The sequence below is a fragment of the Dipodomys spectabilis genome, unplaced genomic scaffold (assembly GCF_019054845.1).
Source record: "Dipodomys spectabilis isolate Male_0828 unplaced genomic scaffold, ASM1905484v1 ptg000125l, whole genome shotgun sequence".
Classification (NCBI taxonomy): domain Eukaryota; kingdom Metazoa; phylum Chordata; class Mammalia; order Rodentia; family Heteromyidae; genus Dipodomys; species Dipodomys spectabilis.
In genome coordinates this window covers 9,508,892-9,566,658 of record NW_024870802.1, presented here as the reverse complement: position 1 = coordinate 9,566,658, position 57,767 = coordinate 9,508,892, and the positions used below count along the sequence as shown (strand labels likewise).

The window sequence follows — 57,767 nt, the reverse complement described above, 5'->3', positions numbered from 1 at the left end:
TGATGGATTCCCTGTCCCCTGATGGGTACTCACCCTGTAGGTCGTCAGTTGTTGTTGCAGTCCGTCAGTTGTTGTTGCAGTCCGAGTTCAGTTGGGGTGGTTGCGGGCTGGGTTGGGCGGCCCCCCGCCGGGTCGTTGCGATCGCGATTGGGCGGGTGGTCTGCGGACAGGTCCCTTTGTGGCGCTGCTGGTGCCGGGCGGCTTTGGCGGGATGGAGCCTCTCCGCTCCGGTGGAGAGTGATGGGTGGGGTGGGATCCTCCTGGAGACTCCCGGCTGGTAGGTTTCTCTGTTCCTGGCGATCCGCTGTTCTGCAATCCGGTACCTGGTGATCTGCAAGCAGCCCCCTCTCAGCTAACCACTTTTGAGCAAACATGATGACAGAGATAGAGAACTTTATGTTCTCTTTCTGTTTCTGGACACACAACCTTTTTTCCACACACATACCAGCTTTAGCAGTCAAAACAATGAGTCAGTCTTAGAACTTTCCAAATTCGTTAGCACTAACTAGCTGTCCGCTCTGGGCACATGATTTTATTTTTCTTGGGGGCAGTTTCTGATTTTGTTCAGTAAGAATGGTACTAGCTGCCTGACTGAGTCGTGTGGGGAGCCAAGGAAGTAATCCATGGGAAGAATTTAGCATGTGTGAGATCCATAATGCTCTCCTTACTTTTATGACTTTTGTCAATCCCATAAAATGCATTTAGAAGCAATTTTCACTCCAGCTCAATCCTGGAAAATTAAAGAGATTCGGTTGCTACCTGCTGAAAATCCTTGCTTATTAGTGTCAAGGTAAAGGCCAGCTGTGTGTCCCCTCCCCCCACTTCCCTCCTCTCCCTCTCATGCAGATGGAGAAGCTGTGTGAATGGCCTCTAGGTTGCTGGGTTGCTGGGAATGAGTCCTTAGCAAATAGGACATTTTCTTGAGAGTTTAGGCAGAGCTCACAGCTTGCTCTCTCCAGATTTCTTGTTGCTATTCACTATTCGTTTTTCAGAACTAAGGTAACAATCTCAGATGTAGTCCAAAAAACCAGGGCAACTCTCAACAAAACTTTTTTGGGTACAGAATTTAAACTGGCCTTCTCTCAGGGTGGTTAGAAGGTCTTAACACTCAAGTTTTTTTCTTCCTATCTGCTATATCATGAGAAAGTTTGATTTTACTGCGGGGTTGGAGGGGGAAAAAATAAACTGTAAAGAAAGGGAAAGTTTAGAATGAGAAAGAGAAAAAGTTGGCCTGGTGGAATTTTATTAACCTCTCTTGAGATGCATGCCCAGGGTTTGAGGCCCATACTCCCGTGACTTTTTATTTGCTGCTTTTCTTTTTGGTGTTTTAATAGGTAATCGCAATAGGTAGCCCAGACCAGCCCCAAACTCACTATGGTGGCCCAGGCTGGCTTTGGATGTGTGATCCTCCTACCTCTGCCTGATGAGTGCTGGAATTACTGCTTCCAGGGAGTCTCAATGTAGAGGAGGCCTCAATCAAATGCTCTACCCACATGTCCAAAGCAAGGGTGGCTGGGCGGGGCAGGGGGGGGGCTTTTCAGGGTTTTATTGGGTTTTGCTTGCCCTTAATTGAGCTTCTGAATCAGGAGCCATGTCTCCCGAAGTTAAGTAACTCTGTCCTGTCTATCCCACCAGAGTCCTGTGTTCAAAACTTGAATCTAGGGCAGGAGGGGTGCCGGAGCACGGTTGTGGTTGGAGCAGGACTTGGTAATGAACCACTAGGACGGTGATCTGAGCTCTGGGCACAGTGCAGACACCTGAAGACCATGTCTTGCAGTGATGCAACGAGGGCGTTGGCTAGAGGTGAGTCCCCCGTCCCTGGGCTGGCGTGAGTGGGAGCATCAGAAAGGGAGGTTGATTATCTGACTTCAGCCTGTAGATTAGCAAAACAAGGAATGAGTTAGAGGGCTTCCCTGTACACACTATGTACAAAAGTGTCCTGCCTAGGACTTGGGAAGTGGAATGCTAGAATGCTGCTGGACTCTCTGGGAGGTGAATGAGACCCTCTCTCAATGGGGTTAACTCAGCCTCTCTGTCCCTACCCTTACAGGATCCTGTCCCCCGGGGCCAGTCCCAGAAGGTGTGATCCGAATTTACAGCATGAGGTTCTGTCCCTACTCCCACAGGACTCGCCTGGTCCTCAGGGCCAAAGGTATCAGGTGAGGAGTTGAAGTGCTGCTCTAGCAAGCCCAGGCTCCAGATTGTAGGAAAGGGTCTCATTTTCTTTCTTCCAAGGCCAAGTCAATAAATAACAAAGGATTTTTTTTCCCACCTCCTGAAATGCAGACCTCTTTTAAGAGTTGTATCTATCCATGAAGCTTTCATTGTGGAGAAAACTAAATGATGACATTGGTAAACTGCTTCCCTCCCTTGTTTAGGATGGTCACAGCCAAAGCTTCCGACCGCTTCTTCCAATAGAGACCCCTTTCCACCACCCTGGGCATCTTAACACAGCTCTGTCCTATTTTTTTTTCCATTGCTCTACTGCTCCCAACAGATGCTGATTAGTCCCCTGTCTTTCTCCTACACCTGTCCCCTCAACGTCCCATCCCCGCCCCCATACCACCCCCACTCCTGCCAAAAATATGAATTCTCCAAGGCAGGGACTTTTTCTGTTTTGTTCACAGACTAGGAGAGAGCATATGACCTAGGAGCTACTAAAAAAAATTGTTAGATGAATGAACCGTTCCAAACACTACAATACAGTAATATGCACTGCTGTCAAGAAGTGTCAGGAAGTTTCCAACATACCTGAGAAGTGAGCACAAAATTCCTTCCTTCCAGAAGGAACTGGAAGGCTAGCTCCTGCAGGTCTAGATTTCGAAAGCAGAACAGATTTGTTGGCATCTGGACTACAGAATACAACTGAGCTGAGATGGAATTACATTTGAGAATGTGTCATTGTGACTCTGGTCTTGGAGAGTTCATCATTAACAGTTGCTTCAGAGTCAGACTCATGTCAGAGAAGAGACACCACAATAGAGATATTTTAAATAAAACTATTTTAATTCTGCCTTGTTCAAATCTACTTGGCTGTGCGGTTGGTTACCAATTTTTTAAAGAGAAAAATAACAATAGCCCTATTTGGTTGACCATTAGGGACAAAGTAGCAGCTTAGGAACTGATGAGATTATTTCTTTAGCCCAGATAATTCTTTGGACCAGATAATTCTTTGTTGGGTGGGAAAGGGGCTGCCTGCACAATGTTTCAGATTTCCCAGTATGAAGTGGGTGAATTCTATGCTACCCCCAGCTGTGACCCAAAAAATGTCTCAAGACATTGTCATATCTTCCTTGGGTGGGGGGAGGGGAGATAACAGTCACTTGAAGTCCACTGCTTTTAAGACAATCGCTTAGATTAAGCAAAGAACCTATCTATTTGTTTCCTTTAGTCTTTTTAATCAGTGTGTATATGTGTGTCTCTAATAACTTGATAGACTTGAACCTCTAGCAATGATAATTATTAATGAGAATTGGCAAATATGGTATACTTACTACATTTGAATGTACTGCATAATCCCAAATACTTTACACACACTAACTTATTTGATTACCAAAAACATGCCAAGAGATAAGCACAATTATTGCCTCCCCCTTGCAATTAAGAACACTGTGTATGGAGACATAAAGCAATCTGCTAAAGTGTCAAACTAGACTGCCCAGCTGGATGTCAGAACCTGTGCTCAGAACTTAATATGTACCCTATTCTGAAGGCTGGGTATATGGCTCAAGTGATAGAGTACTTGCCTAACAAGAGTGAGGTCCTGAGTTCAAATTTGAGTACCTAGCATTAAAAAAGAAAAAGAAAAAAACATTTATCATATTTTTAGTGACTGGTAATGCTAGATTTGTATTTATATTGTTGTTATTATTCTTGTTTTTGAGACAGTCTTTCTTTGTATCCCAGTCTGGCCTCCAACTCCAGATCACATTTCCTCCCTTTCAAGAGTGCTAGGATTTTATGTACTACCATGCCTGGCTAGCTTTGTATTTCCAACCTTTAGGATGTCCTAATGCTCTAATGCCATTGTGACATGTCTGTCTGGGCCTGACTTTGGCTCTGCTGCTTCTCAGCAAAAAGTATTGGACATGGAAGGAATGACATGAACATAATAGAAAACAAGTCATAGAAAACATCTAACACCTCTTATTGCAGGAATGAAGACAATGATGCCATATATTCTACACAAAACTTAAACTTTAGGGAAAAAGCACTATAATTACAAGTTTTTCTTTCTTTCCTTCTTTCTTTCTTTCTTTCTTTCCTTTCTTTCTTTCTTTCTTTCTTTCTTTCTTTCTTTCTTTCTTTCTTTCTTTCTTTCTTTCTTTCTTTCTTTCTTTCTTTTTCTTTCTTTCTTTCTTGTGTTCCTAGGGCTTGAACACTGGGCCTGGGTACTATCCCTGAGCTTTGGTGCTCAAGGGTAATGCTCTACCACTTGATCCACCATATCACTTCTGTATTTCTCTGAGATTAGTTGGAGTCTCATGGACTTTTCTGCCCAGACAGGCTTTGAACCATGATCCTTAGACCTCAGCCTTCTGTAGCTAAGATACAGATGTGAACCACGGGCACCTGCCAGAAGTCTTAACTTTATCAATTGCCTGCTTTTGTTCTGAAGATGAGTATCCGTCTGCTTATATTCCCTTCTCATTTTTATTTCTTCGTTTCCTTGCTTCTTAAGGCATGAAATTGTCAATATTAACCTGAGAAACAAGCCTGACTGGTACTACACAAAACACCCTTTTGGCCAAGTTCCTGTGGTGGAGAACAGCAGTTGTCAGTTGGTCTATGAGTCGGCCATCGCGTGTGAATACCTAGATGACGCGTTCCCGGGAAGAAAGCTGTTTCCATATGACCCTTATGAACGAGCTCGCCAAAAGATGTTATTAGAGCTATTTGGTAAGGTATGTATAATCATAAAGATTCACTTACATTCCATTTTACTTGGTGTTTTTCCTAAACTTCCACCCATTCTGATGCCCCAAGAGTCTCAACAGAATAAGCTGGCAGAGGAGTAGAATAGGATATGACTACTCCAGCCAGGCTTGGAGGCCTAACAAACCGTTCCATGCTTTTCCATTTCATTAGCATTGATGGAAGGCGTGGTTAACCCCATGAAATGACCATGAGACTTGAAAGGGGAATGTTGCGAATACAGAGCTTCTTTAAAGGGAGTACTTTTCAGGCTTTTGATACAAAATATTGGAATGTGGAGATTGCGCACAGCGGGGAGATTGCCTTCCGGAAGCAGGGCAAGAGAACCAGCTCTTGAGGGAATATGAAGAACAGAGAAAAGGGGAGCAGTGATGGAAAAAGTGACAGAGAAACGTTAGAAAAGAAAATAACATGATGTTATTAATAGCTGACGCATACCGAGTGCTTAGGGTGTGCCCAGCACTGCCCTGAATTCTATCCAGAAGAGAACTCACTTCCTCCCATGGCTACCGTTTGACGTGGGACACTATTACCATATCCATTTTTCAGACGAGTACACGGAGGCTTAGAGAGGCTAAATGCCCTGACTATGAATGTACAGCCTAGAAGCAGCTAATCAAGGAAGAAGCGCCACAAACCCTTGTTTGCTGCAAGATGTAGCAGCACCTAGACAACCGTGTACCCACCCAGGAAGGTGGGCGTCTGTGTGTGCGTGCTGGCTTGTTAGACTGGAGGCATAAAGCTCTTCACATCTCTAGGCAGAGCAGGATCATGGAATCCCCACAGACGTCTCTACTAAGCACCCATGTCTTTGATTAGGTCCCACATTTGACCAAGGAGTGTCTGGTGGCCTTGAGGTGCGGGAGAGAATGTGCCGAGCTGAAGGGAGCCCTGCGACAGGAATTCTGCAACCTGGAAGAGGTACAGAAAGGGGGCTCCCCTTCTCTTGTTGGGTGGAAGGGACGGAGCCGTGCAGGGTTTCTAACTTATGGTCACTCTCACACCTGCTCTCAGAGCATAATCCTTCTGCTTTGGGGATTTTGGAAGATCTGGCAAAGAGGGGGAACTGGACCTGAAATGAATGTTGCTTCTTCCCAGTTATCACCTTCCCTAATTATCTTTGTGTGGCTTCTGTAGCTTTTGTCCACAAGGCTTGAGTGACTGGTGAAGGGCCTTGTGGGATCTAACTGCTGGAAATTTCTCTTCTAAGGGCTTAATTTCTCCTGTAGGAAAGGACAGAGGTGGGCAGCTCAGGGGCTTTCTTTGATGGCTTTCTTGTGAAGTTACCCAAGACTGAGGCTTTTTCCCTATGGGTTCTGTCATCTTTGGTACACAGTTAGTATCCTTAAAATGACAAAATAGGGCTGGGGGTATGGCACAAGTGGTGGAGTACCTGCCTATTATACCCTAAATTCAAACCTAGTACTCCCTCTCTCCCCCCCAAGGAAAAAAAAGACAGCATAGATTCTGGAACTGTAGCCACCGAGCTATGATTGTGGAAAGAACAGAACAAAACCTGACCAGAATTTAGTTGTAGAGCCGTACTATCTGCAGAGAAGGTTGGGAAATTTGTTTGCTAGTTGGGACACCCTGAATAAAATCAGCTTGTGAGGTGGAGAGGAGGTCACCTGGTTCTTGACCAACATGGTAGTAATAGGAACTTACTTACTCCTTACTCTGGAACTATCTGGGAAAGATCTTGGACTTACTTTATCTTTGTTCTAGAAACTGATAAATTGCTTTTTTGTATAGATTGTTGTCCCTCCCTTGGAAGCTGGTAAGATTAGGATGATAATCAGTAGATTGGTGGGTAGTATACATTTCACAACTCTTTGAAAAAAAAAAAGGTGTTGGGTATTTTTTTTTTTTTTTTTGCCAGTTGTGGGGCTTGAACTCTGGACCTAGGTGCTGTCCCTGAGCTCAAGGAAAGCACTCTGTCACTTAAGCTACAGCACCACTCCCAGTTTTCTGGTGGTTAATTGGAGATAGGAGTCTCATGGACTTTTCTGCCAGGGCTGGCTTTGAACTGTGATCCTTAGATCTCAGCCTCCTGAGTAGTTAGAATTACAGGCTCCAGGTGTGAGCCACTGGCACCTGGCTGTTTTCCTGTTTGTTTGTTTTTGCTTTTGTTTTTGTTTTTAAATAAAGAGTCTTGAGCCAGGCATTGGTGGCTTATGCCTATAACCCTAGCTACTCCACAGGCTGGGATCTGAGGATCATGGTTTGAAGCCAACCTGGACAGGAAAGTCTGTGAGATTCTTATCTCTAATAAGCTACTCAGAAAAAGCCGAAAGTGGTGCCATGGCTCAGGTGGTAGAACACTAGCCCTGAAGAGAGGCTGAAGGGCAGCACGCAGGCCCTGGGTTTAAGCCCCAGGACTGGCAAAAAAAAGTCTTAATTTGTAGTTTGTGGGTTTCAGTGGTATATGATCTTCCACCAACACTGGTTTTCGGTTGCCAACCTGCTATCTCTAAACTCAGAGATGTGGACCATGGGTCATATTCTGCACAGGAATTAATAGCACATTTCACCATTTCCGTTAACAGAGGCCCAGGGACCCCTCTGTTAACCTGCCCAGGTTTGGATAGCCATCACAGATGCCATTTAGGCATTATTGAATATTAGGCATTGTCCCAACAGGTTTCAATGTGGCTTTGTCCCATAGATGTAACCAAGAGTGTTAACTCTTTGCTAATATGTACTCAACATCAGAAATCATACCCATGGACTTGAATTATTGATTATGTGAATACCAATATACTGACTCTAGAAGGTTCTAGTGAAATTGAAACTTAAATAACTCTTTCACTGGGTTTCATACAATCAGGATTTTATCTGAGCTAAAAGCACATTGTATCATGTGGTCCCACTGAAACCAAGATTCCAATGCATGAGTTGCCATATTATAGCTGAGCAAAAGGCTCAGTTTACATTTTGTAGGCTTAAACTTGGATACTTTTTTTCCCTTTTGAAAATAAGTGTCCTAATGGACTTCTGACTTTTTTTCTTTTAAAATTCAGTTTCATTCAGGTTGAGGGCTTCTTTATAGACACATTTTCTACACTATATTTAATACTTTTTTGAGCTCTGTAGTGTTATTTAACCAGCAACCTACTCACTTAAGTTTTTTGATTTGAACATTGTGTTTTCAAAAAGTTGGGATGCCCTGGTCTAACCATACTTGAAATCTCTCTGCAGTCAAATCCTGCCCTGTTTGGGGAGAAATTACTTTCTAGACTTGGCCAGACTTCTCTGAGACTGTGGACATCTGCTCTCATTCTGTCTTCCTGCATTTATGCATCCATGCTATATTCTGGCTATTGCTTGACTTTATCTCAGTCATCCACAGACTCAGTAGAGGGAGAGGAGGTAGCATAAATCACCCTAAACTAGCCTGGAAGGAGGGAGGACCTGCCCAGCAAGTGGAGTTTTCATCTTCCCATGATCCGAGATTTGAAATCTTGAGGGCCTCCACTGACCTTTTATGAACTCAAAAATATTTCTGCTCAGGGATGAACACTTTGCTGATGTTTTTGAATAAAGTCTTGTATTATTATGTAGCACGTGCACTGGCAGGTGGCTTTGTGTCTTTTTTGTTGGGGTGGTGGCAGGTCGGGGGGGGGGTTCTACTTTGAAATAATTCTACAAAGATTTACTTCCAAGAAGAAAAAAAATACTGTCTCCCTTCTCCATTATGTGCAATGGTGCCATTTGGAAGCTAGAGTTTGGAGGCCAGGGATTCTTTGGTGATGATGTAAGCCTTGGTAGTGAAGACCAAGCAGGTGATGGGTACAAAGTTTGAAGCTCAATTATTGAGGCTGAACCTGAGCGTCAGAGACCTTAGATGGAGATTTTGAAAATTCCTGAATAATTGCTAATCTTGCTTGAATCTCATGGAGGTAGCTATGCCATTGTGCCTTGCAATCATGACCACCAGAGGGAGCCATGGGTACTTCTTCTGTCTGCCCACCTATGCCACTCTAAGTCCTGATTTTCTTCTTTTATCCTTCTGGGGGAGCCAGATAGGGCCTGGAGGAAGAGAAGAGGCCTTTCAAGGTCAGGGCAAGAAACAGCATTTCTTCATCATAAAGTAGTCCCTCCTTTATTGGCATTGTTCAGGTCACATGTGTAGGTCTTATTTTTCAGTGACTTAGAAAACAACATTTTAAAATAGATTTTCCTAATATTGCAAAACATAAAATGCCTTTCTGCCTGTCTGCCTTTCTTTCTTTCTTTCTCTTTCTCTCTCCTTCCTTCCTTCTTTTCTTTCTTTCTTTCTTTCCTTCTCTCTTCTCTCTTCCTTCCTTCCTTCCTTCCTTCTTTCCTTCCTTCCTTCCTTCCCCTTCCTTCCTTTCTTCCTTACATTTACTTTGCTATATCTAGGATTACAGTAAATGTCCAAATTGATTTGCTTGGACCAGGAATTTTCAGAACACTCCTGCTTTGTAAGCACAAGAGTTACAAAGATGTCCTGGAACCCATTGGTTTAGCCTTGGCTCTCCTTGTGTGGTGAAGGCCAATATCAAGCTTCAGGCATATATACCAAGGTCAGTGATAAAAGTTTGGATAATTACATTGGTTCCTGAATATAATGGACATTTAGAGCTATGAGGATCCATAAAGACTGAATTATTTGTTTCTTTCCCCCCTTTAAAAATAAGACTGAAAAACAGCCACTGTGTTGGGTTAAATCCTTCTCTTTTAATATAATTCTGTTAGTTTCTTTGAACAGAGTGATACCACTTGAGCCACACCTCCACTTTCAGCTTTTTGGTGGTTAACTGGAGATAGGGGTTTCCTGGACTTTCTTGCCTGGATTGGCCTTGAACCATAGTCCTCAGATCTCAGCCTCTGAAGTAGTTAGGATTATACCTATAAGCCATTAGTGCCTAGAGAGAGACCATTCTGGGAAACATGAAGACTTAGACTAGGACAACAAGCTTTCTCCTCTAAGGAGGGGTTGCAAGCTGATAAGCTTGATGATCCCTTGGACTTGCTTTTTACAGATGCAGCCTTCAGGGGTCTTTGAGTCTCTCACTCATCACAAGAGCACATACCGAGGAGGACCAGACTCTCTTGAGCATGATTCTATTTCTTTGTGTCAGGACCTCTGAGATGGGCACATTGCCACAGTCTTGCAGATGAGAACATTAAGGTGTGGAGGAGGAGGGAGAGGAAAAGCAAGTTGCCCTGGATTTGATGTTGAATCCGAGGTAAAGTTCAGCAAGGCCGGGGTCTGCTGGCTCCAGAGCTCCCCTTCTTGATTACAAAAGCCAAGATCATACTCTAGGCCAAGAGAACAAGCATGTGTGGAGTGTGTCCTTTGCTAGTGCCATTTCTACCCAGCAACCTAATTACAGGTGGACTCAGTAAACCTCTGTCTCCTGCCAGAGCCCTGGCCTATTATAGTATCCTACCTTCTCAATACCTGGGCCAGTAATGCACATCTGCAGTGAGGGGGAGGTGGACACAAGAAGTTGGCTTCACTTGACTAGGTAATTCACACCACACTTTTCTTTTGGAGAAGATCTGGCTCTACAATGATTTCTTTTTCTATCATCTCTTTTTCTCTTAGGGACTTTGTGTTGGCTGTCTTTGGCTTTCAGGCTGTTGAAAGAATATTTTTATTATAGTCCATCTATGTACCTTAGTTAATTTGTACCATTTGAGAAGGAGAAGTTTTATTTTAATGTAAAAAGTATGATGAGGTTGACTGCCAAAAGTAGAATATTTGATGAATTCAAGGGAAAGAAAAAGATGTGATAGAAAAATAATGCTGGGATTTAGGAGGCTGGGATTTGAATAGTACTTGCTGCTCTGTCTTGCCTTACCTTTGTACTAGTTTAAAAAAATAATCAAGCTGGGCACCAGTGTCTTATGCCTATAAACCTAGCTACTCAGGAGATCTGAGGCTCCAGGCTTGAAGCTAGCCTGGGCAAAAAAGTGTGAGACTCTTATCTCCAATTAATCTCAGAAAAACTGGAAGTGGTGCTCTGGCTCAAGTGGTAGAATGCTAGCCTTGAGCAAGAAAAAAAAAGGAGCTCAGGGACAGCACCCAGGCCCAGAGTTCAAGCCCCGTGACTGGCTACAAACATTAATCAATAAATCAGAAACCTTAGATATATAGAGAATACAGTATCCTCTTTATTACTGAGAATGTGTGTCACAACAATAGCAAGTGGGGTTCTTAATGCTGGCCTTCGGGATCAGGCTGGGACACCCACAGACAGAAGTCATGGGCAGTGCTGGCCTGGGGCAGGACCATCCACTCCAGGTTGAGCTGATCCACAGAGAGCCTTATGCAGGGTGCATGGAAGAAGCTGAGGAGAGGCTAGGCTACTTCTGTCTCAGTGTCCTTCCAAATTCTTCAGTCAGATGAGTCACATGTTCATGAGACGGGAGAAAGGAAGGACAGGATGTCATCAAGAGTATGACCCTCACTAAAGGAAGTGGAGAAGACTTCAGGAGGAGAGAAGAAACAGTTTCTTAAAAATAGGAAGAAGAATGGAATGCCTTTGTTCTGTTTTGTTTCATTTTTGCTTTTTTTTGCCAGTCATAGGGCTTACACTCAGGGCCTGGGCACTGTTCCTGAGCTTCATTTGCTCAAGGCTAGCACTACCACTTGAGCCACAGAACCACTTCTGGGTTTTTCTGTTTCTGTGGTGCTGAGGAATCGAACCCAGGGCTTCATGCATGTCAGGTAAGGACCCTACCACTAGGCCATCTTCCCAGCCCCTGTTCTCTCTGTTTTGGAATGAATCTTATATTTGTCTTTAGCATCTTATAAATATGTTCACAGATATGTAACTTAACTTGCTGTTGCTCTCTTTACCTTTCTAGATTCTTGACTATCAGAATACTACCTTCTTTGGTGGAGACCGTATAACCATGATTGATTACCTCTTCTGGCCCTGGTTTGAGCGGCTGGATGTCTATGGGATTGCTGAGTAAGACATTTGACCATGTGGTTATTGACTAGTTTGAGTGACAATGATTGAAGTATCTTCTGTGCCATGAAACCCTAGTGTGTACATGATCCAGAATGTATGGGAAAGAAAATTAGGCCTTAAGCCATGTATTAATGCTTCTTTGTTCAAAATACCCATCAAGTTGAATGTTGGTGGCTCACAACTGTAATTCCAGCTACTCCAGAGGCTGAGATCTGAGAATCAGAGTTCAAAGTCAGCCCAGGCATTAAAGTCCCAGAGACACTTAATCTCCAACTAATCACCAGAAAACCAAAAGTGGGGCTGTGTGTGGCTCCAAGTGGTAAAGTACTAGCCTGGAGCAAAAGTACTAGCCTGGAGCAAAAGAGCTCAGGGACAGTGCCCAGGCCCTGAGATTAAGCCTACAACTGAAAAAAAAAAAGATTTTGAAATTAATATATGCTTACTGTTCACAATGGCAGCCACCCCTCATGGCGGGGCAGGGACATTTAGATCAGGACACCATAGTGCTCAGGAGACTCGCTGGATGTGTGCTGTGGCCTTTCTAATCCCCACTGTACCCATGGCAGGGGAAGCACAATCCCAGTGTTTGGAAGTTAGTTCTGAAGATCAGACACCACTTACTAGGACATCTACACTCACTACAAAAACTCTACTTCCCGATGTACACCCTGAATTCTAGATTAAGAATCCCCATCATCTGCTCCAGATTCCTACCTGCCACCAGCGGTCACCTGCAGCCCTTACACCTGAAGTCCCTGATCCAACTGTGGATCTTCAGCTCCACTACTCCAAACCTCAATATTGCTTTATCCATTAAAACACACACACACACACACACACAGCTTGGAAACAACTTGTTTTTAATCTGTCTCAGATTATAAGTATAATCCCCAAATGACCAGTACTGTTAGCTTTCTGCTAGTAAATAAGGAAGGGCAGATTATCTAATGGCCCGAGCCTCAGATAACACATATTTAATGCTTGAAATACCAGTGACTACAATTTACACATACATACAGCTGTTCCCCAAATAAGTTTCCTCCAGTGAAGTCATGCTCACTTGGTAACTAAGATCACTATATTTCTCCCGGATAAACTCATTTTGAGTTTCCTGCAAATCTAAAAGGCAGTCAGTATCTGGTTCCATATCCTTTCTTTCATGATATGCTGACGTCTCTGTCTTGTCTTGCAGCTGTGTGAATCACACCCCGTCCCTACGGCTCTGGATAGCCGCCATGAAGCAGGACCCCATCGTTTGTGCTCTACTCGTGGACAAGAACACCTTCCTGGGCTTCTTGAATCTCTATTTCCAAAACAACCATAATGCCTTTGATTTTGGGCTAATATGAGCCTCATAATCCTCTCTCCCTCCCCACCCCAACCGCATCCCAAATTTTCAGCTTGTCATGATTCTGCATCAAGTTATTTGAGGGGTCAGTCTGCCTCTCCTCTGTTTCTTTGAGGTTCTAAATAAAAATGGAAACAGAAAATAGATTGGTAACCCCTTGCCCGACTCTTATACCCCAGAGCTTCTAGAAAGTGCCCAGTGCTAAAGTCCAAAAGCATTTTGAGAGCTTGGGCCTCCTTGGCCTGTGGCCAGATTTGGTCCTCAGATTATTCCTGATGGCAGTGGTGTTGGGGTTTGAGGTCTGCCTGTAAGAGATGTTTGTCGGGGCTGGGAAGGTGGCTCAGTGGTAGAGTGCTTGCCTTGCATGCCTGAGGCCCTGGGTTTGATTCCTCAGCACCACATAAGAAAAAAGAAAAAAGCCGGAAGTGGCAGTGTGGCTCAAGTGGTAGAGCGTTAGCTTTGAGCTGAAGAGCTGAGGGACAGCGCCCAGGCCCAGAGTTCAGGCCCCACGACGGGACCCAAAGAAGAAAAAAAAAGACAGATGTTTGTCACTCTAGATCAGCACCCTCCCAAACAGTCCCTGGTAAGAGGAAAGCTTGGAGGAGGGAGAAGAAAATAGAAACACCCCAAGCCCAGATACCTTCCTTTTGGCAAAGCAGTGCTGCTGCCCACTTGGGGAGGCCTGAGCGTCATTGCATTGCAAGCCTTGGCCAGGCGCCCAGGCGACCCTGAGGGTCTTGTGACTGGAAAGAATTCCAAAGCAGGAAATGAAACACCCATTTATCATCCTGGACTAACTACGTCAGAGTTTCACTGGTGCTGTCAGGGCTCGGGATATCTCACAAAATGTTCTACAGCCAGCATCCTGCCTTTACACACACACACACACAGCAAGTCACTATCAAAGGTCACTCTGCTGGATTGGCGTCATGCATCCTTTTAATTCATCTGGGTGGACTGTTGTAAAGCAAGCCCCAAGCCAATGGGAGATACAAGAACTATGTGCCACAGAAGCCACTCATCTTTTGAGCATCTTGGTTTAGGTTTTAGACCTGGTGGTTCAGGGCTTGTCTTGCTAGGCTCGGGGTCTGTGCTGTCCTTCAGCTCGCACAGCAGGCCGTGCTGCATCACCAGTGGGCATGAAGACAACCAAGAGCCGAGCGTGGCCAGTGAACCAGCAAGTTGCCGTCGCCTCTCTTAGAGACTTTCCCATGCTCTTTTATCTCAGTGACTCAGGACCAGCCTGTGATCCAGTGCCGAGCATCCAGACAGCAGCAGAGTATGATGTTTTGGTTTTTGTTTTTGACCTGTCCATGCCCACTGAAGAACTGCCTGCTGCCGCCTCTGCCTTGGCCTTAGTTCAAACCACACTTCCTTTCTCTGCACATGTCAGCCTGGCCCTGCCATCTGCTGGCTCTGGGTATATTTTGCCCCATATAAATAGTTACCAGGTGTTACTCTCTGCCAGTTGGACAGAGGCATGCCTCCTTGGTGAGGTGGTCTGGCCTGGGGGAAGTGCTATGTGATGGACAGTCTGCAGTACCATCTGCTCCCTCCGGATGTGGCGCTCTGCTGCCATGGCAACAATGCAGAGTGGAGTGTGTGAATCAGCGTTCCCCTGGGAGCCGGGCTGGGCAGAAGGGAGTCATCTCCCTCGACCTCTCCTGGGGCTGAGGGTCAGATCAGCCCTTGCAGGCAAAAGCCTTGCCTTCTAGCCAGGCTTTGCTAGTAAATCCGCCCTGCCGTCGCTGCGCTAGAAAATGGCATATCTCACAAATGAAGGTATTTTATTTTAGAGCTGAGGAAACGGAGTTGTCTTCTACTCTGGTTGAAAGCAGGACTCAGCCTGCTAGGAAAGAAAAATGATGAAAAACTTACACTGGAGATCTAAGAGTAGAGATAATACATACAGGTTAAAAAATACAATAGTGGGGGAGGGGGAGCAGGAAAGATATGATCTTGTATCACATATATATATGTACTGTGTGTACTCATACTAGGGCTTGAACTCAGAGCCTTGATGGTCCTTTAGCTTTATTTTTTTATTTTTTGGGGTCCGGTCGTGGGCCTGAACTCTGGGCCTGGGCGCTGTCCCTCAGCTCTTCAGCTCAAGGCTAGCACTCTACCACTTGAGCCACAGCGCCACTTCCGGCTTTTTTTTTTTGTGCTTATGTGGTGCTGAGGAATCGAACCCAGGGTCTCATGCATGCAAGGCAAGCGTTCTACCACTGAGCCACCTTCCCAGCCCGGTCCTTTAGCTTTTATGCTTATGGCTGATGTAATACTTGTCATAGCTCCACTTCCTGCTTTTCAATCTATCATTGGGTGTATTTCTTGTAAGTAGATTTTGTTTTTTTAGGCCAGGATTTCAAGTGAGAGCTGTGTCTACTGAGGCCTGGAAAAGAAGACACAAGTTGAAATCACAGCATTTGAAAGACCTCACTGTACAGATGATGTGAACATCAGAACGGGCTGGAGGAGGCCAGGTACTGTTCCCTTCCTTAGAGGTTTTGGAGTAAATCCCAGTCTGGACTGTTGCCAGGTTACATCCTCACAGAACTCGGGTCGGGGAGAGGGGACTACAATGACTGGAATTAGTGGTAGTGGGATGGTGACTAAATGTTACTTGAAATTCCTTCCAGCTTGCAACTTCTGGTGTCAGCCAACAGAAGCAGTTGCAGGTGGTAAAGTGGGTTCATCTAATGGTAAGGCATGAGTTGGAGCATCCAAGAAGAGACTGCCTGTATGTGGCTCTCTCTCTTGATTTCTTACCTTTAAGCCTCTTCTTTCTACCTTGCCCATGTGTCCTTTGTCAAAGTTACTGGTATATGATAGAGTGGGACTGCTCTGTCAGGAATCAACCCTGAGCTGGGTGGCTCAGGCCTGTAATCCTAACTACTCAGGAGGCTGAGATCTGAGGATTGAGGTTCAAAGCCAGCCTGGATAGGAAAGTCTGTGAAACTCTGATCTCTAATTAACCACCAGAAAATTGGAAGTGGCGCTGTGGCCTAAGTGGTAGAGCACTTGCCTTGAGCTGAAATGCTCAGGGACAGCACCCAGGCCCAGAGTTTAAGCCCCACAACCGACAAAAAAAAAATTACCCCTGGTCCCTTGTAGTTTGTATCAATCTAGTGTTTGTTATCTGAAGTCTTCATAGGCAGCCAAGCAATATAACCTTTATCTCCTCCCTCCCCACACTAAGCACTGTGCCCGCCCAGGAGACCCACCTCCAGCTCTGCTTCACTCCTGACTCCACAGCACTGGGAGTCCATCCTGTAACCAAATGTTGAGTCTTCTCAAACATTTAGATTAGGTCCAGCTTGTTGGAGCTCTTGCATCTCTACAAACACCATTTCCAACATGTGTTCATCTCCTCTGGAGCAGCCGCCTAGCTTTTGTCAAAATGCTTTGTTTTACTTGCAGCTCCAAATAGATCTTCACCATAGTAGTGAAGAACAAGACCGAGGGATGAGACATTCTGGGTTCAAATCCTGCCTCTGCCACTCAAGTAACTTCCCTGGGCAAGCAATATTACCACTATGGGCCTCAGTTTCTCATATGTAACTGTGACTATCTTAACTGGAGCTGCTGAAAATGATTCCACAGGGTTGTTAAAGAATGACCAGGTCATCCTGTTGGCCTTAATACTTGAGTGCATGCTCAGCACATGACAACATCAGCATGGTAGGCAATGATGATCAGTTATCAATGATTAGTGATTGTTGTGCAGGCTGTTAATGAATGATCCAACTTGAACTCGGTGTCCATGCTCCCATCACCTTGCAGAACGAGATGACTCCAATTTCACTGGCTTCATTCATGGTTTGGGCTGTTTTCTGATTGTTTCAGATGTTTGGATTTAACCTCAATCATCTATGTGGCTTCAGAAGCTAGAATTATCCACATGCCTCAACCACCACCTCTCACTCTAAAGCCTAGTTTACTACTGAAATTCTGAAGCCTGGTTGATGATAAATTACTCTCTCCCACGTTACAAAGGAGTGTTCAGGATCTTCTTCCTCCACCTCCGCTGAACAGAGGAAATGACTCAAGGGCACTTGTCCATGCACAATTAAGGAAGCCTTTATTCAGGACCATCCTGATAGGTACAGAGATTACAGCAGTGAGATTTTGCAGTCGGGGAAAAGATTGGACTCAATGCCTGCATAACCTGGGCAAGTAGGAAATTTAAGGCCTAGAAGTAGATCTGGGTGGTGGGGGTTAGTGGGTGACAGATATTAAGAGGGATAGGGGAGGAATTACACTGATCATGAATAGGAACTGTGGGATACTCTGTTATTTCCTCCCACAAATCCACCCTGACCATGAATCCTCTTAGACCAGGGTTCTTAGCCCACTTGTGCCCTGGCACACAGCCTCCCTCTCAGAAGGCACTATTGTTAGTTCCCTACCATAGGAATAAGCAGTGAAGAACTATTTCTAGGACTGTCCTGGGGATGAGGAGATCAAAGCAGCAGATCAGAGGTCACCTTAGTGAGAGTAATGCTCCCAGGGCAACACCTTGCCTCCTTCTCAACCCCACCTGACTTGACTGGGGCATGAAGAGGAAGAACTGCTAAGAGGTAACACCCTTTGCTAAATCTGGGTTTAAAACCCAGATGTGCTCAGGGGCATGGAAATCTGTGTGTCCGTGTATGTACACACAGGTGCTTGCACGTTTCTGTGTAATTTTGCCATAAAAGGCAGGTCAATGGCCACTTATTTGCTAAACAGAAGGGCCTTCATTGGGGGCTTCAGTAGAGATTCTGTCCCAGAAAGCCTGAAGACAGCAGGGAGGTAGAAAATGGTGGTGGATCCAGGGATATATCCTCCTCCAGTGAGGCCCTAGCGCAGAGTAGGGGTCTGGTCTAACTGGAGAGATAGGGGACCCGTTCTGCTTGGGCTGAAGTTGGGGGGAGGCAAGAAAAGAGGTAGACATGTGGGAGGGGCTGTAGAGCACTGCTGACACCCCTGGGGGAGCCAGAAAGTAGGAATGGAGGAATCAGGAACTGTCCTCAAAGTGACGGCTGCTGATTGGGTGGCTGTTGAGCTGTGCATAGCACACGCCTTTCCCTTAATCTTCTTAGTAGCAGCATAACCCGGGCCTTACAGTCGAGGAAACAGAGGCCTACAGAAATGCTTGAGAATTGCTGTACTGGGATGGTACATGGCTGGGTTTGAACAGAGTCCCAGCTATTAGTAAATAGGGTGTTGGTGCCTATGTGGAGCCTGTCTCACTGGGAGACCAGGGTACCTGATGGGCGTCCCAACTGAGTGGTGCATGGAGGTAGGAACCTCTTTCTGTCTTAAAGCTCTTTGGGTCATTAACCCTCAGCCTGCTGGCCTCAATGAGTGGTGCCCTGTTGTCTCATGCTGGCTGCTTGGGCTTCCAGCTCTCAGCGGGGCTGGAGCTGAATCTGGTTCTCCTCAGCATCTGGGGTGACTGGCTTGGTCCTGATTCCTGGGGTGGGGGTCTGAGGGAATATATAGACGACTCATTTGTACTCTTTGCTGTGGGATCCTGGGGCTGCCGCAGCCTCCAGACCCCTGGAGTCTGCATGAGTCTTGTCTTTTGGAAGCTCTCCATGGTCACGGTCAGCTGTCCAGCAGCACCGGACCTCATCACACCCCAGAAGGCAGGCAGACAGTGAGGCTGTGGGGGCAGGGAGTCATCTCTGTCCCACGGGGGATTCAGCCAGGCGTGGCTGGTAGAGAGGAAACAGGAAGTGGGTCTTTGCTTTCTATTTCTATTTAAATGCAGTTACCCTAAGAGAAACTAAAAATACCCCTGGCCCCAAGGTCAGGAACAGATGGGACCAACTCCTTCCCTCTCTTCCCATTCAAACTAGGGTTTGAACTCAGGGGTTCATAATTGTCAAGCAGGTGCTCTATCACTTAAGTAAGACCTTTTAGCCTTTTGGGGTTTGGTTATTTTTGAGATAAAGGCTTGATTTTTGCTCAAGCCAGTTTGGCCAGTGATCCCATCTATGCTTCCCATGTAGCCAGAAGGGCAGTTGAATACCACCATGCCCGGGCTTTTCTGTTGGGATGGGGGTCTTAGCAAGCTTTTATAAAAAAGCTGGCTGATGTGGAATATCAACTCTCCAGATTTCAGTCTCCTGGGTAGCTAAGGACTGCAGTCACTTCGCAGTTCTGAGGGCTACCTTTTCCCATGGAGCAAAAGGGAAACGTCTTTGAACACCGCTGAAGTGTACGTGGTTCTCTCGTGCTGGGAGATAATTTGTTGCTGACAGTTTTATTTTCAGGTTTCTTTGTCCGGCTGGAGAAGAATATCAGAAGGATGGCAAAAGCTATTTCCACTTATAAAGCCAGGCCCACAGGCCAGAAGGAAATAAACTAGTGCAGGCTCAGATAAATGGAGTACAAGCATTTGAAACACACCGTTAACTGGGTCAATTTGCTTTTCTTTGGAGAGGTGCCCTTGTTTTTTTTTTTTTTAAACGTGGGAACGTTTGCTCTTGCTTGGCTTTTTCTGCTCAAGGCTGGTACCCTACCACTGATGTCACGTGACCACTCCCAGCTTTTTCCTAGTTAACTGGGGACAGGATTCTCTGGGATTTGTCAGCCCAGCGGATGGATGCTCAAATCTCAGCCAGATCTCAAGTAGCTAGGATTATGGGTGTGAGCCACCTGCCTGCAGCTTGGAAAGGAACTTTGCTTACTCAAAAGGAGAATGAAGGGATTAGAGCTCAAACTGAAAGCCCATCTGTCTGTTTCCCCCAGGCTGGCCTCAAAAACCATACTCTTGCACTTACCACTATAGTCACTAGGTCCCAGAACTTGGTGACAGAGCCTTGGCTTACGCTTTTGTTCTCACACTGCACTGATCCAGGTGGAGCACATCTGTCACTCACTGCAGGTTAACTGCACTTTCCTTACCCTTCTGTCATGATGACTGAATAGATCTGGCAATTGTCCCTTTCTATGGGACAATGCTTGGTGATGAATCCACATATTGCAAGTTGCGACGAGCCAAATATAGTTCTGAATATAGTGATTGTGAAGAAAGGCTTGTTTCAAAACAGGTTTAGTGCTCAGAGACGCTCATTCTGGAGTTGTTTATAGCACGTGTGTGCGCATGCACACACGGAGACAACTTGAGTGTTCTTTGGGAGGGGAAGATGAGCAAATTGCGGCACATTTATACAGACAGTAAGATAGTGAGAGGTTATTTTAAGGAATAAGGTAGAACTACGTGTTGGAAAAGATGCCCAAGAAAAGTTAGAAGCTATGAGGCCATTCATGCACAAAAGAACAAGAGTGGGGGAGGGAGGAAAACACAAATATGCTGCACATAGCTAGGAAAATTCTAGAATACACAGTGCTGGTTAAGTTCACTCTGGGGAGTATATTTGAAAGACGGGGGTGGAAAGCTTTTGTGCTGCTGGAGTCAGGGTTAAATTTTTTTCTTTAGTATGACTGTATTGCTTACACACACACACACACACACACACACACACACACACACACACACACACACACGGTAAAGGAACAAGCTATCTTTAGACAGCAATGAGAAAGGTTAACTGGAGGGCGGGGTGAAGGGAGATGGGGCCCAAGCAAGCCAAAGGCAGTGGCTCTTGGCTCTCTGTATGGGTCTCCCAGCTGGTCAGACCAAACCAACAATTGACTGGATGGGACATGGGATGGTTCTGAATCACAGCCTTGGAGAGACTGTTCCCAAACAGCCTCCACCAACCCTACTCTGGATGGCCACAGCCTCCCAGCACCTCATGTGACACTCATCGTGTGTAAAATCACTCTATAGCTCTGGGGTGATTGGAGTTACTCAAGAATTGCTCCCTGGCTCCCTACCGTTGGACTACCGTTGTAATCCAAATTCACCTCAGATTAGAGTCCAAAGTTTTCTGGGTTCAGTCCACTCCACATTCTCAACCTATTTAGTTTGATTTGCCAACATCTATCTCCTAACTCCACCTGGCTGGAATCCTGACTGCTACTTCTGCCTGCATGATCTTCAACAAGGACCTCAGTTTCTTCATCTGGAAAATGGAGGAGACAGTACCAGCAGCCTCATCTTGACTGACATGGGCATTACTCCCTGGACACAGGTGCCCTGCCCACTGTCATCCACTGTCTGGCTGCAGTGTTTTCTCCGGCTCACTGACCTGGGTCTGTGATGGAGGTCTTAAAGATGATGAACTGGCCAGGCTAGCTGGCTCTGAGTTCTCAGTTGGGTGGTACTTCAGCATGGTCCTTTATGGAGTTGGGGGCCCGGTGAGAGCGTCTCAGCTCACTTGGGGGTATGCTCTTGAAAGGGATTAAGGTAGCTCCCCTGGGACGTTGGTTAGTTCTTACCAAGATTGTTAGAAAAGCCACATCATGGCCGCACCTGGCTCTCTACTATGAGTGCTTGCTCCTCACAAGTTCCCCTTATCTTCTGCCCTCACCTGCGGTCCAATAGGACCATCCCATCTTCAACTTGGAGCCTTCCATACTATGGGCTAAGTAAACCTCTTCCTAAGCAGCCCCTTGGGTATTACCAGAAGCATGGAGAGGGGTTGGGCTGGGTTTTTTGAGGGTCTCCTCCCCTAAGCTGACTAGTTGCTGACTCCATTCAGTTGGTTTGTTCCTTATCAAGAGGTGCGGAAAGTGTCCTGGAATTCTCTTTGGGAAGGGAGAATCTTGAGGGAAAGAGGACAGGGAGTGTCTCCGTGGAAAGCCCATCCATCTAGAGGACTACAGCTCCTCTAGTGCCTCTTTCTTCCAACACCAAAAGTTTCCTGTTACTTCCCATGTCTGTGTCTGACTTTACACATAGCAGCTTTGTGCTGGAATCCTTCCTACAGCTGCTTTCAAAGGACTTTTCTGGAACTCTGTGGGCAGCACAGAAGCTGCCTCAAAGGCAGATATATTCCATGTTATTTCTTTAAGTTTCCTGAAGGTGTTAGAATAAAAGGGGAGTGAATGCTTCTGCCTGAGGAAATCTATCTCTGTCCCCAACTTTGCCCTGGGAACCCCACTGATTTCCTGAAGTTAAACACAAACACTGGGTCCTGTTTCTACTCCTTGTGAGAATTTAATTCTTCCTTTAGTATAAATAAGGCAGCATGAAACACCAAAAGCCCGCTGTTTTCTGCTTCAGAAGCAGCTTTGGTTCCAAACAGGACCTTGTGATCCCACTTGAGTTCTGTATTTTTCCAGAAAACTTCCTCCCGGAAGCAATGGGGAGTGGATGGAGATCCAGGCTTGAGGCTTGGCTTCTGAGAGGCCGCTTCTTGTTTGCTGGTCTCTCCTTTCAAAACCCAACAGGATATGGTTGACGGATGATGAGGGGAAAGGCACAGACAATAAATAAGGATATCTGCCATGATTGTGGAACGGGTCCCTATGGGATGAGTGGTTCAGAGCTGCTGTGAGAGCCACCCTTGAGCAGCCTGGGAGCCTGGCAGCAGTGAGCCTGGGAGAGGCCAGCCATGCATGCTCAGTCGAATTTAATTCCTGCATGCCCAGGGAGCTTCCCACAGGCTTCATTGCCCTGAAGCAAGCTGAGCCCCTCCACCATGAATTAAACCTGGGTAATTTCCTGCAGCCAGGTGAAGGCATGCCGGGGCTGCTAGGAAAGGAGGCCCCATCTTTAGGTGAGAGCAACCCTCCCCGCTCCTTGACACGTGACAAAGGATGGTGAGGAGATGTTGAGGAAATCCCAAAGGGCCAGTGAAACACAAGTGGAGGAGAAGAGGCTCCTGGACCTCTGATTCTGGCCTGAAGCAGCTTTGGTGCCTGCCTGAGGCACGGCCTCCAGCAGTGCAGAGATGGCCTCGGTCCTGGGGCTGCATCCACAGGATGCACCCGATCCCTGGTCATCCCAGCCTGTACCCAGCTCTTTAGGCTTGGGTCATCCTTATGAGTACTAAGGCTCCCCAGTAAAGGGAAGGCTGTGTGCAGTGAACACAGTGAGTGAGGAAAGGGATGGGGAGGTCACAGCAGCTCCCCTTGCCCCAGAGCTGTGTCCCAAGGACAACTCAAGGACACTGTAGTATTCACCTCAGGTTGGCTCTGAACTGAGTCAGGCTGCAACCAAGACCCCAGCATGCCTGGACTCAGCCTCTGTCCTTTGCCCCAGTCACCCTGTGCCTCTCTTTCTCTAGACAGGCCTCCACCTTTGGCATTTGCCTCCCCACACCATGCGAAGGTCAGAGACCAGCCGTGGAGAGAACAGCGCAGGGTGAGTGGCTGAGTCTACTCTTAGCTTGGTGAATGGCAGCCACGGTGCTGGAACATGGCGCACTGGTGTACCTGACTGAGAAGTGTGGTCAGAAACACCACCAAGTACCCATTTCTGTGTAACAGGAGACACCAGCCATCTGGGGCCTAGAATCTCTCCAGTTCTGCTGTCCAATAGTATGAAAAGCGTGGGACTCTCTGTCTGGCAGGGTATAAGGCCATGAATTGTTACTCCTGTCCCTACCAGTGCTTTGCAACTAGGTTGCTGGATCTTAACCTGAAAGCATTAATCTGAAAGCATTCTTAACCTGAAAGCATTCCTACAATCCTCTGTGGACAGGACAAACATAGATCGGACCTGGGATGCAAAACAGATTACACTCAAATCAGTATTTTCATTCTCTCCAACCCCGCGTCCAATAAGAGTGTCCAGTGCCATTTGTCCTGGCCCCTCCTGGTGATCCAAAAATAAGCTGCATAAGGATCTATCCGCAGACCCAAGCAGTAGCTTTACCAACAGGCCTCCATAGCAGGAAAGCAAACCAGAGTCCAGTTGGAATTCTGTTTCCTCCACTCTGTAAGACCTGGCTTCCTGGCAGGCTGAGCTCTAGCTCCCTTCCAAGCTGCTGCGTTCCCATCCTGGGGATGCAGAACACCAGTGATGCGTCCATGTGGGATGCTCTCTCTTCTGGCCTTCAAATCCCATGCGCTCTATGGGACGGCAGCTTTAGGGGGAAGGCCGGCGTGGTCATTGGGGACGTGGAGGGAATACTCGCTGATGAGCGTCGGGGCGTTCTTGAGCATCTCATAGAAGGAGTCCAGTGTGGTGCGGTAGAGACTTCGCTGCAGGACAAAGGGCCGGAAGAGGTTGAGGGGCTCAGCTTTGCGCACAGCCTCGGGGAGTCCCATGGCCTCGGGTACCTTACGGTTGCCCACGAAGAAGTGATGGAGCTTCTTCTCCAGGAGGCTCTTCTCCAGGAAGCACAGCAGGTCGTGCAGGCGTGCATCGAGCTGGGAGGTCTTCCAGTCATTAGCTCTCCGGGAAAGCAAGAGGTGCAGCAGTGCGGTCTTCAGGTGGTAGTTGTTCAACCCATTGGGGCCCGTCAGGCAGCTCTGCTTGGACAGCAGGAAGGAGGCGATCTGCAAGCAGCTGAGGTGGCAAGCCCCCTCGGGCAGTGTCTTTGCTGTCATCCGCAGGAAGTGTCGCTCGTAAACAGCGAAGGACAGGAGCCATTCAGTGCTGGAGATGGGGATCCTACCGCAAGGCTCCCTGGGAAGGTGGGACACAAAGTACAAGTCCGAGTCATCGCACTGGATCACAGGAGTCAAGGTGAAGGGCATGAACTTCCCTGAGCGGAACTTGATTTTGAGAGACCCTGGGGTGTTGAGCTGACCAAAGGCAAGATCGAACTCGTACTTGTGGGCGATGCGGTGCCAGGCTTTGGTGAGGGCTTTCTGGAACCACTTCATGACCTGCATGGTGTCGAGGTAGGGACACTCTTTGGCACACAGTAGGTCTTCTACCTCACCACTGGGCCGGACCCCACTCTTCTTGCTGTGGAGGAGACACAGCATGTCTTCTCCAAGCTTGGTCTTGCCACAGATACAGCCTGGAGGGTCTCCATCAGCCCGGCCCACCTTGATCTGCCCATAACCCTGGCGGTCCAGGGGCACCGAGAGGTTGGAGCACCAGAGTTCTGGATAGAAGCAATAGGGCTCTGGCGGCGTGAAGGGTACAAACAGGTGGCACATCAGGGGCCTGTCCACCTGCCAGTTCTCATACATGCTGTCCACACCGATGAAGTCTTCCAGCTCCATGTCGGTGTCCCGATTACAGAGGCTCCTCAGGGCTTCCAGGAGGTCATCCACAAAACCTTCCACAAATTCCCGGGTTCGGGCGACATCAGCCGTGGAGGCCCGAATACACCGCTCATAAAAGTGGCTCAGAGTAGCCTTATCGGGCAAAGTGAGACCCTGCAGTGGGGTACCGCCCAGGCCGGGGAGCTCATCCTCATCGCTGGCCAGGCACTCCGATGAGGGTCCGTCCTGGTGGTCCTGCCTCCACACCTCGATGATCAGGAAGAGAATCATACAGAGAGTGCTCCAGAGGTCCCAGGCTGAGTGGGCCTCGGGCGGCTGCTGACCCTCCTCCACCATCTGCTCCAGGGCCTCCTTCTCAGCCACCAACCGGGCCACCTCCTCCTCTAGGCGGAGCTGTTCTAGTTGTAGCTTCTCATGGTGTTCCTGCATCTTACGGATGATCTCCTCTTCGTTCTCAGGGACGGTGGCATTCTCCCGGGGGAAGAGCAGTGGGTGGTTGATGATGGCTGTCACCACCACCAAACACACCCGGAAGAGCCCCATAGCCATGGCAGGAACTTTTCTGAGAGAGAGAAAGAGATAGATGCTGGTCACACCCGTGCTTCCCTCAAGCCCACATCTCCCTGGACCCTTGCACCAATCTTTGCTCCACAAAAGCAATGACTGCCTTGTTCTTCTCCCACCCAACCCTGTTGACCCCTGTTCACCCCTTCTCCTGCTTCAGTCTAGCCTCAGAGCAAGAACTCAAGGTCTGCATCTGTGCTGGACATGGGGACAAGCACTCCACTGATGCTGGGAACCAACCTTTTCTTCCTCCAGGTTCTTATTTTCAGCATGTAGGGTAATACTAGAACTAGCTTTAAGGGTAATACTAGAACACAGGCTCAAAACAATCAGACTACTGTATTCCTCACAGCAACTGGTTCTGTGATGAACATATAACCTAATGTGAGCCAATAGGAGACAGATGTAGGATTTGCTAGGGCCAATGGGAAGAAAGACTCAGCCTGTTCCTAGGATTGTCAGATAATAGGACCTGCCTTGTTGATGGCTCTCTAGTTGTGTGGGAGAGAAGTCTGCCTGAGAAAGAGGCCAGCACACAAGAAAGTAGAATTCTAGATCTTCTATGCATGAAGCCATTACTTTTGGGCTTTTGAAGGTATCTGAGTAAAGTTCTTTTTCTGTAAGTTAGGGTTTAAAAGCTCTATCACTCAAAATCAAATTAGCTGTGAATCCCCTTCTACTTCCATTGAATTCTGCCCAGTCAACATTTCTTTCTTTGATAGAGAAGTGGTAGGTAAGAATGAAAGGTTATAGGTAGGTAATAGTGGCTCATAACTGTAATCCCAGACACTCAGTGGGTGGAGATTGGGAGGATCATGGTTCAAGGCCAGCCCAAGAGAAAAAGTTAGCAAGATGTCATCTTAATGAATAAGTTGTGCACAGTGGTACTTGTCTTTGATCACATTTACTTGGGAGGCTAGAAGACAGAAGGCTCTCAGTCTAAGGCCTACCCTGGACAAAAATCTTGAGATGGTACCTGAAAAATAACCGAAACAAGAAAGGGCTGGGGGGTGAGTCTCAAATGGTAGAGTACTAGAGCAAGTGCAAGGCTCTGAGTTCACACTCCCAATGCAGAGATGAGGGGGAAGGGCGGAGAAAAAGAGGTTCTGAAGCTAACTCTGAGCCTCTCTGAGCTCAGGTTTCCAGACAGGAGAGGAGAGCCATGCATTTCACAGGGTGGTGGTGGTGCAAGCACTAACTTCTCACCACGCATCAGAACTTCAACTCTGACATTCTGCTTTGAGGCAGAATGGCTCCAGCTGGCCTTAAACTTGGGATCCTCCCACTTTAGTCTCTCGAGTGCTGAGATTACAGGCACACATCACCATGCCTAGCATCTGACTTCTTAATCGTGAACCGAAGAACTCTATTTCTTCAAAAACAAATGAATTTTTAGGCCTCAAGTGACTTTTGAGGGAACACTTTTGCAATTCAAATGATGGTGTCCCCAGACCACTGGCTGTAGAAGTTCCTGAAAGTTTGATAGAAATGCAGAATTTTGAACACACCCCTGACCTACTCAGTCAGAACCTGCATTTTAGTACCATCCACCTTCAATGTCTTATATATTACAAATAGTTTTCTCAACCTCACCTATGAGTTTCATTCACGTTACCGGAGGTCAACTGTGGTCTGAAAAATATTAACTTAAACTTTTCAGGAGTAAATTGGAAGTGTTAAATTGTCACTACTCTGAGTAGTATATTGAAGTCTCACACTCTTCTAGTCCTTCTTGTCTGGGACATGAACCACACATCTATCTATCATCATATCTGCCATGTGTATGGCTCCTCTCCCATTAGTCACTTAGTAGCCAGCTTGGTTATCAGATTGACTGTCACAACATCACAGTGCTTGTGGTCAGATCCTACTTTTTGTTTAATTATAGCCCTAAAGTGCAAAACAGTGGTGTTGGCAGCTTGGATTTGCCAACATGAAGCAATAAAGTGCTTCCTGGATAGGAAAAGATAAATGTCTTTTCATTCATTCATTCATTCATTCAGTGTGTGTGTGTGTGTGTGTGTGTGCGCGCACGTGTGTGTGTGTGTGTGTGTGTGTGTGTGTGTGTGTGTGTGTGTTGGTACTAAGGCTTGAATTCAGGGCCTGGGAACTGTCCCTTAGCTTTTTTGCTTATGGTTGATGCTCTATCACTTGAGCCACAGCTCCACTTGTGGCTTTTTGCTGGTTAACTGGAGATAAGAGTGTTACAGACTTTCCTGTCTGGACTGGCTCCAAACCCTAATCCTCAAATCTCAGCTTCCTGAGTAGCTAGGATTACAGACATGAACCACTAGTGCCTGGCTAAGATGAAAGTTTGTAAGGGGGGAAAAATCACGTGCCAAGGTAGCTAATATTGTACATTAAGAAACAATCTTCTACCTGTGAAATTGTGAAGACAGAAAGGAAATTTGTTAGCCGTGTTGCACCCCAAACTACAAAAGTGATAGCCAGTGTGTGTGATCAGTGGAGGATGTTGAAGTGGAAAAGCATTAAAGCTATGTACACATGCACAGGAAAAACAGTGCATACAGAGTTCAAAACTACCAGGGGAGTCTAAGAAACATCCTCCTCAGATAAGAGGGCACTTACCTATAAGGATTGCATATACCCAGGATCTCCTCCCCCTATTCCAGGCAGGAACCTCAGGGATTAACAACCAGCCTTATCCCTTGTCCAGCCTGGGGTCTCAACAGAGAGAGCAAAAGAACAAATGGTCATCAGTGAGGCCCTAAAATGATCAGACAAAGGGAACCCACAGGGCTTCTCCCATCATCCCCTAAAGCACACCAACACTTGCTGATAGGAGCCCTACTACCTGTGGCTTGAACCCCTGACCTTAGATTTGTATAATGAAATTCTTGCCCAAATGGTAAGTAGAAGCAGAGGTCTCTCACTAGGCAAGGATACCTCAGCAAGGTGTCCCCAGCAAGAAGCATGATGCAGACACCTGAGGTGGTTGCCAACTATTCTTGGGCAAGGCTGCTGCTTGCATGTGACTCATCCAGCCCCACCCATCCACAGCTGGATGTGTCAGCAGGATCCACAAGAGTTGGAAGAGGTCTAGCCACTGGGGAATTCAAGCAGAGACAAGTTCAGGCTCAGAGGTGAGCTCTGAAGAGCTCACAGGAACAGGAAATGGGGGAAAGGGAGAAAGTGGAGGCAATCAGACTGGAAGAGGGAGGGGTGTGTGTGGAAAAAGCTCAGGGGCAGCTAGCCAGCTTTCCATCCTCAAGCCAAGGAGTGGTGTGCTTGGTAATTGCTGAAACAAGGCAAGCCCTGGTTTCTACATTAGAGAAACAGCCAAGTAGGTTTAGTCAGGGTGGTCTGAGGCAAAGCAGAGAGGGCAGATAAACACGGATCGCAGGTTTAAGCTGTAAATGGATAGTGACAGAATGCCAGTTAGGAGACTATTCGTGGGGCTGGGAGTCTTTTAGGGCAACCTCCTTTTGCACAGCAGGTCTTGACCAGTCACAGGGCATCCCTGGCAATTCATCCTAGGAGCAAGTCAGTTTCCATGACAACCAGTACAGAAGATACCCACACCAAGCCTCAGACTTGGATGCCTTTCTCTTTACCCAGTGGCTTTCAAGATGTGCAACTTGTGTGTCCCCATGTCTGCTGGAGGTGGACAGGCCCCTTGTGCTGGGGTAAGCAAGGTTCAGGACTCAGAACCAGGGGTTAAAAAGAAGGACTGGGAGGAGATGGACTAGGCTAGAACCTCGAATATGCACCTTCTGCATATCACCCTGGACAAATCAGTCAACTCCAAACTGCAGTCTTTCTAACAGTCAAATAGGAAGAATACTATCTGTAGGCTGAAAAAGTCCAATCAGATACTGCACATGAAGCCTTAGCGATTGCTCCCCTCTCCTTAGCCTTCCTTAAGGAAATTTTCTTAGGTAGCTGGGATGGGATGGGATTACCCAACAGTCTTGCCTGCTGGGGTCTGCAGGAATCCCCTACAAGGAACCCAGGAAAATACTAATGATGGGGTTACAGACAAGGCTAGTCAGGAACACCAAGGATACAGAGCATCCAGCTATGGACCCGGCAGACCTGGCCTGGAACGCTGCCTCTTGCTGCATGATCTCAGGGGATCACTTAGCTTCTCTTCCTTACTGGGAGAAGGTGTTCAGATCATTCCTTCCTCCACAAGGATGCTTGGAAGGTCAAGTGGGAGAATGCCCTGCAGGTACTTTACACAGTGCTTGGCCCACACAAATGTCAGCTCCTTTCCCCTCAGCCCTGCCTAAGTGTTGGGGCGTGGAGGAACTGACGCTCAGAAGTGCTTTGAGTGCACAAAATGCTCCACTGTTGTTGCTGTTCCTTGGCACGTTGCTCTTTCCGCCCTGCCCCCCAGCCTTCGGAGCCTGGACAGGAGAGCCTTCTGCAGGCTGGGAGTTCCCACTGACTCACCTCCACTAAACTATCACCTGCTTCCCAGGTGTCACCTTACTCCTCGCTAAACTCTTCATAGGCAGGCTGGCTGTAGTAAGCCTGGGGATAGGGGAGGAGGGCCAAGCTGAATTTAAGAACAGATGATAGTCACTGAGTGCCCACTACAAGGAGGGATGTGGACTAACTTCCCAACCCGGTTCATATGGAACATGGTGGCCTTGGGCAGAAGAGGGTGGGTTATAAGGGTGTTCTGATATGTGGTAATCAGGAGATGGCACAGGTAGCTGGTAACCTCTCAGGAGCTAGGGTGATGTGTATGTGCATGGCCCCCACCCCAATTCCAAGGACATCTGCCTCTGCCGTGGCCCAAAGCGCTGCCCTCTGGCCTAGGACATCAGGTGATGGCGTTGAAAATAAATTTGGGTCACTGGCAGGTTTTTGTCTGACTTGCTAGGAAACAGACAGGAAGTCGGTTGAATTCCTCTCCACACCTACACCGCCCCCAAAGAGGGTAGTTCATACAGTTCACAGCTAAACTTAGCCTGGGCAAAGGGCCAGCCCACGGGGCTGCTGGGGCTGCTGGGGCTGCTGGCGGCCTCTGGGTGCCCAGGAGGAGGATTGCAGGTGGTGGCCAGGACCATGGCTTTATCGGATTTGACCATGAGGCTGGACAGTAGTTGTAGGCCCTAGAGAAGAAATCCCAGATGGCTCTTTACTGGGGTCCCTTACCCCTGCGCCACCCCCTCCTCCTCCTCCCCTCTGAGCACCCTTCACTACAGCTTCCTCTAAGAGTTGTCTAACTACCACACATAGCCATCTTTTCTCTCACTGGGGATGCAGTGGGCATAGTTCATAGTGACCACGGTAGCCTTTCAAGAAGTGTTTATGATCCTTGTTTTAGGTTAACCAAAGATCACTTTCTAGTCACACGACCGGGAAGGTCACAGCCTGTCCTCCTATCTGCCCCTGGCTGCAAAGGCCAGGTTTCCCATGGCAGGGCCACAGTAGCAGAGCACCTAAAGGGCTCAAGGAAAAGGCCAGATGCCTTAGGACCACAGTTGGCAGTACGGGGCCTGAACCCTGGCAGTTAAAGCTTTATAGTCCATGTGGGGAGCCATCGAGCCACAAGCGGTGCCACAAGACAGAATGAACACTGGGGCATAAGAGGCAAAGGAGGGCGAGCGTTATTTCCCTTTCCTGGCTTGCTGAATTGCCCTTTTGGATCCATTCTCAGCGGGATGGTTCTCAAAATGCTCATAGCAACAAGCACTACCTGGGAACTTTGTGATGTGCGCATGTGCGTGCACTACGGCTTGAAATCAGCTCCTGGGCACCGTCCTTGAGCTTTTTCTGCTCAAGGCTTATGCTATACCACTTGAGCTATACCTCCACTTCCAGCATTTTGGTGGAAAACTGGAGGTAAGAGTTTCATCGACTTTTCTGCCTGGGTTGGCTTTGAACGAAGATGCTCTGATCTCAGCCTACTGGGTAGCTAGGATCAAAGGCGAGAGCCATCAGCACTGAGCTCTGGGACCGGTTAGAAACGCAGATTTGCAGGTGCAACCCTAAGCTTAGGGATCAGCAATTCCAGGGATGGGGCCCAGTATCTGTGTTGTAGGGAGGCCTCCACGTGGTTCCTGAGCTCACCGCTAAATCTGAGGATCATCCAGTCTACAGCCAGGTTCCCAAGCTGTGGGCCCTCTGGGCGGGAAAGGAGGCGGGGCTCCTGCAAGGTCACGGCCCAAATCCAGAGCATGCCAGCCTGTCAGATACAATTAACTCTGCTAATTACACCTGAAACACAGCCCCAGCTCTGGCATTACCTTCAGAGCCCAAAGGAGCAGCGGACAGTTTCCTTCCTGAAATGAAATAAAGGTGGCTGATGGCTAAGGGAGGCTTTGAACCCAGGTCCAGTAGGGTGACTCAGATCCCTTTCCCACGGACACCTACTGATACCTGGCCTTGTGCTGAAATTTCCCATCTCAGATACTGAGGTTCAGAGGTATTTGGGTGAAGTAAAGCCACAGATTCAAGAAAATCAGAGTTCAGAGTTGCTGGAATCGAAGCTCCAATTGCAGATAAGGAAACTGAGGCAGGGCTGCCCTGAAGGGTGAGGCAGAGGAAGCCGAGACAGGCTGGGAATCTGTCATGACTATAGGTAGGCAGCACCCAGGGTTGTCTGCTCCCTTCTCTGCATCACTCCGGCAGGCAGAGGGGAAGAGAGCGAGCCCCAGTATCTCTTACCACCTGCGGGCAATCTCCTGGTGATCACTGTTAATGATGACCATCAAAGCCATCAAGTCTGTTGCTTCCCTAAGCTACTCATCTTCTTCCTAGCAAAGCCCACAGCCCACACTGGTGTCAGACCAGCTTCCTTGCCGAGTCCAATGGCACCACTGTCCCAGAGTAGCTCAGCTTGGCCCTGGGAGCAGGACTGTGCAGGTCAGGCTACCTTCCTGTGCTTCATTCCGTTAATTCACCTGCAGAATGTCCTCCTGCAGCCCCCAAACCAATCTACGAGGGATGGACACAGCAGAGGCTCTTCCCACATTGGGAGGAGACATCCAGGACACACAGGGCTGTAGCTGAGCACAGTGGGACCCAGTGTCAGGTTCTTGCTCTGTTCTGAAAGCAGGGCGTGGGCGAGGAGAAAAGCTTGCCAGAGCTGGCCCTAGTGCCTGCACAGCCCCAGCCATGGCATCTCTGGGTGGGACCTTTCTTCACTTGCACCCAAATGGGAACAGGGGAGGCTGTGGGGGCTGGGAAACCTTCAGTGTGAGGGTTGGGCCCCACAGGCCACAGGGCCTAGTAGGAGAGGGAGGGGCAGACAAAGAAAGGAAGTGAGGAAAGAGGAAGGAAGAGGCTGACACAAAATGATTGAGAAGGTAGTAAGGGTGGGGTCTGGGCCCCTGGGCACCACTTCCACTCAGCATCCGTGTGCCATGGGTACCCTCTACCTTGCCCAGCCCGTGCCTTCTCATGTTCTCTTCCCGTTCCCCTTCCTAGGAAACCAAGCACCTGAGGAGGCTGGGCCTCCAGGGAAGATGAGTGAGGCTGTGTGGAGCACAGCAGAGTGCCAAGTAGTGGGGACCTGGTCACCCAGATGGCACACACCATCACCTGGAGTTGACAGCCACATCATCACACACAGCCAAAATGATAACATCTTCCCCCCACTTCCCACCCAAGAGGAGCCAGTAAAATCCACGGATTAGCAGAACTCCTCCTTTTAAAAGCACCAGCAGCTATTGCAAAAAATTCTTCCAGAAAACCATGTTAGCCTAATAAGATACAGCCTTGTGTCACCCAGAGCCTGTGAGCCCCTCGCATGGCAGTGCCAGCCTTTCCTCTCCGGACCACTGCCTCCGCCTCCAGAAAGCATTCCTCCAGACTCTTCTCACTCCTACCCACTCTGAAACCACCCAGCAAAGCCACTACTACTTCCAGTGTCCTGGACTCCCTGCAACACCCTGGCTCTTCGCCCCAAGTCCTGGATCTATCTCAGAGCCTCCCAACTCAGTCAGCAGCCATCCTGAGAAGGGTGCTCACAACCAGCATGTGAGGCCTGACTGGGTGCCAGGTCTGTGTAAATGCCAAGATGGTTTCTGCTTGACCATGGCTTATGCAGGGATTACAAGAGCAGAGTTATGTACCAAGGAGCTTGGCACTATAGGGTAAGTCCTGTGGTCCCAAGGATGGAGCCCTTTGCCCCTCCGTACGCCAGGGGGTAGGGGGATGCTAGACTGAGTGGGACAGAAAACAGAGAGAGGGGGGTGGGAGAGAGAGGGAGGGAGGGAGCACACAGGGGGACCCCTGCCCGCCATCCCCTTCATGCCACAAGCTAGCAGGAAGTACACGCTGGTGGGAGGTGGCCTCTGGGCACATGTGGAAATTGGCCAGACGCCCAGGAGCTGCCTGTCACACTGTCCAAAGAACTCTCAGACAAGGGAGGGGTTTCAAAAAAATCACCAGAATGCCAACCTCTGCTCTGGACTGGGGTCATGAGAGTAGCCAGGCAGCCAAGTCACAGGAAGGACAGCCGCTTGGACTCCGGTGACTTTCGAAGGGAAGAGCCATGTCCTTCCTGTTCTGGCTGATGTGCGTCCCAGTGAGTGAGGACTGAGGACGGCAGGTGAGCCATCGGTCTCCCAGAAGGACAGGGTGTCCCTTTGTCAGGTGACCTGCTTGACTGTCCAGCAGCCGGAGACCCTGATCCACAGACATCACAGACCTCAAAGGGATGACAGACTGAGGATGGTGTTCATAGATGGGTGTGGGGAAAGGAGACAGGAGGGAAACAAGCAAGATGTAAACCAGACAGATGGACAACACCATTGCAACCCGCTCAGTCCTAGCCCACATCCCCATTCCTCTCGCACTGAGGAGGGGAAAGGTGCTGGGAGACAGAAGGCAGATGGACAGCAATGCTGCCACCATCATCTGGAAGGATCCTTTGAGAGCGTTCAGGGGGGTGTGGTGCTGTGGATACCCTCATTTCAGACTTCGGGCTTCCAGAACTGCAAGAACAGAGTTTGTTTGCCAGTCCTGGGTCTTGAACTCAGGGCCTGGGCACTGTCCCTGAGCTGCTTTTGCTCCAGGCTTAGTACTCTACCACTTGAGCTGTAGTGTCACTTCTGGCCTTTTCTGTTTATGTGGTACTGAGGAATCGAAGCCAGGGCTTCATGTATGCTTGGGAAGCACTGTACCACTAAGCCACATTCCCAAAGCTTGGTTGTTTTAGGCCTGGTTTGTGGTGATGTGTTCCAACATTCTCAGAAAATGGATTTGGTCTCCATGTACAATGCACTTCCTCTTCCAGGCAGCAAATTCTGACTTCCCCTTTGTTTCTCTAGTCTCCCCAGCTATCTCCACTCAGGCCTTTGCTGTGCACTGAAGCCTTGGGATTTCCATGCAAGATGGAGCCCGTACACCCTGGCCAGCTGTTTCCGAGTCACTTTGGAATCAGAGACTCTATGCTCTGGTACCCAGTTCTGTCCACCCCCTTCCTCCCCCAACTTTACCATCCAGACTCTCCCTTCCCCACTTTAATGGAGTTCTAAGTTTGCTGTTCAGGTCAGAGCCTGCCCCTAAGTAGCCTCAGAGAGCCCTTGGTTCCCCTCCTTACCGAGTCATCTCTGTCCTCTGAACACCTTCCCCAACATCTCCATTGTTCCCTGTACCATCTATGCCTCACTCCCTGCTGGCTCAAATTTCCTCTTGAGTGGCCTCATTGTAAGCCCCTCCTATAAACCACTTGGCACTGGGCTTTCTGGGGTCCCCTCATCATCTTCTAGCTTCTGAGACAAACACAGCTTTCTCGAAAGGGACAGAAGAACAAGGGGAGGGAGGAAGACATTCTTAAGAAGATTGCATGTCTGGTGCCTTCCCAGTGTCCCTGTGAATGAAGGCATCCTGTTGATTTGCCCAGCTGGTTCCCTGAGTAGTTATATCCCGGCCTTGGTTGGGGGCATGGTCCCCATCTCAAAGGCAGGAGGAACCCCAGATGCTGACAGACTGAGCAACTTGCTCAAGATCACAGGACCCATCATGCCCCAGGTCCCACTGTCTCCTCTGTGCCCATCCTGGTTCTTCAGCTAGATGCTGTCAGCTCCTCCAGGAAAAGGGCCGGACTTTATCTCATATTCCCTGGCATATACCTGCTCATTGTGCCAAGGATGGACCACAGTTCATACCAAAACATCATTCGCTGAGCGATGGTTTTTCCTATAGAGCTGGCCAGGATCTCTAAACCTAAAACCACAGGCGGCTGTGAATCAAGGGCACACCCCCATTTACCATTTTCCAGACAGGTTCTGGCTTGGAATCCTGCAGTCTGTGGGTCCCACCCTACCCACAAGCTGCTGGTATAACAGGACCATTATGACCCACTTTGGGGCAAGGCATACCAGGGGTCCCAGTACTGGTGCCCTGCCTCTCCACCCTGTGTTCTGCACACACCCTGTCTCAGAGCAGATCACCAGCACTCAGGAAAACCACAGACTCAGGAAAACCACAGATGGGGCATGTTGAGCAAGATCCAAAAGGGTGTGTGTGAGCAGAAGAGAGTAAACACAAGAGAAAATAAAGCCTTCCTAGATACCTCCCCTCCTCTCCTTTCTCCAATGAGCTAGGGATGGATAGAATTAAAGGAACTGCCAGTGCCAGACAGCCACTTTCCTTTTCTTGTGCCCTCTAGGGCTCAAGAGAGGCTGTGAGCCCCACCACAGATCTGTGGGCCCCCCAAAGGTCACCCCCTCTCCCTGACTACTGCCATACCAACCCCCTAGACCATCATTTCTTACCAAAGCAAAGCAAAATCTCCAATGGGTCTTTGACTCTAGCTCTGATCCATCCCCCTGCGGCTTAGCCCAACTTCAGTTGGGCTGGGGAGAGTCGGGGAGAGTAGAGGAAATACACACACACACACACACACACACACACACACACACACACACAGATCTAAATCCCCTTTCATCTTAATAAAGGGGAACAGCATAAAAAGGCGAAAGGCCAATCCAATTGTGGAAAAAAAAATTAAGAGCTTTTCTGGATGTCAGTGGCTCTTGCTAGTAATCCTAGCTACTCAGGAAGCTGACATCTGGGGTTTGCAATTCAAAGACAGCCTGAGCATGCTCTTATTCCAATTAACCACCCAAAGGCTGGAAATGGAGTTGTGGTCCAATTGGTAGAGCACCAGCCTTGAGTGCAAAAGCTAAGGGACAATGCCCAGACCCTGAGTTCAAGCCTCAGTACTAGCACCACAAAAGAAAAAAAAAAAAAGGAAAAAGAGATCTATGTTCAGCCTTTTTGCCTGGCTCTGCTATAAGGACCCAGGCTGAACAACAGGATCACTGGTTACTGCCCTCTCACACCTAGTTCTCATCCCTGGAAAGCACAGAGCCAGGACCGGAAGGCTTGTAACAGTTAGCAAAATTGCTCCCAGACTTATCTATGATTACATACAGAGTCCCACTCCATGTGAGTTCCCCCAAACAAAACAATGACAACCACCTACAACCCTATCATTTTCCAGCCACTGCGATGCACGTGCTCTGCCATGACTCAGCCTGGCACATGAACTCATGGACTCAGGACTGGTCAGCAAGCAGCCATGGTCAGGATCAAGTTCACAGGTTCACTTGAACATCCTCCTGCTATCCTCAAGGTTGCCCAGAAAGAAACAGCCCAAAGTTCTTCAGCTAAGAGTTTGAGAGGCTATGAGAGTTAGAGTACAGAAGTTAAGGGATCAGACTCTTCAGTCAGAATGACTGGGGTTTGAGGCCTAGCTCTGCTCCCAGCTATGGCACATGTAACTCACTTCATGGCTCTGTGCATACCAGTGAGGTAGGACACACTGTTGTACAGTGCATTTCTGCTGCTGGCACTGGTGTCTCCTTCAATAAAGAGAGAATCCTGGTTACAATAAAGATTTCCCTGAGAAGAGTGGGGAGGGGTGGCCAATATTCCAGAAGCCCCTCAAGAATTCTGAAGACAAGCTGGGCACCTGGTTCATGTCTGTAATCCCGGCTCCCCAAGAGAATGAGATCTGAGGATCTGGATTTGAAGCCAGGCCATGCAGAAAAGTCCATGAGATTCTTATCTCAGAGTGGAAGAGTATCTCAAGTGGTGCAGTGCCAGCCTTGGGTGGAAAAAACAAGCGAGAGCTTAAGGCCCTGAGTTCAAGCCCCAGTCCACAAGGAGGAAACAAAAAGAATTGTGGGGACAAGTCAGGCAACAGTGGCTCATACCTGTAATCTTAGTCACTCAGGAGGCTGAAACCGGAGGGTGGCAGCTCGAAGCCAGCCTGGGCAGAAACATCTGTGAGACTCTTATCTCCAATTAATCAGAAAAAAGCTGGAAGAAGAGGTGAAGTGAAAGGAGTAGAGCACCAGACTTGAAGGAAAAAGCCAAACAAAGCAGTACAAGGTCCTGAGTTCAAGCCTCAGCCTGGCACACATAAATAAAGAATCCTGGGGACAAATGACTAAGTTGTCTCTTCTACCTCCTTGATTTCTTCTGAAGGTCACAGGAGGAAGTGTGGTAACACAGGCTGTTCCGCCCTCCAGCTGTACCAGCATCCTGCAAGGGGCTCTTACATCTGACGCAGTCTGGGGCCTCCATGAATGTTTGCTGAGTGAATGAAAGACTCACTGCTGTAACTCCCACCTGGAAAGTCCAGGACCTGGGAATTGAACTCAGGGCCTTGAGCTTACTGGGCGAGCACTTGAGCCATGCCTTTAGATCTTTTTAAATAATTTTCGAGGTGAGGTCTCATTCTATACCCAGGCCATCCTGGGCTGTGATCCTTCTATTTATACATCCCTTCTGTGCTGACAGGTGCACAATACTGTGCCTAGCCATTGTGCCTCTCCCCTAGCCAGGACAACAGGTGTGCACCACCATGCCCAGCCACTGGTTGAGATGGAATCACATGAATTTCAAGCTGGTCTTGAACTGCAATGCCCAAGTCTCTACCTCCCAAATAACTAGGATTACAGATTACCATGCCCAGTAGTATGCTCGATGCTTTACGTGTATTAATCCAGGTGCTTATCTCAATTTACAGATAAGGAAACCCAGTGAGGCACAGAGCACTGAGGCCACTCTTCACTATCCCAGAGCTGAGATTCAAACCTGGAGAATGTCTGGCTCTCTAGCCTACTAGTTTCCCATGATGCTGTTAACTCAATGACCTCGCTTCTGTGGAACAGATGTATGCCTGTGGTCTTGACTTCCCTGGACTGTGTCCGGAAAGGTAAGGGACAATCTAGATAAAACTTGGCATGAAGAAGGGAGTAGATGGAATGAACTTAGGAGGTTACATCTACTTGGAGCTACATGCTGTGGCCTCTCAGACAATAGGAAAGGCCAACCTAGTCTGTAGCTGATTGAGAAAGAGGAAGACTAGTTCTTTTGACATTGGAGGAGCTTGTCACTTTGAAATGAGGCATCCCAGAGGAACTAGGAGGGATAAACTTAGGGTTTGTGGAGGCAGAACCCAGGGGTGGGGCTCAAACACAAAGCCCTCCTTCCTTCCCAGCCACTCTACCTCCGGAACTGAGTCTCAACAAACAAAGGCCCCTTTTGTGAACTTTAGGCGGGTCTCCTGCCTGCCTGAAGCTAAGATGGCTATTGAAACTGCTCCCGTGAGAACCACAAACCAGGAGTACACAGGTCTGCACCAACAGGCAAGGCTCAAGGGTAACCACCTCCCCCTTCCCACTTTGATGCAGGTTAGGGACCTGTTTTCGCCTTTTGGCATGTGGGGCTCCTTAAACAGTCACTGGCTGTGGAGTCTAAGTAGCTGCCCAAGGCGGCAGAAGCAGATCTGGGCTTAAAGCTTGTCTCTGCTGCTTTGAGATGCTGGATAGTTCATATCCTTTGGCTTTTCTGAGCTTGCACAAAACTGGGGCAATATGTACCTTGAGGGGCTGTTGTGAGCCAATGGGACAAGTATGTGACGGCCTGAGGGTGGGGTCTGCCCAGAACACACAGGCAGTAATGAAGCTGGGTGTTGTTCTTTAGATAAAAGCTCTGAAGGGATCTGGGGACCACTTTTGTCAAAGAACAACATAATCTACATAGTCTTCACTGTGAAGGGCACTCCATCTTTCACTTGTAACCTCAAAAATGCTGTGTGTGTATCAAAGTCTGGGCAATTACTTTAGCTAGAGGTCTGCAGGATAGGAAACAATGCTCAGTCACACCAAGCAAAGAACTTGACTCAAGTTAAAAGACAAGGTGGTTTCCATTCTGACACTGTGTAAAGAAAGATCTACCACATAATCTTGTTTTTTCACCCGTCTGGGGATGGACTACTTCTGCCCCTGAACTTTTATCCCTGTGGTGGTTCATGGAAGCTCTTGCTTGGAAATCTAGCAGCAGATATCACTTTAGATGTGGCTGGAGTCATGGGCTGCCAAATCAGAGCACCAGAATTGTCCAGTAGTTTCAGCCTTGTGTCCAGTGCCATTCTCAAGGTAATTCCTTTGGATGGGATGCATGGCTATCCTTTCTAATACCACTTCCACAATGCTCAACCCCATCTGACTTCCTGGATGTACTACCAGAGATGGATCTAGACATGTAGTTTGCCTCATGTAGAACAGAAAGGGGACCACTAAGGCAGAGCACTAAACTCAAAGACACGTTTCTCCTTTTCTCCTGGGCCAGATGCCACACAAATCTCTGCGCACTCAGTCATAAAGCTCGTCACAGGGGTCCTGCTCATCACAGGTGCACAATCTGATAGAGCCTCCAGAGGAAGCATGCGGACACATTGCCTTTCCATGGCGATATCTGAGAAAAATCCTTTGAGGGTCGGGCCTCAACTGCTTCAGCCTGCCCTTCCCGTGACCCTTCTCATACATTCAGGCTACAGAAGACCCACAGTGGGTCACCTGGCTCAGAGAACTGAAGAGACTATAGTTGTCAGCATGGTGCTCTTGCCCTCTGCCAAGCCCAAGGTGGAAAGATCCTATTAACTGACCCCCAGCCCAAACCTGGTGACTGAGATACCCACCCCATGGCCTATCCTCTCTCGGCTGCTGACCAACCCACCAGGGAAGGCTACACCTTCCATGGCCCTTCCTCTCAACAGGTACCTTACAGTTGGGGCTGATCAATCTTTCCCTTCTGTCTTTAGTTGGGGTGTTGCATGGGGCAACAGTGGAGCTTCCGTTCTGATGATGTCACAGAGTGGGCCACGTGGATGGGGGGGAGGGCTCTCTAAAAGGAAACCATCAGGGGTCCTATCCCATTTAAGAGGATCCTAGAGACCTTTTGAGGACTCTCCAATGACCTCTGTCCTCCCCAGAAGCCTCCTCCAACCTGTGTTCTACTCTGTGTATCTGTTCCAGGGCCCTACTTCTATTCAGACTCCCCTCTCCCTGAGTGGGCTGAGCTGGGAGGAGCAGCAGCTTTGTCCTCAGCAGTGATTCAACCCTGAACTGCTTCAAGGGGTACAGAGGATCTTCTTTTGCTCTTTGGGCACATCCCAGGTCTCTGTGGCCTTGTTCTTTGTCCAGACCTCAGAGGACAAGGCACTGACCCAAAGAAGATGCCCAACTTGACAAAAGACGCAAATCCTTGACTGATATCTGAGTGCTGAAGAGCTCAGACGCGAGGCAGCCTGAGGTCTGGGTCAGGCACTATACTCAGGGCTTTCCACAAGTCATCCACATTCAACCCTCCAACAGCCCTAGGATAAGTCATGCTCATTTTAATGAAGATGAAATGGAAGAGAGGAAAAATCTGGGGCACTTTCTCACCTACAGAAAATACCCAATTATTAGGCAAATAGAGCCAAGTCTCAATCCTAGACTCAGATGCATCACACCTCCTTGGCTTGGTGGAATTGAGATTCACTAAAAATGAACTTTCAGGCTGCTTAGTCAGAGACAGGAAAAACCCTTTAAATCTCAAGTCTAGCTAGCCAGCGGGTGGCCTGAAGCAAGGAAAGCAGACACAGCCAGAGGCCTGCTTCATTCAAGGCTTTATGGGAGTTTGACCTAGCAGTCCTGGCCTTTCTCCCTAGACCTGCAGGGCTTATTAGGGACCATAGGTCTTGACTCTGAGTTTGGCTTCCTATGAACCCATCCTGGTCACCTGGACAGCTTCTTGATTTGCATATCCCATTGACCTGGCTCTACAATCCTATAATTATGCCCCAAATGCAAAGAACACAGATGGGAGCTGATGCTTGCAAAGCAACAAACAAGCAACACAAATTGAAAAAAACAGTCTACATTATGAAAGAGCAAAGGGCGGGTGGGCAAAGACCCACTGCCCTGAGTCATGAGCCAAAAGGAGATGCACACAGCCGGGGTGATCATGGCACTGGTCTCCTTTGAAGGGAGCGCTCCACTGGTGGCCAGAGCCTGTAGCAGTGGACATCAGCACCCTCACCTCCTGCCTGATGGCTCTGACCCAGGCTCTGCTAAGCAACTTTTTCCCATGAAGCTGGCCCAGGATGCAGAGAACAGATGAGGAGATGAAATCAATCTGGGGGAAGTTCACAAAACCTCCTTGCAGATGAATGAACTAGCACTCTGACTTACTCGTACACCTCTTCTGGAAGTTTTCTCAGGGTGATCTATTAGCCTGTGTCCAAACTAACACTTCAGAAGAAACTGAGTTTACACGTGATGAGATCCATCCAGGGAAAGAGAGACAGAGACAGAGACAGAGAGACACAGAGAGGGAGGGGGGAAGGAGGAAGGGAAGAAGGGAGGAAGGAAGAAAGGAAGAAAGGAAGAAAGGAAGGAAGGAAGGAAGGAAGGAAGGAAGGAAGAAAGGAAGGAAGGAAAGAATCAATCACCTCCTAGGCAACCGGCTGGCACCAGTTGCCTTTTCAGAGGTTTTTGACTGTAGGTGAGAAATCTGTGGTGTTTAAAGTATCTATGGGCAGCATGTGGTGGTGGTTCAAGCCTGTAATCTCAGCTACTTGTGAAACAGAAGGATCATGGCCTGAGGTCAGTCTAGGTAAAAGCATGAGACCCAATCTGAAAGAAAACTAAAGCAAGAGTTGGAGTGTGGCTCAAGTAATAGAGTGCTTGCCTAGCAAAGCATCAGGCCCTGAGTTCAAAACTCCAGTACCAGCCCCACCAAAATAAATAAATGTTCATTCCAGTTCATTAAGTATAATGTGAGAGGAGATATAGATTGGAAACGAATGGATTGTCTATTTGGAGCTGTAAAGGGATTGTTGGGAAAGGTTTCCTAGTCATCTTGGGAAGTGCGCTGGCTGAGGAGCAGGACTTGAACAAGGAAGGAAGTGGGCAGAAGGGTGTGTTGTCCTTCCTAGTGCTTTGGCTCCCAGTGGAGATTCTGCCTAGGTCAGGACCATGCATGTAGCTGCCACTGATTCTCTGTGAACCACACCCAGGTAGAACTTACTCATCACCCGTATGCCACACAGTAATTAAGAAGGAAAGTGATTTTAGGAGTGGGCTAGGCCTCCCCATTAGCCATCAAGGCCTGACTTCTCTTCCCTTCTGTCCTCCAGCTAGGCCAGCTCTCTATCCTTCCACTGACTGGGTTGAGAGCAGTTATTTCCCTTTTTGACAGCAAAAGTACCAGGTGATAGCTTTTTCCTCTTTCCCATATGGGTCACTCAATTATTTCTTAAGCTTAACCCGCATCTTGCTCTGTGAATACCAGTGACTGGGACTTGACTTCTAGTCTCCAAAACTTTATTTCCCTAAGTCTCAGTTTCCTCATCTGTAAAATGAAGCTAATAATACCTTATGGGCTACTATAAAGACTAATGAGTTACTAAAAGTAGAGTGCTTTGTGGGAGGGGAGGGTGAAGAAAGGAAAATGGTAAGCACACAATAATTGATTATCAGGACCCCTACAAATGTTCAGCCAGTGCTCAAGGGCATAGGAGGGATGGGAGAGTGAGGATGAATCTCAACTACCTCACTTCAGGGATCCTCTGGCATAAAATGTCATCTTCTTGCTAAGAGGGAGTACGTTATTCCAATTCACAGGAGGGACTGGGAAAGCTACAAGCAGCCCTGGAGGTTATCAACAGTGCTCATCATCCTCATAGCTCCAGCAAGACTGGCCTAAGCCGGATGGACTTCCATTCTTTGGAGCACTTGACTGTCTCTTTGCACACTTCTTCAAGACAGCCCTGCAGGCTTGGGTCCTTCAGGCACTTTCTCCTGCATGCTTATAGATGGCACCTGTCTCTGCTGACATAGATAGCTAACACATTGCCCACAGACAGGCTCCAGTGGTTGAAACTTCCTTCTTGTGCTACTCTGAGACCGGTCTTTCTTAACCAGTGAGTCAGTCTCTGAGGCCAGATCCTGCAGATTTTTTTCTTTTTCTAATTTCTACCTGAAGGTCACTATTGTGCTCGGACTGGAGACCCCCGAAAGACCACCAGAGACCATGATCAATGCAAACAGCAAAAGAGTCGTTTATTCGCAAGCTCAAGCTTGGTTCTCCGAGCACTTGGCAACCGGTGACGCGAAGAGGACCCGAGCACCAAGTCAGCTTAGCTTATATAGCATTGAACAATTTTAGGGGATTTCCACACGAGCGGTTACATGATTGGTTGACATTGTACCATTACTCCATGTTTAACGGTTCGAGCCCTGCGAAACTGCACTGTCCTGTCCCCAGAACATCTGGCACTCGGGCAGTTTGTCTATTTTCTCCTGATTGGCTATGGCTAGGGGTTATATTTGTTTGGCTAGAACTTCTGTGGTTTTTCTCCCAAGGTTATTTTGGGGACAGCCTGAAACAAGATGGTGGTGACAGCTCAAAATGGAGTTACCTTGTTCCTCATTCCCGCCTCTTCTAGGACCACAGGGACCAATCATGGGCCCCATAGTTGTAATTTTATGTCCGATGGGACCTTATTTGGGTCTCATTTTGCAAGGGCTGATATTGGGTTCGTAAAATCATCAATTGCACAGTTTACTCGATCCTTGACGAAGGTCACCAGTCTGTTTATCACACAGGGGCCTATAGTTAGCACAAGTAGTAGTATGATAAGTGGGCCCAATAAAGTAGAAATTAGGGTTGTCATCCACGGGGAGACATTGAACCACCGCTCAAACTGGCCCTTATTTTGTTCTCCTTCCTTTTTCCTTTTGGCCAGGTTTTCTCTAACTTTTGCCATGGACTCCCATACTATTCCCGTGTGATCGGCATAGAAGTAATACTCCTCCCCAAGAGCTGCGCACAAACCTCCTTGTTGCATAAAAACTAGGTCTAGTCTGCGGTGATTTTGTAATAGCACCTGTCAGGGAAGTTAAGAACTTTTCCGGATGACTAATGGAGTTTTCCAATTCGGCTATATCAGCATCAATAGTGGCTTTTAGGGCAGCCAGATTCTTGGATTGTAGGGCTAATGAGGTAGCTCCCATTGCCACACTTGTAGCGCCCAGCCAAAGCAAAGTGGACAAGGGTAAGGCAGTAACTACAGACCTCTTTTCCCAATTCCTTCTGGCTCCTTCAAGCCCTTTTTCCAAATGTTGATATATTTCTACATCAGAATGGTACAAGATTTTAGGGTACAGCAACACTAACACACAAAACTCTGAGGTCCGACTAAGAACCTTGCCATGCATGCAAGAAGACAATCTGGGCTTAGAGTAGACTCACCAGCTAGATTCCGGTGGAAAGAACCAGAGGGAGCTATTGGTAACTGTTACGGGGAGAATACGGGTGCAAATCTGTTGTTTTTTCTTATCACTGGGCACTGAGCTGATGCAGACTCCTTTTCCTGAAACTTCCTGAACTATTAGTCCCTTTTCCTGTCCTTCCTGAGTTTTCCACTTACAGTCCGAGGAGGCATTAGATGTGGTGAAATTCTGATCTATTCCCACTGCCTCATAGAAGGGTGACCAAACATCATAACAAAGCCAACAGGCTTGGGTCACATTTGGGCTGGTGGTGTTAAGAAGTAACCAGCAAAGACCATAAGGGGTCACTGTTTGTAGAAGGAAGTTGGACTGGTTTAGGGGATGGTAATATGGATGGTGGTTGGAGTGAGGGCTTTAGTCAGATGATTTTTCCCACCAGCACCATATTGGGCCCTATGGGGACACGGGCTGTGGTTATTTTTAGCCTTATTCCAAATAATCCCCCTGGATCATGTGGGGAGAGTCTATTGTGGTCATAGATCCCCATGCCAACCCACCTAACCATCGCCAGTCCGCTCTGCACAGTTACTTGAACTGGGTTACAGTTTCCTTCAGTTCGACTCCACTTAAGGCTATTGCCACACTGGGTGGCCAGTGGGTTTTTGACAAGGAGGTTTTAGTGGTCTTCGGATGGTTATAAGGTCTCCTTTCATGCAGTGGGGGGCTCCACCAAATATGTTCTGTGGAGACACAGTCCCAAGAAGAACAGTAGGACTCATCTGCCCCCCGCTCCCACTGTTGTCGGTGGGACCATCCAGTTTTGCGTCCAGGGCAGACATAATACCAGTGACCTTGGAGAACTTTATCTTCCATGTAAAAAGGATCCTAGATCGAATGTTGGATCTGGGAACCAGGTCCACAAGGGGGTGACTTTACTAGTGGCATTTAAAATTTCCTGAGACATCAAGTTGTATACCTCTCAGGTCTGATTTACAGGTTGATGAGGGTTTTCAAGGCTCCCCTCGACACTTGTTTCCAGGCAAAACAAAACAATAAGCAAGGCATTTAAAACATTCATGCTTAAAGCCAGCGCGGCAATTTAAGCTTAAGATTATCAGTTCGTACTACTTGCCACTGCGGGTCAGTTGTGGATAAGGGGTCTTTCAGGATTGCATGAGGTCCTACTAGCTTGACATGCATATGGTGAATCCAGGAGGCGACCTTGAGGGCAGTGGGAATGGTGAGGATTACTACATAAGGGCCTTTCCAGCTGTAGCTACTCCTGCCAGTGTCTTCTTACATAGACCCAGTCTCCTGGTTGGAAGCAATGAGGAGCCTGAGGGGTCCGGTTTCATACACCACCTTCAGGAGAGGCCACACCTCCTGGTGTGCCTGCTGCAGGGCTTGGAGGGAAACTGAGAGTCCACATTTATCAGTCTCTGCAAGCAAATGCTCAGACAAGTTTGGGATAATAGGCGGAGGAACTCCAAACATAATCTCATAGGGGGTTAGTCCTAGTTTGTAAGAGTTCCATACCCTATAAAGGGCAAAGGGAAGGAGAGCCACCCATTCCCCGCCAGTCTCCATGGTCAATTTAGTTAGGGTCTCTTTTAGAGTTCTATTCATTCTCTCTACCTGTCCTGAGCTCTGGGGTCTGTAAGCACAATGTAATTACCAATCTGCCCCCAGTAAGGAAACTAGTTCCTGAGTTACCTTAGACACAAAGGCTGGTCCGTTGTCTGACCCTATCATAGTGGGGAGGCCATACCTGGGTAGGATGTCTTCCAGCAGCTTCTTGGTTACCACCTAGGCAGTCTCATACTTGGTTGGGAAGACCTACACCCATCCTGAAAAGGTATCTACAAACACTAGCGAATAACTATATCCATATTTTCCGGGCTTTACCTCTGTGAAATCTATTTCCCTTCGTCCTGGTCCCTGGGTTGGTCGAGTGCCGGGTGGCATTGGTCAGTTGGCAGGCTTTGCAGTTGGCTACAATCTGTTCAATCTTTGGGTTTGCACCCTGGATTTTAATATTGGCCATAGAAGGCCTCCCATCTTCCTAGCCCCCATGTGAGTTGAGTGAAAAATCTTGAGCAGGACTTGATTCCCCAACTTTTTGGGTAGGATTATCCTGCACTTCGAATCCCTCCACCACCCATTCAGTAACTGGGTCATAGGCAGTTTCTTGATCCACTGCAAGTCCTGACCTAAGTAGTTTGGTGTCTGTGGGAGGTCTTGAGGGCCTAGGTCTGGTAATTTTGCTGTCATAACCTGATCCTCCTGGAGGGCAACCTCCCATGCAGTTTGGTTGGCCAAGTTGTTTCCCCCGGCCACTGGGTTACTGGACTTTTGATGTCCAGGACAATGAACTATTGCTAATTGTTTTGGGAGCCACAGGGCTGCCAATAGGGCTAACATTTCTTCCTTCTTTTTAATTGTTTTTCCTTCTGCAGTCAACAAGCTTTGCTCCTGATATATGGCTGCACGCACATGTGCAGTGACAAAAGCATAGCGACTGTCAGTGTACAGTTTCTTGTCTTTACCCAGTGTTAATGCTTGGGTCAGTGCCACTAGTTCAGCTCATTGGGCAGACATCCCAGCTGGCAAGGGCTCAGCCCATATCACTTGTTTTTCATCTACTACTGCTGGCCCAGCATACCTTTTCCCTTCCTGTACGAAACTGCTCCCATCTGTGTACCAGATACAGTTCACATCCCACAGGGGCTGGTCCTGAAGGTCTTTCCGTATACCGTGCAGGGCGGCCAGGATTTCCATACAATCATGGAATGGAGTCTCCAAGTCAAGGTGGGTTAATAGGGTAGCTGGGTTCAGGGCAGATGGAGCCGGGAAGGTGATTCTAGGTGGGTTAATTAAGAGTCCTTGATAATGGGTGAGCCAGGCATTGCAGAGCCAAGGGTCTGGGGGGTTGTTTCAGAACCCCTTCAATTGCATGGGGAGTGGTCACCGCCAGCTTCTGTCCCAAAGTTATGTTGTCGGCATCCTTTACCAACAAGGCTGTGGCTGCTATCATTTGCAGACAAGGTGGTCAGCCAGCTGCCACAGGATCTAGTTTTTTTTTGATAAATATGCCACGGGGCAGCGCCATGGCCCTAGGTACTGGATCAATACCCCCTTAGCCACTCCTTTCCTTTCGTCCATGCACAAGTGGAAAGGCTTGGTACTGTCAGGTAATTCCAGAGCGAGGGCTGTTAGCAGAGCCTTTTTAACTTGTTGAAAGGCGTTCCCCATCTCCTGCGTCCATTGCCAGGGTTCTTTGTCTTAAGTGGCCTCGTATAGGGGTTTGGCCAATTCTGCAAAGCCTGGGACCCATAGCCTACAGAATCCCATAGACCCAGAAACTCTCAGACCTGGCGGGGGTTCTGGGGGGTTGGTGTCTTAAGTACTCTCTCTTTCCTGGCCTCTGACAACCACCTCTGGCCCCCTTTCAGGGTATATCCCAGGTAACTTACTTCTTGTCTGCAGATCTGGGCTTTCTTAGCTGAGGCCGATATCCTAGTTCCCCAAGGTTTGGAGCAATGCCTTGGTTCCCTGTAGGCAGTCTTCCTTATCTTATGTGGCAACCAGGAGGTCGTCCACGTACTGCAGGATGGTTAACTCAGGGTCGTTAGAGAGGAACGCACATAGGTCTTCATGCTTCACTGAAGATCGTGGGGGAGTTCTTAAACCCCTGTGGCAACCTGGTCTATGTTAGCTGGCCACTGATTCCTTCCTCTGGGTCACTCCACTCAAAGGCAAACAGATCCTGGCTCTTCGGAGCCAAGGGTAGGCAAAAGAAAGCATCTTTCAAATCCAATACTGTGTACCACTGCTGCTGAGTTGAGAGGGAACTAAGAAGCGTGTATGGATTAGGAACAGTGGGATGAATGTCCATTATTCTCTTGTTTAACTCTTGAAGTCCTGTACCAGATGGTAATCATTGGAGTGAGGTTTTCAGACAGGCAGCAGAGGGGTGTTCCACAATGACTGACAGAGTCTCAGTATCCCTAATTCCCGAAGTCATCAGATGTGAGGGGTTATTCCCATCAGTGCCTCTTGGGTCATGGAGTACTGTGGAACCCTGACAGGGTGTACTCCAGGTTTCACCTCAACATAGATTGCTGGTCTATGTCTGGCTAACCCCATTCCCCCAGTCTCTGCCCAAGCCTCAGGAAATTCTCATAGTCACTGGTCTAGGTCATCGTTGGGGGCCAGGGCAGTTGGTGCAGTTGGTACTCATTCTCCAACTTGAGAGTGAGGACTTAAGATTGGGTGTCCTTTGGGGTCCATTACTAAGGCCCTGACTGAAAATGTATCTGAGCTCCGACTTTTGTGAGGAGGTCCCTACCCAGCAATGGAGATGGGCATTCAGGGATGACCAGGAACGAGTGGGTTCCCTGGCCCACGCCTAGGTCCACTGTTCTTCGGGTAGTCCATTGACATTTATTCATCCCAGTGACCCCTTGCATCCAGGATGCCTTTTCAGAGAGCTTGCCAAGGGATTCAAGGAGCATGGAGTGCTGGGCTCCCGTATCCACCAGGAAGTCCACTGGGGTCTCTTCCACCTTAAGTGTTACCCTGGGCTCGGGGAAGGGAGCTGAACCCTATTTGTGGTCTGAATCTTTAATGGTCAGAACAGCGGGAGGCTTTGGCAGGCAGCCATCCTTCCTGGAGTCTTTCCTGGGGTCCCTCCTCTTCTTTGGACAGTCTTTGGCCCAGTGTCCCTTCTCCTTGCAATAGGCACACTGATCCTTGCCCACGATTATATGCCTACAGGGTCTGGGGTCAGGCCCCATTCCTTCCAGTTGTAGCAACTAACACTGGGGCCATGGCCTTCACCTGTCTCTCTTCTGGGGGATCCCTGTTGTTAAATATACACTGGGCTATGTGTAGTAATCCAGGGATGTTCTGGCCTTCTAAATCTTCTATTTTCTGTAACTTTTTCTTGATTTCTGGAGCTGCCTGGTTAACAAAGGCCATGACTACTGCTGCCTGATTCTTGGGTGCCTCTGGGTTCATAGGAGTAAACTGCCTGAAGGTCTCCATTAACCTCTCCAAATAAGCTGGGGGGGGGGGCTGTCTTCCCTTCCTTGTAATACTTCATAAACTTTGGTCAAATTAGTAGGTTTTTGGGCCACGGGCCTGGAGACCTGCCATTAGAGCCTGGCAATAGACCCGGAGCCTCTCCCTACCTTGAGAGGTGATATAGTTCCACTGGTCATCGGTGGGCACTCTACTGGGAAGGCGGCGTTAATCAGGGCAGGATTAATCCTAGGGCAACGTCTTCCCCAGGGACTAGTTTCCTAGCTTCCACCTGGATCCACTCTCTCTCCTCAGTAGTGAAGAGAATTCAGAGCAACTGCTGACAGTCATCCCAAGTGGGCTGGTGGGTAAACATAACACTATCTGAAAGGGTAATTAAATTCTTAAGGTTCTCAGAAAACTGGGCATTTTGATTTTTCCAGTCATACAAATTACTAGTGGCAAAGGTGGATACTGGGGTCTCAGGAGTCCAGTGTCATCGAGGGCCCGAACTCCCGAAGTGGGAGAGCTACCATAGTATTGGGTTGTTGGGCACTCACAGTGCGTGCCCATCCTTGTGTCCCTCTCACCGGTCCCTCCAGTCCCCCACCTCCCACTGCTCCCTTGTCCAACATTGCTGGGGCTTCAGGGGCAATGGGGCGGCAACTAGGGGGGGTTGGCGAGAAGATGATCTGCCAATTCCTGCTGCAGGACCTGATATAGAGGGGCCCAGGGGGATTGCACAGGTCCTCTAGGCTCTTCTTTTACAGTAAGAACCCTATGGGATACTGTTTCTGGGGGAGGCAAGAAAAGGGTTAACCAGGAAGGGGGGGGGTGTTTCTATTAAGTATCTCCAAACTAGAATATGGGGGATCTGGTCAGGGTGTCCGCTGAGACCTGGAAGAAAAATTTTGGTTTGGACCTGCTCAATTAGGTGCAGATGAGAGGACCCCTCTGGGGGCCACCCCACACCAAAGGTCAACCATTCGGAGGAACAGAAAGTGATTAATTTGCCTTTCTTAATTTCAACACTTAAGGAGTGATCCTGGTCTTTAACGTCCTTGGAATGTTCAGTCAAAATGGTCAGGGGAGTGGTATGAGTTCGTCCCATCTCAGAAAGTGGTGTCTCTCTATCCAACCAGACACTGGAAACAAGGACAGGAGGAGAAGGTTAAAAAGGAAAAACAAAAAAGAAATGTAAGTTCAGAGGACCTAGCTCAAGAGTTTTCCTGAGTGAATTCCTTTCTCTTTGGATAGCAGATTCCGATGATGGGTAAAAAGATAAGGAGGAAAGTTTTAAACAGGAAGCATTCAACAGAAAATTCTCAATCAGCGAACAGGAAGTAAAAAGCCACCACAAATCCGAGGAGAAAAAGTGTCAAACAAAAGGACAGACAACAGATTCCTCCTGGAGATCCAAAGAGCTAAGAGCCGGTCTCTGGCAGTGTGGTGGGTTTCCCGTGATCCGAGATTTCTGCCCTTCCATGGCCAGTTAGAACAGCAAGAGGAATAATTTCTCCCACCAGGATGCTGGATAAGTTGAAGATAAAACACTTAAGACAGACACGCTGCACGCTGTAAACTACCAAACCAAAAGTACCAACTACGGACGGGGAAACTCCCCAAAGAGTGTTCGTACCAAACAGCAATTTACTAAGAGGGGGGTCTGAGGGATGTCTCCCACAGACCCCGTTGGCAGTCCTTTTAGGGCATCCACCAAAACTCTTTGCCAACCAGAATACAGAGTCTGCAGGTACAAAAAAACAGATAAAATACAGAATGGCAATGCCTTAACTTACTGGCTGGGTTTTTGCAACTCTGTGGTCAGGTGGCTGGGTGAGCTTATGAGGGGGATCCCGGACGAGCCCCCAAGATGTTGTGCTCGGACTTGAGCCCCCCCACTCCCAAAGACCACCAGAGACCAAGACCAATGTAAAAGGCAAAAGAGTAGTTTATTGCCAGCTCGAGCTTGGTCCTCCGTGTCTTGGTAACCGGAAACGCTAGGAGGCCCCAAGCACAAAGTCAGCATAGCTTTTATAGCATTGAACAAACAATTTTAGGGGATTTCCACACAAGCAGTTACATGATTGGTTGATATTTACAGAAATTGTATCATTGGTCCACATTTAACAGTTTAAGCCCTGCGAAACCGCACTGTCCTGTCCCCGGAATATCTGGCACTCCGGCAGTTTATTTTCTCCTGATTGGCTATTGCTAGGGGTTATGTGGGGCTTATTTGTCTGGCTAGAACTGCGTGTTTTCCGAGAATTGTTTTCTCCCGAGGTTCTTTTGGGGATAGCCTGTCACAAGACGGTGATGTCAGCTCAAAATGGAGTTACCTTAGTTCCTCAATCATACTCTGTGAATATCAGTGACTGGGTCTTAACTTATAGTCTCTAAAACTTTATTTCCCTAAGTCTCAGTTTCCTCATCTGTAAAATAAATGAAGCTAATAATACCTTATGGGCAACTATAAAGACTAATGAGTTACTAAAAGTGGAGTGGTTTGGGTGTGTGTGTGTGGGGGGGGAAATGGTAAGCACACAATAATTGATTATCAGGACCCCTACAAATGTTCAGCCAGTGCTCAAGGGCATAGGAGGGATGGGAGAGTGAGGATGAATCTCAACTACCTCACTTCAGGGATCCTCTGGCATAAAATGTCATCTTCTTGCTAAGAGGGAGTACGTTATTCCAATTCACAGGAGGGACTGGGAAAGCTACAAGCAGCCCTGGAGGTTATCAACAGTGCTCATCATCCTCATAGCTCCAGCAAGACTGGCCTAAGCCGGATGGACTTCCATTCTTTGGAGCACTTGACTGTCTCTTTGCACACTTCTTCAAGACAGCCCTGCAGGCTTGGGTCCTTCAGGCACTTTCTCCTGCATGCTTATAGATGGCACCTGTCTCTGCTGACATAGATAGCTAACACATTGCCCACAGACAGGCTCCAGTGGTTGAAACTTCCTTCTTGTGCTACTCTGAGACCGGTCTTTCTTAACCAGTGAGTTTGTCTCTGAGGCCAGATCTTGCAGGTCTTTTTCTTTTTCTAGTTTCTACCTGAACGTCACAACCTTGCCCCTTGTTCCCTGTGCTTCTCATCCCTGGGGTACACATGACCTGTTTCTCCATTCTCCCACACATGCTATACTTCCTAGATCTTCCATGCCTTCTCTCTGGACAAGTTCCACTTGGTGATGGTTGTCCTCCAAGAAGTAACATTGAGAACCAGCTAGTGTACCCCACTGATGCAACCTTGCTCTTGTGGCGTGCCAGGCTCACCACTGAGTATGTGTACCTCCTTCTTCTCCCCAACCCTTTTCTCTCTCTTTACCCCAAAGGTCCCAGAAATGGAAAAAAATACAAAACCAGGTACCTCCAGCCAACACCTCCTCAGGGGGCAATTATGTCTCCAGCTTTTGAGGTGCCTCCTGGCCTTCTGATCAAAAGTTCATCCACACACCCTCTTTGTTTCAGAGAGGCAACAACTTCAGGGATGATAGTATCAGGTTAAAAGTTCAAGTCGTAGCTTCCTCCGCTCCCCTGCCCCTCTGAGAAAGCATGATTTTGAGTTTGCTGCATCTTTGAAAATTACCCAGCTACAAGATAGCACCAGAGGAAAAACCTTTTCATCCGTTCAGGGAAAACAGAGTGAGTGAAACTGAATCCCGGTTACCCACAAGTGGAAAATCTGAGGGCAGAATGGCCCGGAGCAAAGGCACGCACACACAGGGAATTAGCAAACAATGAAAGCCACTTAGGCACAAGGGCTGAACCAGGCAATACAATCTATAGTTATCAAGGAGGTGGAGAGGCCCCAAAGAGCAATCCCAGCTGGGCCTGCCACCCCCTTCCCACAGCGAATCTGGGCAGGTGAGTGGCTGGCAGTCTCTTAGAGGTAGAACTGACAGGAGCCTTGGCCAAACGGAAAGAGAAACAAGAACACACACACCACCACCACCAACAACAACTTATAAGGGCTTCAGATGCTACCAATGTTTGGTCCTTCAATGCTAGTTTGAAAGGGGGGGTCCCTGTCTAAATGACACTCATGCTGGCATCAATCAAATATTTTCCTCTCCTGCTGGCATTTTTGGTTGAAGACCGAGGCGGTTTGGATGGGGAGATTGGCCTGGTCCCTTCCACCTGGCGGCCAGGACGCCTCGGACGGGCACGGATGCCTGTGGCTCAGGGATGCCTAAGAATGGGGTGAGAAGCCCAGGGCAGAGACTAACGGCGGGCACCGCGTGGGGTCTGGCTCCATGAACAGACTAGAAAGAGGAAGTGGCAGGGGTTCCTCTGGCCCCGAAGACACCTTCCTTCCCCATCACCCGAGAAGATGCAAACTTCCCCAGTCCTAGTCCTGTCCCGCAAGAGGGGAGCGGCGGCTGCGGGGGGGAGGGCGATCCGGCGTGGGTAACCTCGGATTACCTGCGATCTGGCCCGCGTGGGGCTCCGAGGCCCGCGGCGCCGCCCGGGCTGGAGGGACGCGCGCCCATCCCGGGGCGCAAAGCCAGGCGCGGAGAGAAACCGCGCCTTGCCCCGCGCCCGCCCCGCGCGCGCACGTGAAACGAGTCCTCCAAGTCCCCCGATCCCCACCGCGCTCTTCTTCCCACCCGCGGGGGACCCGCACGGCCGGCCCCGCCATTCCCGCCCTGCACTTACTTCACGCCCGGCCTGGGTGGCGGAGCGCGCGTGTGCGCGCGGGCCGGGGTCCGGGGCGCCGTGGGTGGCCGGAGGCTGCGGAGGGCCGGCGGCGAGGGACGCGCGCAGGGACGGAGGCCGGATCCCGCCTCCTGGCCGCCCGCCGCCGTCTACCGGGCTCCGCAGTTACTCATTTCCTGGAGGTCACGGAAACTTTTTCCTCCTTATAAGAACAAAACACCCGCCTCCACTGGCGGCCGCCGCCGGAGCTGCTTAAGGACGACCGTGCGGAGGGGCGGAGCCGGGCCTGGGGTCCGCCGTGGAGCTCGGCCTCGGTGCCCCCCGCCCCGAAACTGCGGAGGAGACGGCAGAATGGGGGAGCTGTCTGGCGGAAAGCGACGGGTCCGCGGGTGGGCGGGCGGTGGGGGGACGGGGAGGCGGGATGGACGCCCTTAAAAGCCGGGCTGGGCCGCGGGGCGGCGGGGGTTAAGTCGCGGCTAGCCTCGGTGGCGCGGTTTACGAGAGAGCTGGGATTCCTGGGGCCACTTCTTTTGTCCCTTGGAAGAAAGTTCAATGGAGGCACCTAGCTGGCCGGGTGCGCTCTTGTGCAGAGAAAATGAATTTAAACCCTTTATGGTTCCTGAGTTGTCCTAGAGCAGCCAGATGCAGAAAGACGCTTACTTTAGTATATATATTATAATATGTAATATAATTTATAGTCTATATAATATACGTAATACAATATATAATATATATCTACGTTTACTTTAGTATATATATTATAATATGAAATGTCATATATCATATATGCAATATAATATATTATATATTACATTTTTTTTTTCTATGCCTGAACTCAAGGCCTGGGAGGTGTCCCTTTGCATTTTTACTCAAGGCTGATGCTCTACTATGTGAGCCACGGCACCGCTTTCAGCTTTTTTGGCTGTTCATTGGAGGTAGAGTCTCACAGACTTTCTTGCCCAGGCTGGCTTTGGACCTTGATCCTCAGATATCAGCCTCCTGAGAGTTTAGGATTACAGGCATGAACCACTAGTGGCAAGCAGTGCTTTCCTTTCCAAAGCCTGGTTAAAGTCTTGAGTAGTATTGCTATCCCTATTTTTAAGTTTTATTTATTTATTTATTTGTTATTATTTTGTATTGGCTTATATCGGTCGTGGAGGAGGGTATCTGTTTTAGATGGCCAGGTATGTGGGTGGCTCCGTGGTAAATATTTGTCTAGCATGTGTGAGATTCTGTGTTCAGGTCCCCACCATGGCTAAAACAAAACAACCAAACAACAAACAAACAAAATCCTTAATCATTGGTAGTGGCTTGGATGGATTTGTCATAACAAAGACTATTTGATCTTCTTTGGTTGCTCTTCAAGTTTTAAAACTTCAACCCACCCCCAAGAGAGCAAATTACTGTGAAAATATTTTTGGTGTAAAAGCATCCCAGAATATGTAAATATCCCAATGTGAGAATTTTTTTGTCTCTGTTGACATTTTGTCTCTGTTGTACATTTCCAAATTATGAAATGTCAAAACTGTGCTTTAAAAGAAACTCAAAACTGTGTCCTGTTTTTGTAAAGTGTAGGTAAAATAACAATTGTTTTACATTAAAAATGTCCTGCTAACATAAGGGTAAATCAAGGTGTTAGATTAGTCACTATGTACAATATAATTTTCTTTTTTTTGGGTCCGGTAGTGGGGCCTGAACTCAGGGCCTGGGTGCTGTCCCTCAGCTCTTCAGCTCAAGGCTAGCGCTCTACCACTTGAGCCACAGCGCCACTTCCGGCTTTTTTTCTTTTTGCTTATGTGGTGCTGGGGAATCGAACCCAGGGCCTCAGGCATGCAAGGCAAACGCTCTACCACTGAGCCACCTTCCCAGCCCCACAATATAATTTTCTTTTTCAGCACAGGCATATGAACTTAGATCCTCACACGTGGTAGACAGGCACACACTCTACCACCTGAGCTACTTAAGCAGTTTCTTTTTGTACTGGTTATGTTCATTAGGGGGTCTAGCTTTATGTCCTGGAAGGCCTGTTCTGTGATCCTCTTATGTCACTGAGATGGTAAGATACTTCACAAAGCTCAGCCATGGGTTGAGACAGAATCTCACAAACTTAATGCCTGGTCTGGCTTCAGACCATCATCCCCTGACCTCTACCTCCCTAATAGTAAGAATTACAGGTTTGGTCCAGCATACTCAGCAATAAATGCGTTTTTCAATGCATCCCAGTACAGGAAAGCAGTAACCTGTCATCCTCCCTCTGTGACCTCTCCAAATCACACACCACAGTGGTGGGGAGGGGCTTGCAAGATGAACCTGTTATTGAGTTGCTTTGAGAGAGCCCAGAGAAAGTTGGGGAAATGAGAACACTACCTGGGGAGATTTCCACCATTGCTACTGGTATTTGATCTTTAATCACCTTTTTGCTTTCCTTTTCCATCCAGCCAAGTAACTTAAACGCTGGCCTGGAACACATTAGGCTGAGTTTGAAAGATAAACAGGCAATGAGAAAATGTTCTAAAAATAGAATCCCCTGGCCCTTGGCCCAGGGTACTTTTATGTTCAAGCTTCTGCTGCTCACAGCCCCTTTGAGACATCAAGGAAAGTTGGGGAGGACCAGTGGAGGGAGATGGATCTGGGGACACATTCTTCACAGAGCCTTGCACTTGCAAAAATGCCAAAATATCTACCCCTTGGATGGGTGGGGCACTGACCCTCCCCAAAGCAGGTGTGGGGAGTTCCTGGGGGTGGGGGCAC

The 57,767-nt window shown here is 48.3% G+C and overlaps 2 protein-coding genes across 3 annotated transcripts; one reads left to right on the top strand and one right to left on the bottom strand.

Annotated features, from left to right (window-relative positions):
* Positions 1–1,675: 1,675 nt before the first annotated feature.
* Positions 1,676–13,485, top strand: Gsto2 (glutathione S-transferase omega 2). The gene is made up of 6 exons (XM_042689530.1): positions 1,676–1,803; positions 2,051–2,159; positions 4,682–4,904; positions 5,755–5,856; positions 11,776–11,882; positions 13,078–13,485. The coding sequence occupies exons 1-6, from the start codon at positions 1,767–1,769 to the stop codon at positions 13,232–13,234; spliced, it is 735 nt and encodes a 244-aa protein (XP_042545464.1). The 5' UTR covers positions 1,676–1,766; the 3' UTR covers positions 13,235–13,485.
* An 8,789-nt stretch (positions 13,486–22,274) lies between these two features.
* On the bottom strand, positions 22,275–55,145 carry LOC122115808 (inositol 1,4,5-trisphosphate receptor interacting protein). 2 transcript variants are annotated; one of them, XM_042689367.1, is made up of 2 exons: positions 55,017–55,145; positions 22,275–25,825 (listed from the first exon to the last, which is right to left on the bottom strand). In XM_042689367.1, exon 2 carries the CDS (start codon positions 25,810–25,812, stop codon positions 24,154–24,156), a length of 1,659 nt encoding a protein of 552 aa, XP_042545301.1. In that variant the 5' UTR covers positions 25,813–25,825; positions 55,017–55,145; the 3' UTR covers positions 22,275–24,153. The 2 variants fall into 2 exon arrangements, with proteins under 2 accessions (XP_042545301.1, XP_042545300.1); XM_042689366.1 differs by lacking the exon at positions 55,017–55,145 and adding an exon at positions 34,207–34,463.
* Between the last annotated feature and the right edge of the window lie 2,622 nt (positions 55,146–57,767).

Coding starts and splice junctions, on each gene's coding strand:
- LOC122115808 (XM_042689367.1), bottom strand. CDS start 25,812: ATGGCTATGGGGCTCTTCCGGGTGTGTTTGGTGGTGGTGACAGCCATC.
- Gsto2 (XM_042689530.1), top strand. CDS start 1,767: ATGTCTTGCAGTGATGCAACGAGGGCGTTGGCTAGAG. Junction 1,804..2,050: donor AACGAGGGCGTTGGCTAGAG/GTGAGTCCCCCG, acceptor CTACCCTTACAG/GATCCTGTCCCCCGGGGCCA. Junction 5,857..11,775: donor AATTCTGCAACCTGGAAGAG/GTACAGAAAGGG, acceptor TTACCTTTCTAG/ATTCTTGACTATCAGAATAC.